Below are 59726 nucleotides of genomic sequence, written 5' to 3' on the forward strand. Positions count from 1 at the left end.
ACGTGCATGCACACGTATATGTACACAGTATAACCGTTTGTTTTAAGTTTTAATGTCACGTGCACAAGTACAGTGAAACGCCTTTCGTGCAAGCTCTAAATCCAACAATGCAGTAATCAATAACAATGTAATACTAAAAATAACAAGGTAGAACAAAAACTAGGAGAACACGAGAAAGTAAGTAAGCATATACAGGGTCAGTGCCAGTACCATATTAACAATGTGCAGGGATACTGGAGTGATGGAGGTAGATACTGAATAGGGGTAAGGTGACTATATACAGGGTCAGTGCCAGTACCATATTAACAATGTGCACGGATACTGGAGTGATGGAGGTAGAGATGCATAGGGGTAAGGTGACTAGGCATCAGGATATAACATAAACAGGGTAGCAGCAGTGTATATGATGATTGTATGTGAGTGGGTGTGTGTAGAGTCAGTATAAATGTCTGTGCATATTATGTGTGTGTGAGAAAATGATGGAGTGAGTGTTTAAGGCCCTGTGAGTGGACCCTGTGAGTGGACCCTGTGAGTGGACCCTGTGAGTGTGCATAGAGACAGTGCTAAAATAAAATAAAATATGAGGGTCAACTCAGATAGTCCGTGTAGCCATTTTGTAGAAGGTGAGTCAACACACCTTCTGAAATGGTCACATCAGCACTTTTCCACAGACTTCAAATGTTTCACCCTAAAGAAAAACCACTGTAAGTTATCCATGTTGATCCCATAGAAACTGCAATCACCAGCAATTCCCAACGTGTTTCCTGCTATCAGTGTATATATGGCCCTATTCTGATATTTTGAGTCGTGGTAAAGAGAGAGAGAAAACTCACAGACCTGTGTTTACACCTCAGAGGCAGAAACATCTCTCTCACAGAGAGAAGGTATGTAATACTTGCAGAGGCTGCTCAGAATCAGAGCTTTATTCATTGGTACTCATGAGAGGGGACATGATGCTGATCTCTCTCTCTCCATAGTAAGCTGAGAGGGGACATGATGCTGGTCTCTCTCTCTCCATAGTAAGCTGAGAGGGGACATGATGCTGGTCTCTCTCTCTCCATAGTAAGCTGAGAGGGGACATGATGCTGGTCTCTCTCCATAGTAAGCTGAGAGGGGACATGATGCTGGTCTCTCTCTCTCCATAGTAAGCTGAGAGGGGACATGATGCTGGTCTCTCTCCATAGTAAGCTGAGAGGGGACATGATGCTGGTCTCTCTCCATAGTAAACTGAGAGGGGACATGATGCTGGTCTCTCTCCATAGTAAACTGAGAGGGGACATGATGCTGGTCTCTCTCCATAGTAAACTGAGAGGGGACATGATGCTGGTCTCTCTCCATAGTAAACTGAGAGGGGACATGATGCTGGTCTCTCTCCATAGTAAACTGAGAGGGGACATGATGCTGGTCTCTCTCCATAGTAAGCTGAGAGGGGACATGATGCTGGTCTCTCTCCATAGTAAGCTGAGAGGGGGCATGATGCTGGTCTCTCTCCATAGTAAGCTGAGTGGGGACATGATGCTGGTCTCTCTCTCTCTCCATAGTAAGCTGAGAGGGGACATGATGCTGGTCTCTCTCTCTCTCCATAGTAAGCTGAGAGGGGACATGATGCTGGTCTCTCTCTCCATAGTAATCTGAGAGGGGACATGATGCTGGTCTCTCTCCATAGTAAGCTGAGTGGGGACATGATGCTGGTCTCTCTCTCTCTCCATAGTAAGCTGAGAGGGGACATGATGCTGGTCTCTCTCTCTCTCCATAGTAAGCTGAGAGGGGACATGATGCTGGTCTCTCTCTCCATAGTAATCTGAGAGGGGACATGATGCTGGTCTCTCTCCATAGTAAACTGAGAGGGGACATGATGCTGGTCTCTCTCTCCATAGTAAGCTGAGAGGGGACATGATGCTGGTCTCTCTCTCCATAGTAAGCTGAGAGGGGACATGATGCTGGTCTCTCTCCATAGTAAGCTGAGAGGGGACATGATGCTGGTCTCTCTCCATAGTAAGCTGAGAGGGGACATGATGCTGGTCTCTCTCTCCATAGTAAGCTGAGAGGGGACATGATGCTGGTCTCTCTCCATAGTAAGCTGAGAGGGGACATGATGCTGGTCTCTCTCTCCATAGTAAGCTGAGAGGGGACATGATGCTGGTCTCTCTCCATAGTAAGCTGAGAGGGGACATGATGCTGGTCTCTCTCTCTCTCCATAGTAAGCTGAGAGGGGACATGATGCTGGTCTCTCTCCATAGTAAGCTGAGAGGGGACATGATGCTGGTCTCTCTCTCCATAGTAAGCTGAGAGGGGGCGTGATGCTGGTCTCTCTCTCCATAGTAAGCTGAGAGGGGACATGATGCTGGTCTCTCTCTCCATAGTAAGCTTCAACAAATTGAGCTGTACCGTATATTCTGCCATGGGAAACAGCAGACTGAGAAAAACACGTCGCTAGCAAAAGGGGAGTAATTTATCAATTTATAGTTGGTTTTGTCAGTCATTACTTCAGTGTCCTCATCCATTCACGGCCCTTCCATAAAAACACTACTAAACACCATGTCTGGTTCTGAACACTCCCTCCCTAAATGAAGTGACCCAGTACAACTCTATGCCACCGCACTATATTATTGGCATCAGCCTTTTTGCCCCAGACAAGAATACAGTGGGGGAAAAAAGTATTTAGTCAGCCACCAATTGTGCAAGTTCTTCCACCTAAAAAGATGAGAGAGGCCTGTAATTTTCATCATAGGTACACGTCAACTATGACAGACAAAATGAGAAAAAAAAATCCAGAAAATCACATTGTAGGATTTTTTATGAATTTATTTGCAAATTATGGTGGAAAATAAGTATTTGGTCAATAACAAAAGTTTCTCAATACTTTGTTATATACCCTTTGTTGGCAATGACACAGGTCAAACGTTTTCTGTAAGTCTTCACAAGGTTTTCACACACTGTTGCTGGTATTTTGGCCCATTCCTCCATGCAGATCTCCTCTAGAGCAGTGATGTTTTGGGGCTGTCGCTGGGCAACACGGACTTTCAACTCCCTCCAAAGATTTTCTATGGGGTTGAGATCTGGTGACTGGCTAGGCCACTCCAGGACCTTGAAATGCTTCTTACGAAGCCACTCCTTCGTTGCCCGGGCGGTGTGTTTGGGATCATTGTCATACTGAAAGACCCAGCCACGTTTCATCTTCAATGCCCTTGCTGATGGAAGGAGGTTTTCACTCAAAATCTCACGATACATGGCCCCATTCATTATTTCCTTTACACGGATCAGTCGTCCTGGTCCCTTTGCAGAAAAACAGCCCCAAAGCATGATGTTTCCACCCCCATGCTTCACAGTAGGTATGGTGTTCTTTGGATGCAACTCAGCATTCTTTGTCCTCCAAACACGACGAGTTGAGTTTTTACCAAAAAGTTATATTTTGGTTTCATCTGACCATATGACATTCTCCCAATCCTCTTCTGGATCATCCAAATGCACTCTAGCAAACTTCAGACGGGCCTGGACATGTACTGGTTTAAGCAGGTGGACACGTCTGGCACTGCAGGATTTGAGTCCCTGGCGGCGTAGTGTGTTACTGATGGTAGGCTTTGTTACTTTGGTCCCAGCTCTCTGCAGGTCATTCACTAGGTCCCCCCGTGTGGTTCTGGGATTTTTGCTCACCGTTCTTGTGATCATTTTGACCCCACGGGGTGAGATCTTGCGTGGAGCCCCAGATCGAGGGAGATTATCAGTGGTCTTGTATGTCTTCCATTTCCTAATAATTGCTCCCACAGTTGATTTCTTCAAACCAAGCTGCTTACCTATTGCAGATTCAGTCTTCCCAGCCTGGTGCAGGTCTACAATTTTGTTTCTGGTGTCCTTTGACGGCTCTTTGGTCTTGACCATAGTGGAGTTTGGAGTGTGACTGTTTGAGGTTGAGGACAGGTGTCTTTTATACTGATAACAAGTTCAAACAGGTGCCATTAATACAGGTAACGAGTGGAGGACAGAGGAGCCTCTTAAAGAAGAAGTTACAGGTCTGTGAGAGCCAGAAATCTTGCTTGTTTGTAGGTGACCAAATACTTATTTTCCACCATAATTTGCAAATAAATTCATTAAAAATCCTACAATGTGAGTTTCTGGATTTTTTTTCTCTCAATTTGTCTGTCATAGTTGATGTGTACCTATGATGAAAATTACAGGCCTCTCTCATCTTTTTAAGTGGGAGAACTTGCACAATTGGTGGCTGACTAAATACTTTTTTCCCCCACTGTACTTCATTGTCCAGGGAGTGCGTGTTTCAGTTTTCTTACTCCATAAAACATAGTCACTCGTTAGGTCTGACATGATTGTGTGTGTAATAATATTAGCAGAGCTCAACATGTCAACGGTTGTCATGGTATTAATGATTATTAATGGAGAGAACAAAATGGAGGAGGGGGGAGGGGGGTGAAAATAAGGAGAAAATGAAAATTAGAACATTTTTCTTTGGTTAAGTTTTTATAGTATTTAAAAGGCTACTGTGCAGTACATCAGAGGTAAGAACACAATCAGTAGTGCCACCTCTGTACAAACCATACAGGCAGAGTAACGATTCGGGTTTGAATCCAACTAAGACACCTTTCCCTAATCTCTAACCAAAGTTAGATTTCCTTTTTTCTATTTTCCCAAACACGCCCTTTTACACACACACACACACACACACACACACACACACACACACACACACACACCTTTCCTCTATCCTATTCTTTAATTATTTTACTGGAAACATGGATTCAGTATGCCCAAAGTTGGGTATTTAATGAGTAATTCATTAAGCAATAAGGCCCGAGGAGGTGTGGTATATGGCCAATATACCACGGCTAAGGGCTGTTCTTACACACAACGCAGAGTGCCTGGACACAGCCCTTAGTCGTGGTATATTGGCAAAATACCACAAACCCCCGAGGTGCCTTATTGCTATTATAAACTGGTTACCAATGTAATTAGAGCAGTAAAAATAAATGTTTTGTCATACAGCCCTTCAGCCAATCAGCATTCAGAGCTCGAACTACCCAGTTAATCATTTAGAATAATATTGTGCCACATTATTTATCTTGTCCTATACGGTTAGAGTGTTTTCCACTGAGATGGGAAGGAGCCTGGGTTCTGTCTAACTGCAGATGGATTGGGAACTGTACTGTTTTGATATACCATAAACAAAAAGCAAACTGTAGCGTGACCTACATGACCCAGACACAAAAACAACTAGTTTCCTGTTCTTGACAATGAAGCACAGTTCAGTAAGTTGTCACTTTGCACATACTCAGCAGTCTGAACGCAGTGTGGGGACTGACGGCCATAACTCACTCACTTTAATACTGGAAAGAAACCAACCTACGTTGGCCTGTCAAATGGCTGAGGGCAAAAGGTGGAAAATTCCATCCTCCAATGGCAGTAGACCATGCTGATACAGAGATGACATCATCCAATGTTTGTTTAAAAAGGGCTGACCATCCATCCAGTGTTGGTTTGGAAAGGGATGACATCATCCAGTGTTTGTTTAGAAAGGGGTGACATCATCCAGTGTTGCTTTGGAAAGGGATGACATCATCCAGTGTTGCTTTGGAAAGGGATGACATCATCCAGTGTTTGTTTAGAAAGGGGTGACATCATCCAGTGTTGCTTTGGAAAGGGATGACATCATCCAGTGTTTGTTTAGAAAGGGGTGACATCATCCAGTGTTGCTTTGGAAAGGGATGACATCATCCAGTGTTTGTTTGGAAAGGGATGACATCAGTGTTGGTTTGGAAAGGGATGACATCATCCAGTGTTGGTTTGGAAAGGGATGACATCATCCAGTGTTGGTTTGGAAAGGGATGACATCATCCAGTGTTGGTTTGGAAAGGGATGACATCATCCAGTGTTGGTTTGGAAAGGGATGACATCATCCAGTGTTGGTTTGGAAAGGGATGACATCATCCAGTGTTGGTTTGGAAAGGGGTGACATCATCCAGTGTTGCTTTGGAAAGGGATGACATCATCCAGTGTTTGTTTAGAAAGGGATGACATCATCCAGTGTTTGTTTGGAAAGGGATGACATCATCCAAAACCTGTTGGTTTTTGTATTTACTATATCAGCTTGTTTTCAGTGGCTTTGTATGATCAAATCAAATCAAATGTTATTCTTCACCTGCTTCGTAAACAACAGGTGCAGACTAACAGTGAAATGCTTACTTACGGGCCCTTCCCAACAATGCAGAGAGAAAGAAAATAGAGAAATAATAAAAGTAATAATAAATACACAATGAGTAGTGTATGAGTAGATGGGATCTCTACAATGTGTACTCCTCCTTGACTCTTCTATTTTCTCTCACAGTGAGTAATCAATCTGTCTTACAGTATATACACATATACATATATATATACACATACATATATATATACATACATATATACATATATATACATATACATTACATTCACAGTACCATAAGTACCAAACACTTTTTTGCAGTTCAATAAAGCAATGATATAGCCTACTGTAGCTGACTATTGGATGAGTGCTGGATGCCATGGCCCCATTCAACATGTAAGGCATATTTCTGTTAATAGGACAGAGGAAAGGTGAATGTGTGTGTGTGTGTCTGTGTGTGTGCGTGCGTGTTTCAGAACGAGTAGACAGTGTTGAGAAGACGTCTCACCCGCACCCCAAACACATCTAATATGTTGCGTCAAAACAAGCTGATGTACAGTACCATGCCGTACAAACAGTCAGCTCCTATTATGCAATATCTACTTATCGGTCCGTTCAGTCCCCTTTGACTTTCCTCACATATAGTCAAGTCCACAAACCTGAATATGAATGTTCACACTCTCCAAAGGGATACACTCTTATTGTAGAGGTAACTGGAAATGTGTCCCAAGTGTACTGGTATTGTATTAGTATATAATAATTTCGTATTATTGTAATGTTATAAAAAGCACAGCTCAACACACCAAGACAATACATCAATGTTCATTCTGAGCCCCTCTCTCTCTCTCTCTCTCTCTCTCTCTCTCTCTCTCTCTCTCTCTCTCTCTCTCTCTCTCTCTCTCTCTCTCTCTCTCCCACCTCTCTCTCTCTCTCTCTCTCTCTCTCTCTCTCTCTCTCTCTCTCTCTCTCTCTCTCTCTCTCTCTCTCTCTCTCTCTCTCTCTCTCTCTCTCTCTCTCTCTCTCTCTCTCTCTCTCTCTCTCTCTCTCTCTCTCTCTCTCTGCTACTCTGTTTGAATAAAGCTTCTTTCTACTGCCAACACATCTGGGAGCAGCACAGAGACGGAACACATAAGGATTTGGCTGACAGGTTGGAGTCACGACGGTGCGTTACTACTTACTACAGGAGTGAATATACAGTATCAATCCAACAAGGGACAAGAATACTACTACAATTTGGTTCCTTGATAACTTGAAGTTTATCCTTGGCTTGGAGGAGAGTGGCAAGGTAAAGTCTAGTTTTCAGTAGCATCGGTACTGGGCAGCTTCCTAAGTACAGTACTGCTCTAAGTACTGCTCTAAATACTGCTCTAAGTACTGCTCTAAATACTGCTCTAAGTACTGCTCTAAGTACTGCTCTAAGTACTGCTCTAAGCACAGCTCTAAGTACTGCTCTAAGTACTGCTCTAAGTACAGCTCTAAGTACTGCTCTAAGTACAGCTCTAAGTACTGCTCTAAGCACAGCTCTAAATACTGCTCTAAGTACTGCTCTAAGTACAGCTCTAAGTACTGCTCTAAGCACAGCTCTAAGTACTGCTCTAAGTACTGCTCTAAGTACAGCTCTAAGTACTGCTCTAAATACAGCTCTAAGTACTGCTCTAAGTACTGCTCTAAATACTGCTCTAAGTACTGCTCTAAATACTGCTCTAAGTACTGCTCTAAGTACAGCTCTAAGTACAGCTCTAAATACTGCTCTAAGTACTGCTCTAAGTACTGCTCTAAATACTGCTCTAAGTACAGCTCTAAATACTGCTCTAAGTACTGCTCTAAGCACAGTTCTAAGTACTACTCTAAGTACTGCTCCAAGTACTGCTCTGAGTACTGCTCTAAGTACTGCTCTAAGTACTGCTCTAAGTACTGCTCTAACTCTAAGTAAAATAAATATAATAAATAATATTATAAATATTAATTATAATTAACAAAATAATAAAATAAGAACATAGAGAGGAATGAGACAGAACTGGTCCTCAGTAACACCTATAAAATAAGAACATACAGGCATTTTGAAAGGTTTATCCTGAGCACTTTGGAAAACATTTGTATTCCTATTGTTACTATTTTCTTAAAATCTTTAAAATCTTTTAGACAGTAAAAAAATGCAAATAGTTGTTTTTAACTAATGTTAAAAAATAATGTGTACATAGCTTTTCAGAATCCAAAGGTTCAAACTATTTTCTGGATGATACGGCACATGGCGAGGTTTTACACCTGACTTGATTGACCCTGCTGTCACTCACATAGTCAGTGTCAGAGCCACTGGCGAAATACAATATAGTCTGTATTTTCAGTGTGTAAATGGATAAAACTGAGGGGGCACATGTCATGTGGACACATGCATGACTATGGGCATAATGCCACTGGTTAGTGTGTTCTCTGGTCAGTATATCAGCTGGAGTTAGAGGACATGGTACTGTATGGATAACTGTTCTCTGGTCAGTTAATCAGCTGCAGTTAGAGGACATGGTACTGTATGGATAACTGTTCTCTGGTCAGTTAATCAGCTGCAGTTAGAGGACATGGTACTGTATGGATAACTGTTCTCTGGTCAGTATATCAGCTGCAGTTAGAGGACATGGTACTGTATGGATAACTGTTCTCTGGTCAGTATATCAGCTGCAGTTAGAGGACATGGTACTGTATGGATAACTGTTCTCTGGTCAGTATATCAGCTGGAGTTAGAGGACATGGTACTGTATGGATAACTGTTCTCTGGTCAGTATATCAGCTGCAGTTAGAGGACATGGTACTGTATGGATAACTGTTCTCTGGTCAGTATATCAGCTGCAGTTAGATGACATGGTACTGTATGGATAACTGTTCTCTGGTCAGTATATCAGCTGCAGTTAGATGACATGGTACTGTATGGATAACTGTTCTCTGGTCAGTATATCAGCTGCAGTTAAATGACATGGTACTGTACACTTGTAGTCCCTTTGCTATCCAACACAGTCCTATGTCATTTCTGACAGAGGCAGAAGGCAGCCAAATTGAAATTAGACATAGTAATACGATAAATACAATGAAGGATTTGGATCTTACTTTGAGAGGATGTGTCACAAAGTTTTCTGTCTGATTGAATATTTTCTGCTTTGATTGAACATTGATTGGTTGAATAGAATTGTTAGCTGCAGTTTTCAGCATGTATCTGCTGTGGCCTTTGAACAGTTCTAGAATGCACGGTGTCATAGTTTGAACAGTTTTAGAATGCACTGTGTCATAGTTTGAACCGTTTTAGAATGCACTGTGTCATAGTTTGAACAGTTTTAGAATGCACTGTGTCATAGTTTGAACAGTTCTAGAATGCACGGTGTCATAGTTTGAACAGTTTTAGAATGCACTGTGTCATAGTTTGAACAGTTTTAGAATGCACTGTGTCATAGTTTGAACAGTTTTAGAATGCACTGTGTCATAGTTTGAACAGTTTTAGAATGCACTGTGTCATAGTTTGAACAGTTCTAGAATGCACTGTGCCATAGTTTGAACAGTTCTAGAATGCACGGTGGTCAGGACTATGGACAGCGTCTTCATCCCTACCATAAGAACAGAGACACATTCCTGAAAGTGATGCTTTGTTAAGACACAGCGTGAATGATCTATTGTTCCTCACCATGAAGTCAGAAAATGTAGATGCTACGGTATACTGTAAACTGAACGTGTGTGTGTGTGCCTCCCGTGTACGTGTGTGTGTGCCATGCATGTATACATCTATGTACAAGTGTCCATCTGTGTGTACGTACACACCCACATACTGTGCGCATCCACTTACATACCTGAATTGGGTGTGTGTTCACCCCGGCATGTGTGATTGGGCAGTGGGCATGTGCTGGCTCCCATGTTCACCAGCCCCGTGCTTGCTTACCCCTCTGAGGGGGCTCTCTTGTCAATGTCCACTCTGTTCTGAAGCCTGGGGTCTTTTGAGACCCAGGCGGGTGTAGGGGCCTCCTCAGGAATACAGCCCCCACGGCCCAGTGTTTACCTTGGCTTCCAGCACACTCCCAGGGCCCTGCATTCATCCAGACTCCCAGGACCCTGCATTCATCCAGACTCCCAGGGCCCTGCATTCATCCAGACTCCCGGGACCCTGCATTCATCCACACCCCCAGGCCCCTGCATTCATTCACACTCACAGCACAGCAGGAACAGACTAGGGCCCGGTTTCCCAAAAGCATCTTAAGGCTAAGTTCATCTTAGAACCATAGGATCCTCCATCTCAACAGGGAACTCACAGGGCTCCACCACAGCAGGAACAGTCCTGGACCTTATTGGCCTCCACTTCAATGGGGAACGGAACATACCACACTAGCTGAATGGCGATACTGTAGAAGGTTTAGAATGCCTATACGGCCACCACTCCAGGCCTGGCTCTCACAGTGGGAGCTTAAATCAGGAAGGTTGGAGGATGGCCTTAAAGGCATATGGATTCATTGGTAGGCTACTCTGTAGAGAGATATAGTAGAGTTAAGTAAATCCAGGGATACGGTTTTGGTTGGCCATTCTGAGTGGTGAGGTTTTGGCTTGAAACAGCATGTGGATTAATTGGTGCACTGTAGAGAGATATAGTAGTTGGCTACAGTGAACCCAGGGATAAGGTTTTGGTTGGCGAAGGTTGAGTGTCTGTGTAAGGCAACTGTGTTAGGGAGCAGCTAGTTCTCTTCAGGGAGGGATTTTCATCACATTCTGGAAAGGCCTCCCTTTTGTGAATTTAGCATTAGGCAGTGGTAGAAAACGTACTCAATTTTCATACTTGAGTAAAAGTAAAGATACCTTAGTAGAAAATGACTCAAGTAAAAGTGAAAGTCACCCAGTAAAATACTACTTGAGTAAAAGTCTAAAAGTATTTAGTTTTAAATATACTTAAGTATCAAAAGTAAATGTAATCGCAAAAATATACTTAAGTATAAATCATTTAAAATTCCTTATATTAAGCAAACCAGACGGCACCATTTTCATGTTTATTTATTTATAGAAAGCCAGGGGCACGCTCCAACACTCAGACATAATTTACAAACTAATCGTGTGTGTTTCGTGAGTCCGCCAGATCAGAGGCAGTAGGGATGACCAGGGATGTTCTCTTGATAAGTGTGTGAATTGGACCATCTTCCTGTCCTGCTAAGCATTCAAAATATAACGAGTACTTTTGGGTGTCAGGGCAAATGTATGGAGTAAAAAGTACATACTTTTCTTTAGGAATGTAGTGAAGAAAAAGTAAAAGTTGTCAAAAATATAAATAGTAAAGTAAAGTACAGATACCCAAGAAAAACTACTTAAGTAGTACTTTAAAGTATTTTTACTTAAGTACTTTACACCACTGGCGTTAGGGTTTAAGTTTCCTTGGCTTGTAGTTGTGCGGTACTTGCATTCAAATCAACAACAAAAAAATCTACTCAGACGTTCAGAGCTACATCTAGATCAGTTGGAATGCTGGGATCAAATCATTGGAGGGTTGGATCCACCAATCATCATTTCAGACATCAAAACACAATAGGGCTATTATGACCTAAGCATACACTTGTGGATGTTGAATCTAAATGTGTTCCTCTATATCAGGCAAACAAAGCCCCTCTCCTTCTAGGTTCTAGAGAGATAGATTTTCTCTGAGTTCCTGAGAAAGTAGCTGTCCTAAAAAAAAAGTACAGTTATAAAGAATATAGCTCATTTTAGGATTCAGCTGGAGGTTTATCTCTGACCTGCGGTTCTGGTGATATGCCATGTCATGTGCCATTTAGTGTTTCCTCTCTAATAAAACCCAGTCAGATCACGAGTAAAACTTTGCGTGAGTGTGTGTGCGAGCTTGTCTAGGAGTGCGACTCAGTGTGGATTTATATTTGTGTGTGTGTTAACATTGTTTGCTGTTATGTCTACAGAGTCACTCCTATGTGTCATACATTTGGGTGGAATGACCTTTGAACTTGGGAGACTAACTTTACTGGGCTCTGAATTTCTCTGAACTCCCTGTAGACTTTAATTTACGTCAGGGTGGTGGTCATTACTTATATTAGTATTTATTGTGGATCTGCCAAGGCAGCAGCTACTCTTCCTGGGGTCCAGCAAAATTAAGGCAGTTATACATTTAAAAAAACATTACAATACATTCACAACAGATTTGACAACATATTAAGTGTGTGCCCTCAGGCCCCATATCTATAACACAAAATCCATGTGTACATGTGTGTATAGTGCGTATGTTATCGTGTGTTTGTATGCATGTGTCTATGTTTGTGTTGCTTCACAGTCCCCGCTGTTCCATAAGGTGTATTTTTATATCAGGGTCGTGAGCATTATCCCCAGGGTCGTGGTCATTATCCCCAGGGTCGTGAGCATTATCCTCAGGGTCGTGATCATTAGGGCAGTAACGGAAAATAATAAAAAAATGAGTGTTTCTTTAAACATTTAAATGAGTGTTTCTTGTTGGACAGGTCCCTGTAGTCCCTCCATATGTCAGTCTATTTCATTTGGTACTTAACGAAGGACTGAGATGAAGGAGGACGTCATGGCAGTAAGGATACTGGACGTAACAGCAGTAAGGATACTGGACGTCACGGTAGTGGAAACCAGAGAGGAAATCAACCTGGGTTACAGTGGCTCACTCTCTCAAAGAGTTACGCAAGAGATATATGGTGTCCAATGGTAGCACTTTAGACTTGCAACCATACTCTAATGTCGATATGGATCTGAGAGTTTGGCTGTTGATCTCTGCCTACTGTGGGTTATAACACAATGTCATTCCATAACCCCTAATATCTACAACCTTTGATTAGACATTTCTGTCTCACCGATGAATCTAGTGCTGAATAATGTGTTGGTGATGAGGAAAAGTATGGGTACAATTAAATGGCAGAAAAGATTCATCCCAGCCCATGTGGAATACCCATGTAACCACAGCGCTTTTATCCACTATCAAAGCAGTCAGTCAGTCACTCTCTCTCTCTCTCAGAGACTACTGTACCCAGTATCTGAGAACCGCTGGAAAACTGCCCTGACTAATTATTAAAAAAATGTGCTGTTAAAAAACACAAATGGGATGCATTGGGTTGACTGGATCAAGCTTTTCCCTCTTCTTCTATCAAGAATTCCTATGACGTATAAATTCAGCAAAAATATATAATTTTTGCACTGAGAACATTTCCTATGCCAGGAACAGAGGGGTTTTATTCATTGATGAACATGTGTGTGGTATTTGAGAATGGCAGAGTGACTTATGGCAGAGTGACTTATGGCAGAGTGACTTTTGACATCATGTTTCCACTTTGCCCAAGGGGCTGGCGTAGCACAGTACAACCAGCCTATACTGTTATACAGTAGACGTTTGCCTGAATAGGATGGGTTTAAAGGAGCTGTGGGAGAATTAAAACCTTTCCCACCAGACCTGTTGGAATCATTCAAACACAGAACAGCAAACGTTTGTTGTCTATAGTCGGATGAACACTCCAAACAGCCTACCCGACCGCTCAGAGGCTTCCGCATGGTCCTAAAGCACACCGTTGCCGTTTTTGTATCACATTCCATTGATAAAACTGGGGGGGGAGGGGGTGACAAATATGCAATTTCAGAATGGGGGGGGGCGACAAATATGCAATTTCAGAATGGGGGGGGGGCATGTCCCCCTCGTCCCCAGTGAAAGTTGCGCCCCTGACTTCACTGACAGTTCTTTCTTCCACAACAGGTCAACCATGATCGCCTTGCTCCTCCTGTGTGTGTCTCTTCCCTTCACCACCTCAACTATATCCTTTGAAGACTCCGGCGGTATGTCTTACATTGCTATTGTTCACTGGCCCTATTAAAATACGATAGAAAATTAGTAATTCCTTCCGCCTTTCCTTGAAATAATCACTGACATAACACAGATAGATAGGTGTAAGAAAAACTTTCCACTCCGCTGCTTTCATCCAATCAGATCCAATCAACATCGAGGAAGGACCAAGGGAAGGATGCTTTGCATTCAAATAGGGAAGGTTACAGTTCTAGCTATTCAGACAGAGCTCCTGTTATATACTGTTCTGTTATATAGTGTACTGTTATATAGTGTACTGTTATATAGTGTACTGTTATATACTGTACTGTTATATAGTGTACGTGTAGCCCACGGGCTACCGCTGACAGCAAATGTAAAAGTAGAAAGGTTTCTAGTCTCTCCAGGTAGGGTTTGGAATAATGCAGGCAGATGACATGAGTTTACTCCACTTTACTGAAAAGAAGCAGGCAGTACGTCCATCATGTTACTTCACTTAGGCAACATCTTCCTGCGTTTGCTACTCATGAGCAGTATAACAGTATAAAGTATCTTCCATCCAAATAGATGCAAACATATTGTAAAAAAACTGAATCTCATACTATCCTCCCCAGATCTCGACAGTACACTGAGTGTCAGTATTCCCGTGGAGGTGCCGCTGCGCCCTCTGATGGGCGCCAAGGTGGTGGTGCCCTGCTACTTCCAGGACAACACGGTCAACGACCCCGGTGCGCCCACTGTCACCCCCCTGTCCCACCGCATCAAGTGGACCTACGTGACCAAGGGCAAGGCCACCCAAATACTGCTGGCGTCAGAGGGCAAAGTTCACGTGGAGACGGAATACCTAGACCGGGTCACCATGGTCAACTACCCGCTGGTGCCCACCGACATCACCATGGAGATCACAGAACTGCGCACCAAGGACTCTGGCACCTATCGCTGTGAGGTCATGCATGGCATCGGGGATAACTACGACTCGGTGGACATCCAGGTTCAAGGTATGCACCTAAACCAAATATCAGGGTTATTGGTGTCAATTCCGTTTCGATTCAGTCAATTCTGGAAGTAAACTGAAATTCAAAATCCAATATTTGTCAATGCTTTGCTTAATTATTATTATTTTTTGTATTATATTATATTATATTATATGGGGAAGAGTATTGTATAATTAAGCAATAATGCATGAGGAGGTGTGGTATATGGCCAATATACCACGGCTAAGGGCTGTTCCACGGCTGTCAGTCAATCAGCATTCAGGGCTCGAACCACCCAGTTTATAATGTGCTATAAAGGTGTGTGAAACTCCTACACAGTAAGAACATATCTTATGTAAATCAGTAGAAAAGGATGAGGATGAATTCCAATTCCAATTGCAAAGCATTGAGAAAAATGTGAATTTGAATTTCAGTTTACTTCCAGAATTGATTGAATCAAAATGGAATTGACCCCAACCGTGTCAAGAATCCTCATACTCATTCTATTATGCACAAGCCAACCCTCTGAAATGGAACAATACTCAATATAATATGACGGTGAGGGTGATGTGTTCTCTCCTCTCCAGGTATTGTGTTCCACTACCGAGCCATCTCGACTCGCTACACTCTGAACTTTGAAAGGGCCAAGGCTGCCTGTATCCAGAACAGCGCCACCATCGCCACCCCAGCCCAGCTACAGGCTGCCTTTGACGATGGCTTCCACCAATGTGACGCCGGGTGGCTCTCTGACCAAACAGTCAGGTAATTGTGGTATACTAAACCGTGCACCGTCATCGCTCGTGACTGTTTTAGGGAAACGATGTTTGATGTGTTGGCACCCAGTGTGGATGTAGAGTACAGTAAAAAGTATGAAATTAGTACAGCCCTGAAGGATTTAGTAGGGATGTGAAATGTTGTTCTAGAGCATGGGTTGGCATTATGCAAAGACATGTTATAACCATTTGAGATTTAAAAAAAAAAAATACTAATTGACGGCATCTTTTTTTCTTTGCCATCTGACGTGATCTACTCAAGGTATCCCATCCATGAGCCTCGTGAGGGTTGCTTTGGAGACAAGGACGAGTTCCCGGGAGTGCGAACCTACGGCGTGAGAGAGGTCAACGAGACCTATGACGTGTACTGCTTTGCACAGAAGATGTCAGGTATGCCACACTGCAGCTGGTCATTATACAAGCTGTTTTGTGGTTCACATAGATAAGCATCACCGTTAAAGTGGGACTGACAGCATTTCAGCAACATTAAATCTTATTAAAATCTGTTCATATACACCCCCCAGGAAGAATATGACACATAAAAAAATAAATAAAAAAAATTCTAACAAGCAAGCACTTAGATAGTCATTTTCATGTTTTCATACTTTCATAGAATGTTTGGCAATGACAGAGTAAGGCATTTGTGAAAATTCTATAGCAATATAGAGTGGGAAAGCGGCTGTGCATTTGGACAATTAATAGACACTGCAGGAAATAAAACCTAATAAAAACATCTGCCTCGTCCAGGACCGGAGTCTACGCAGACTGGTGTGCCATAGCCAATCAGAGATAGTAGGCCTATATGCAAATTATTGATTTATTTAACCGTTATTTAACCAGGAAAAGCCCATTGAGACCAAGAGTCTCTTTTTCAAGGGAGACCTGGCCAAGAAGGCATCAACAATCAATACATTACAGAATTAAAACATACAACAACACAATTCAACAACATGATCCAGCCTAAAAAATGCATTTACACTCCTCTGTAACAGTCTCCCATCAACATTTTTAAATTCATTCAGTGGCACTAACATATCTAACATACCATTATTAAAGGCCTACTACTAGATGTTTCTCTGTTGCAGTTATTTTATTTATTTATTAATTATTAATTAATTGTCAAGCTTTAAAAACCGAGGCCAGACTGCAACATGTTAGTAGCCTAGCTAGGACTGTGGCATGTCTGTACACTTTCCCTCCGCTGCGTAAACGCGACACACAAAAGCAACGCAATTGACGTTGAATTCACAGATGCAAGCGTGTCAGGCTGCAATTTCATAAAGTGGATGACTCAACTGTTGACTCATTTATACTCCCTTGAGTGTCCTTGTTTGACACGCTAGCCTATTAGCCACATTATGACTGACTAGTGATCGTTGCTATTTCGATTGTATTGACATTCCCAGCCTTAGTTAAACAGTTTTCCGTTTTATTTTTTCTCCAAAAAATTGAGTCGTTGAAACTGAAACGGTGCATCCCGAATGGGTTGTGGCAGCAAACGATGTACTAGGCCAGCTGTGACTTACAACCTGATCACAATATTTTTTGGACTACGAAGAAATGTATTGGTGAATTACAGTTGAAGTCGGAAGTTATCACAATTCCAGTGGGTCAGAATTTTACGTACACTAAATTGACTGTGCCTTTAAACAGCTTGGAAAATTCCAGAAAATGATGTCATGGCTTTAGAAGCTTCTGATAGGCTAATTGACATCATTTGAGTCAATTGGAGGTGTACCTGTGGATGTATTTCAAGGCCTACCTTCAAACTCAGTGCCTCTTTGCTTGACATCATGGGAAAATCAAAAGAAATCAGCCAAGACCTCAGAAAATAATTTGTAGACCTCCACAAGTCTGGTTCATCCTTGGGAGCAATCTCCAAACACCTGAAGGTACCACGTTCATCTGTACAAACAATAGTACGCAAGTATAAACACCATGGGACCACGCAGCCATCAAACCGCTCAGGAAGGTGATGCGTTCTGTCCCCTAGAGATACTTTGGTGCGAAAAGTGCAAATCAATCCCAGAACAACAGCAAAGGACCTTGTGAAGGTGCTGGAGGAAACATGTACAAAAGTATCTATATCCACAGTAAAATGAGTCCTATATCGACATAACCTGAAAGGCCGCTCAGCAAGGAAGAAGCCACTGCTCCAAAACCGCCATAAAAAAGTCAGACTACGGTTTGCAACTGCACATGGGGACAAAGATCGTACGTTTGGCCATAATGACCATTGTTATGTTTGGAGGAAAAAGGGGGTCGCTTGCAAGCCGAGGAACACCATCCCAACCGTGAAGCACGGGGGTGGCAGCATCATGCTGTGGGGGTGCTTTGCTGCAGGAGGGACTGGTGCACTTCACAAAATAGATGGCATCATGAGGAAGGAAAATTATGTGGATATATTGAAGCAACATCTCAAGACATCAGTCAGGAAGTTAAAGCTTGGTCGCAAATAGGCCTTCCAAATGGACAATGACCCCAAGCATACTTCCAAAGTTGTGGCAAAATGGCTTAAGGACAACAAAGTCAAGCTATTGGAGTGGCCATCACAAAGCCTATAGAACATTTGTGTGCAGAACTGAAATAGCGTGTGCGAGCAAGGAGGCCTGCAAACCTGACTCAGTTACACCAGCTCTGTCAGGAGGAATGGGCCAAAATTCACCCAACTTATTGTCGGAAGCTTGTGGAAGGCTACCCGAAACGTTTGACCCAAGTTAAACAATTTAAAGGCAACGCTACCAAATACTAATTGAGTGTATGTAAACTTCTGACCCACTGGGAATGTGATGAAAGAAATAAAAGCTGAAATCAATAATTCTCTCTACTATTATTCTGACATTTCACATTCTTAAATAAAGTGGTGATCCTAACTGACCTAAGACAGGGAATTTGTACTAGGATTAAATGTCAGGAATTGTTTAAAACTGAGTTTAAATGTATTTGGCTAAGATGTAAACTTCCGACTTCAACTGTATATTAATCATGCATTGAACTGCCTCAATCGATTCTACCAACAATGCCTTACTGTATGTCATGGCATTTTGAGTCAAATATAACCTATTTTTAAAACCTCTTAAAAGTTGGTTTTGAAGCATAAAATGGGAATTTGATATTTTTGACTGATATTATGATTGTCTGATTGTTTCATATGTGCAAAGTAGTTAAAACTCTAGTTCAACCTCTTTAAGTGATTTACAGCAACCACATTCAATAGGTGGACCGAAGTCCAGCTCCATTCCCACAACGGGGTCAATACGAGAACAAAAAAACCCCAAAAAAACAATAGGACTGTTTCTATACTGAACAACAATATAAACACAACATGTAAAGTGTTGGTCCCATGTTTCATGAGCTGAAATAAAAGATCCCAGACATTTTCCATACGCACAAAAAGCGTATTTCTCACAAATTTGTTTACATCCCTGTTAGTGAGCATTTCTCCTTTGCCAAGATAATCCATCCACCTGACAGGTGTGTCACAGATGTCTCAAGTTTGGAGGGAGCGTGCAATTCGCATGCGGACTGCAGGAATGTCCACCAGAGGTCTTGCCAGATAATGTAATGTTAATTTCTCTACCATAAGCCGCATCCAAAGTTATTTTTTGAGAATTTGACAGTACGTCCAACCGGCCTCACAACCATGCCAGCCCAGGACCTCCATATCCGGCTCCTTCACCTGTGGGATCGTCTGAGACCAGCCACCCAGACAGCTGATGAAACTGAGGAGTATTTCTATCTGTAATAAAGCCCTTTTGTGGGGAAAAACTCATTCTACACCCTCCCATGGCTGCGCCCCTGCCCAGTCATGTGAAATCCATAGAGTATGGCCTAATTTATTTATTTCAATTGACTGAATTCCTTATATGAACAACTCAGTAAAATCGTTGAAATGTTGCGTTTATATTTTTGTTCAGTATAGTTGCTGTGTGTGCTGTGGATTACTCAAATCAAATCAAATCAAATTTTATTGGTCACATGCGCCGAATACAACAGGTGCAGACATTACAGTGAAATGCTTACTTACAGCCCTCAACCAACAGTGCATTTATTTTAAACAAAAAAAGTAAGAATAAAACAACAACAAAAAAGTGTTGAGAAAAAAAGAGCAGAAGTAAAATAAAGTGACAGTAGGGAGGCTATATATACAGTAAAATAAAGTGACAGTAGGGAGGCTATATATACAGGGGGGTACCGTTGCATAGTCAATGTGCGGGGGCACCGGCTAGTTGAGGTAGTTGAGGTAATATGTACATGTGGGTAGAGTTAAAGTGACTATGCATAAATACTTAACAGAGTAGCAGCAGCGTAAAAAGGATGGGGTGGGGGGGGCAGTGCAAATATTCCGGGTAGCCATGATTAGCTGTTCAGGAGTCTTATGGCTTGGGGGTAGAAGCTGTTGAGAAGTCTTTTGGACCTAGACTTGGCACTCCGGTACCGCTTGCCGTGCGGTAGCAGAGAGAACAGTCTATGACTAGGGTGGCTGGAGTCTTTGACAATTTTGAGGGCCTTCCTCTGACACCGCCTGGTATAGAGGTCCTGGATGGCAGGGAGCTTTGCCCCAGTGATGTACTGGGCCGTACGCACTACCCTCTGTAGTGCCTTGCGGTCAGAGGCCAAGCAGTTGCCATACCAGGCGGTGATGCAACCAGTCAGGATGCTCTCGATGGTGCAGCTGTAGAATTTTTTGAGGATCTGAGGACCCATGCCAAATCTTTTTAGTCTCCTGAGGGGGAATAGGCTTTGTCGTGCCCTCTTCACGACTGTCTTGGTGTGTTTGGACCATGATAGTTCGTTGGTGATGTGGACACCAAGGAACTTGAAGCTCTCAACCTGTTCCACTACAGCCCCGTCGATGAGAATGGGGGCGTGCTCAGTCCTCTTTTTTTTCCTGTAGTCCACAATCATCTCCTTTGTCTTGGTCACGTTGAGGGAGAGGTTGTTGTCCTGGCACCACACGGCCAGATCTCTGACCTCCTCCCTATAGGCTGTCTCATCGTTGTCGGTGATCAGGCCTACCACTGTTGTGTCGTCGGCAAACTTAATGATGGTGTTGGAGTCGTGCCTGGCCATGCAGTCATGGGTGAACAGAGAGTACAGGAGGGGACTGAGCACGCACCCCTGAGGGGCCCCCGTGTTGAGGATCAGTGTGGCAGATGTGTTGTTACCTACCCTTACCACCTGGGGGCGGCCCGTCAGGAAGTCCAGGATCCAGTTGCAGAGGGAGGTGTTTAGTCCCAGGATCCTTAGCTTAGTGATGAGCTTAGAGGGCACTATGGTGTTGAATGCTGAGCTGTAGTCAATGAATAGCATTCTCACGTAGGTGTTCCTCTTGTCCAGGTGGGAAAGGGCAGTGTGGAGTGCGATAGAGATTGCATCATCTGTGGATCTGTTGGGGCGGTATGCAAATTGGAGTGGGTCTAGGGTTTCTGGGATTATGCTGTTGATGTGAGCCATGACCAGTCTTTCAAAGCACTTCATGGCTACAGACGTCAGTGCTACGGGTCGGTAGTCATTTAGGCAGGTTATCTTAGAGTTCTTGGGCACGGGGACTATGGTGGTCTGCTTGAAACATGTTGGTATTACAGACTCAGTCAGGGACATGTTGAAAATGTCAGTGAAGACACTTGCCAGTTGGTCAGCACATGCTCGGAGTACACGTCCTGGTAATCCGTCTGGCCCTGCGGCCTTGTGAATGTTGACCTGCTTAAAAGTCTTACTCACATCGGCTACGGAGAGCGTGATCACATAGTCGTCCGGAGCAGCTGGTGCTCTCATGCATGCTTCAGTGTTGCTTGCCTCGAAGCGAGCATAGAAGTGGTTTAGCTCGTCTGGTAGGCTTGTGTCACTGGGCAGCTCGCGGCTGTGCTTCCCTTTGTAGTCTGTAATAGTTTTCAAGCCCTGCCACATCCGACGAGCGTCAGAGCCAGTGTAGTATGATTCAATCTTAGACCTGTATTGACTCTTTGCCTGTTTGATGGTTCGTCGGAGGTCATAGCGGGATTTCTTATAAGCGTCCGGGTTAGAGTCCCGTTCCTTGAAAGCGGCAGCTCTACCCTTTAGCTCAGTGCGGATGTTTCCTGTAATCCATGGCTTCTGGTTGGGGTATGTACGTACGGTCACTGTGGGGACGACATCATCGATGCACTTATTGATGAAGCCAGTGACTGATGTGGTGTACTCCTCAATGCTGTCTGAAGAATCCCGGAACATGTTCCAGTCTGTGCTAGCAAAACAGTCCTGTAGCTTAGCATCTGCGTCATCTGACCACTTTTTTATTAACCGAATCACTGGTGCTTCCTGCTTCAGTTTTTGCTTATAAGCAGGAATCAGGAGGATAGAGTTATGGTCAGATTTGCCAAATGGAGGGCGAGGGAGAGCTTTGTATGCGTCTCTGTGTGTGGAGTAAAGGTGGTCTAGAGTTTTTTCCCCTCTGGTTGCACATTTAACATGCTGGTAGAAATTAGGTAGAACGGATTTAAGTTTCCCTGCATTAAAGTCCCCGGCTACTAGGAGCGCTGCATCTGGATGAGCGTTTTCCTGTTGATTAATGGCCTTGTACAACTCATTCAGTGCAATCTTAATGCCAGCATTGGTTTGTGGTGGTAAATAGACAGCTATGAAAAATATAGATGAAAACTCTCTTGGTAAATAGTGTGGTCTACAGCTTATCATAAGATACTCTACCTCAGGCGAGCAAAACCTCGAGACTTACTTAGTATTTGATTTTGTGCACCAGCTGTTGTTTACAAATATACACAGACCGCCGCCCCTTGTCTTACCAGAGTCAGACGTTCTGTCCTGCCGATGTAGCGTATAGCCTGCTAGCTGAATGTTGTCATTGTTGTCGTTCAGCCACGACTCCGTGAAACATAAGATATTACAGTTTTTAATGTCCCGTTGGTAGGATAACCGTAATCTTAAATCGTCAATTTTATTCTCAAAAGATTGAACGTTGGCTAATAGGATTGATGGGAGAGGCAGTTTACTCGCACGCCGTCGGATCCTTACAAGGCACCCGGATCTGCGTCCACGATATCTCCGTCTCTTCCTCACGCGAATGACGGGGATCTGGGCCTTGTTGGGTGTCTGTAGAATATCCTTCGCGAACGCCTCGTTGAAGAAAAAGTCTTCGTCCAATGCGAGGTGAGTAATCGCTGTCCTGATATCCAGAAGCTCTCTTTGGTTATAAGAGACGATGGCAGAAACATTATGTACAAAATAAATTACAAATAACGCGGAAAAACACACATAATAGTACAATTGGTTAGAGGGCTGTAAAACGGCAGCCATCTTCTTCCGGCGCTGTTGTTGAATAGTGCTGACCATGGCGTATCTATCTGTTCGTCTGTCCATCTGTCTGTCTGTTTGTGGTTGTGTATTTGTGTCTGCTCAGTGTCAAGACAGCTCCCTCAGCTCTGAAGAACAGAGTACATAGTCTACACTCCTCAATTAGTTGTCTGTTTCTGAAATTATCTTACATTTACATTTGATTCATGTAGCAGATGCTCTCATCCAGAGCGATTTACAGGAGCAATTAGGGTTAAGTGCTTTCCTCAAGGGTATATTGACTGATTTTAACCTCTTCCCCTAAAACAAGTATTTTTACTGGCATTAATTACTGCAAGGACATTTGCTGCACTTTCATGTCTGTCTGTTTGACTGCCTGCGTCTGTGTTTCTCTGCCTTCCCCCTCCATCATCCCAGGCAGAGTGTTCTACTCCGTGTCCGTGGAGAAGTTCACCTTCTACCAGGCAATGGACCAGTGTGCCAAACTAGGGGCCAAACTGGCCACCACAGGGCAGCTATATCTGGCCTGGAAGTCTGGCATGGACGTGTGTAATGCGGGCTGGCTGGCAGACAGAAGCGTCCGCTACCCCATCAACATCGCGAGGCCCCAGTGCGGTGGAGGATTACTGGGAGTGAGGACCGTGTATCTGTTCCCTAACCAGACAGGCTACCCCTACCCAGACTCCCACTATGACGCTATCTGCTACCAAGGTAACCCAGCCACCAGATTATATCTGAGGACTGCATATACCATAATGCACCACTGTTGCTATCAATCTCTTCAAGCTTGAACTACTGTTTTTGGTCAAGGCACCAAAAAGAGGTCGAAAAGAGGTCACAAGTAAATTGTTATAGTGTTAAAAAAGGAATCACTTCATTTTACAACAAAAAGGCACTGTGGATTACATGTGGTGTGTTAAAACCAGAATGATTTTCAGTAAGACAGAGTGTGGCTTTCACTTCACCTGCTGCCAATGATCTAATTCATAGAGGACAACGGTGCAGTCAAGACCACCCCGTTCCCAGAGGTGGCCACCATCACAGCCAGCCCCATGGTCTATCCAGGGCGTACCACCACCCCTGGAACTGAGGCACGGGGGGAGGTGCTGACCCAAGCCCCCCTGGACACCACCACCATGGCACTGACCTTACCCATCCCACCCAGTGTGACTGACACCTATGCCAAGGTTACCCCGGTCGTGGGGGAAGAGATCATTAGCAGGGTGACAGCTAAACCTGATGTGGGCTTCGAGTTCCCTCATGACAATGACACTGCCATGGCTCCTACAGGTTAGTGGTCTGTGCTGATCAGCAAAATTGTTTCTTACATTTTAGTAAACTTGGTCCTGGGGCCCCGCGCCCCCGGGTGCATGTTTTGGCTTTTGCCCTAGCACTACACAGCTGATTCAAATAACCAACTCATCATCAAGCTTTCATTATTTGAATCAGCTGTGTAGTGCTAGGACAAAAAACAAAACTGGCCCCACGACCGAGTTCGGGAATCCCTGATTCAGCAGACACTCTTATCCAGAGCAATTTATAAGCACAATTAGGATTAAGTATCTTTCTCAAGGGCACATTGACAGACTTTTTCCCTAGTCAGCTCAGGGATTCAAACCAGCAACCTTTCGGTTACTGGCCCAACTCTCTTAACCACTAGGCTACCTGCCAGCAGTAGTTGCTATTTTCAGTTTCAAGTGTAATAACTTAATTTCTATCTTTGGTTCTGTCTGTCTCTTCCCTGCCTTATCTTTCCGCTCTCCCCCTCCCTCTCTCCGTCCCTCTCTATAGGTGTGGTGTTCCACTACCGTGCTGGATTCAGTCGCTATGCCATGTCCTTCGTGGAGGCCCAGATGGCCTGTCAGAGTGTGGGCGCGGTCATCGCCAGCTCCCAGCAGCTACAGGCAGCCTACGAGGCAGGGCTCCACCACTGTGATGCAGGCTGGCTCAGGGACCAGACCGTCAGGTGAGATGGATAGGGTACATCTCAGTAGTCAAAAGGTGGCCACTCAGTAGGGTTGCAAAATTCTGGAAACTTTATTAATGATCCTGGGTTTTCCCAGAAATCCCTGTTGGAGGATTCCTGCATATTCCCTTTTGATTCCAGAAATCCTCTGACTGGGATATCTGAGAAATGTGGAAACATTTCTGTATTTTTTTTTCTTTTTCTTCCTAAAGAGGACAGAAGTATGACTGCTTTCTAACCACACGTTTACCATCAACCCTGACCTTGCTCTCTCCTGTGGTCAGGTACCCCATCCTGTCTCCCAGAGATAAGTGTTCAGGCAACCTGGAGCATGTCCCAGGGGTGAGATCCTACGGCCTGAGACCTGCTACTGAGCAATACGACGTCTACTGCTATATGGACCGCCTCAAGGGTGAGAGACACGGACCCTATTCGTCTTCTGCTGCTTCTTCTTCTTCTACAGACCTTAGTTTCAGATGTTAAGTGATTTCTTCTTCTTCTTCTTCTTCTTCTTCTTCTACAGACCTTAGCTTCAGATGTTAAGTGAGTTCTTATTCTTCTTCTACAGGCCTTACTTCAGATGTTAAGTGATTTCTTCTTCTTCTACAGACCTTAGCTTCAGATGTTAAGTGATTTCATCTTCTTCTTCTACAGGCCTTAGCTGCAGATGTAAAGTGAACCATCACTCCTGAGTAAAACCTCCTGCCCTCTCTTCTCCCTCACTTCCCAGGGGAGCTGTTCTACACCAGTGACTATGACAGCTTCTCCTACGAGGAGGCCGTGGCCCACTGCCAGAAGCTCAACACTACGCTAGCCACCACAGGGCAGCTCTATGCCGCCTGGAGACAGGGCTTCGACAAGTGCCGTCCAGGCTGGCTGCAGGACCGCAGCGTCCGCTACCCCATCCGCATCCCCAGGCCCCACTGTGGAGGTGGCAAGGCCGGGGTACACACCATCTACGCCTTCCCCAACCAGACAGGAGACCCCGACCAGCACTCCAGATACGATGCATACTGCTTCAGAGGTATGCGTTTGGATCTGTTCAGGGTCATGGATAGAGTTACAAAACCCACAGAAGGTTGTGAGAATTACAATCTGTGACAATTAGAGGAATTCTTACCAGATTGTGTAATTTACTTGGAACTCTTGTTACTAAAATGGTCCCTGTTAAATCTCAACTGATTAAGCATACATTTATATAAGGCTCTGTGTCAATCCATTAAGAAATAATGGAGACATCCATTGAGCCATAAGCTTTAATAATGACAAATACAGCCACTGTTAAAAGTGTAACAATTATATTGTGTTGGTTTTCTTTGTTTTGTAGCTGAACGTGTGATTATTCACACTGAAACCAGACTCAACGTTACTGTAGTTGTCGAAGAGGAAATTATCAACATGACAACCAGAACAGATCAATTGACGCCTGGTAATATATCTCTATATTAAGTGTTCTACAGTATTTCTATATCCCAGCTAGTATTTCCTGTACATTTATCCTGCCGACTACGCCAAAAGTAACAGTTTTGCCTCTGTTTCAATCAAAATGCACAAGCTGTATTCTAGTCAATGTGTTAACATTAGATGTTCTTCTTCCTCTGTTCTCTCCATCTGTGGTTTCTCAGTGAGCCCCATCAAGCCACCTGCCTCTGTGGATGTGTCTGGTTCAGCCTCAGCTGATCATTCTGCCAGTGGTAGTGGCAGTGGAACTCCTGGCCAAAGTGGAGACACATCTGGTGGGGCAAGCGGTGAGGGCTCCGGGTCTGGCTTCCAAGTCACCTTCGAGGGCAGTGGACACGTCTTGTCCAGAGAGGGCTCTGGAGATCCTCAGGAGGCGGGAGAGGGGAGCACCACTGTCACCTACCCCCCGAGAGCTGGGTCTGGGGATAGTGGATCCGGGGTGGGGGTGGGAGATTTCAGCGGGTCTGGGGATAGTGGGTCTGGGGTGGGAGAGTTCAGTGGGTCTGGGGATAGTGGGTCCAGGGTGGGAGAGTTCAGTGGGTCTGGGGATAGTGGGTCCGGGGATAGTGGGTCCGGGTTGGAAGTGTTCAGTGGGTCCGGGGTGGGGGTGGGAGAGTTCAGCGTGTCTGGGGATAGTGGGTCTGGGGTGGGGGTGGGAGAGTTCAGTGGTGGGCTACCGTCCGGTGTCCTTCCTCACTCGGGTAGTGGCAGCGGGGTATCTGGGGACCTGAGCGGTAGCGGGGACTCTGTCATCATCATGGTGGATGGAGAGATGGTGGACATCGCCAAACGGCAGCCCACCGGACAGGAGTTTGGACAAGGAGGTGTGGACATCAGTGGCTCCGGAGGAATGTCTGGATCAGGTGGCTTCTTCAGCGGGGATGTGACCAGCACTTCTGGCTCCGGAAGTCCTGACATATCTTTCACACATTCAGGTCTCATTGACCTGACCGATCAGCCCTCGGGAGAACAGGAAGTTTCCGGCTACCAGACTTTCCCCTCTGGTTTTCCAAGCGGTTTCCCCTCTGGTTATCCGTCTGGTTTTCACAGCGGCTCTGGATTCCCATCTAGTGCGGACAGATCCCACTCAGGCTACGAGGTCATCTTCCTGACAGAAGACGGGATGATGGATGTGACGGCACGTCCAGGGGAGCAGCGTCTGGAGCAGGGCCGGGGTTACGTAGAGGTCAGTGGAGACGGCAGTAGCCACCATGAAGGGAGCACCTCGGCCATTGGGCTCTCCCTGGGGGGGTCACCATTTGCAGAGGGCCTGTCTGTGGTGCTGCCGCCTGGTTCTACCATGACTTACCCAGAGTACATCGCCAGTCTTGGCAACACAGGCAATGACCTGGATCTGATGGATAAAGTCCAGGAGCAGGAAGGGCTGGGAGGGTCCACAGAGACGATCTATGTCACTGCACCATCGGCAGTCTTCTCTAGCCCGACGACAGCACCCGCCGTCTCGATGGTGACCCCTGCTGTGGTGGAGGAGCCTGCTTTAGTTTACGGTATGTTGCTTAAAGGGATAGTACCGCAATATTTGATCAATTGGTCATATCTTACCTTAGAAGTGTTCTATAGGGTCAGTAGTTACAGCATCTATACTGAACAAAAATAAAATAAACGTAACATGCGACAATTTCAAAGTTTTTACTGAGTTACAGTTCATATAAGGAAATAAGTCAATTGAAATAAATTCATTAGGCCCTAATCTATGGATTTCACATGACTGGGCAGGGGTGCAGCCATGGGTGGGCCTTGGAGGGCATAGGCCCACCCACTGGGCAGCCAGGCCCAGCCAATCAGAACGATTTTTTTCCCCACAAGACAGCTTTATTACAGACAGAAATACTCCTCAGCACCCCCCACACCCCCCTTCAGATGATCCCACAGTTGAAGAAGCCGGATGTGGAGGTCCTGGGCTGGTGTGTCTATACGTGGTCTGCTGTTGTGAGGCCGGTTGCACGTACTGCCAAATTCTCTAAAACAATGTTGGAGGTATTAAATTATCTGACAACAGCTCTGGTGGACATTCCTGCAGTGAGCATGCCAATTTCCCGCTCCCCCCTCAAAACTTGAGACATCTGTGGCATTGTGTTGTGTGAGAACATTTTAAAGTGGCTTTTATTGTCCCCAGCACAAGGTGCACCTGTGTAATGACCATGCTATTTAATCAGCTTCTTGATATGCCACACCTGTCAGGTGGATGGATTATCTTGGAAAATGAGAAATACTCACTAACAGTGATGTAAACAAATTTGTGCACAGAATTTGAGAGAAATAAGCTTTTTGTACGTATGGAACATTTCTGGGATGTTTTTATTTCAGCTCATGAAACATAGCCCCAACACTTTACATGTTGCCTTTATATTTTTGTTCAGTGTACTATAAGACATTGTTTACTTGTCTTTATCCACCTCATGCTATCAGCTAGTGAACAACTTTCCCTGGTTAGCACATTGTCTAAATCAACCAATTCTTTGTTTGACCCTGCCTCTTTCTAGCTGCTCCTGAACCTTGTGAGCCTAACCCGTGTGGAGCAGGCACCTGCTCTGTGCAGGATGGCATCGCTTTGTGCCAATGCCCAAATGGATTCACTGGAGAGGACTGCAGCAGACGTGAGTCTCAGTGCCACCGCCATATGTTACGAGATGTATTGACATTGTCCACATATCTATTAAAGATATTTCACTCAACATTCTCGTATCTCAGTGATCTATCTGTTGTTATTTTCGTGTTTACATGCAAATTAAAGTTGCCATGTCCCACAACGTATTCTGTTAGAGAGGAGGGGGGAGTTGTATCAATAAATCAATAAATATCCAACATTCTACAGTAAATGTGTTCATGTGTCGATCTATCTATCTGTCTGTGTGTGCAGCGGTGCAGGGCTGTGTCGAGGGCTGGGTGGAATTCATGGGGAGCTGCTACCTGCACTTTGCTGAGAGAGACACCTGGCCTGACGCTGAGCAGCGCTGCCAAGAGCTCAACTCCCACCTGGTCAGCATCACCTCCCAACAGGAGCAGGAATTTGTCAACTGTGAGCAAAGAGATAGGATGTGTGCGGCGGTGGTTGTGGTGGTGGTGGGGGGGGGGGGGGGGGGGGGCACAGCTTACTGTTGTAGTAGAATACACAAGGTGCAATTTCGAAATGTGTTTGTGCATCAGCAGTTTGCCTCTTATGTCAGTCAGTGGCTGTCACTCAATCAGCCCATGTCAGCTAACAATTATTTTACATTTGGTGAGTTAGTCTAGTAAATCTACCGACCGGGCAGGCAGGGCATGTGCCCAGGGGGCCCACATTGATTTTGTTAGTCACTCTCACTCAGATATCATATTAAACATGGTCATGGCAAATGTGTAGATTTGCTTGAAGTTAGTTATACAACTGAAAAATGTTCTCTCCACACCCTTGGCAAAATGTGTAGAATTGCAGAAAATGTGCTTCAAAACTGCAACATTTTCTCTCCACCCATGCATGGCAAAATGTGTATAATTGCAGGAAATTAATGTCAAAACGTAAAAACTATTCGCCGTCAAGAGCCACTAAAATGTTTTGCCTGCAAATCTCACTTAGGGTCCCAAAAAAGCCTAGGGTGGGCCCTGTATTTGCATTTGTATTTATTATGACATTAGCAAGGCAGCAGCTACTCTTCCTGGGGTCCAGCAAAATTAAGGCAGTTATAATTATTTTTTTAAACATTACAATACATTCACAACAGATTTGCCCTCAGGCCCCTACTCTACTACCACATATCCACAACACAAAATCCATGTGTACATGTGTGTATAGTGCGTGTTATCGTGTGTTTTTATGCATATGTCTATGCCTATGTTTGTGTTGCTTCACAGTTCCATAAGGTGTATTTATATCTGTTTTTTACATCTAATTTTACTGCTTGCATGAGTTACATGATGTGGAATAGAGTTCCATGTAGTCATGGCTCTGTGTAGTATTGTGCACCTCCCATAGTCTGTTCTGGATTTGGGGACTGTGAAGAGACCTCTGGTGGCATGTCTTGTGGGGTATGCATGGGTGTCCAAGCTGTGTGCCAGTAGTTCAAACAGACAGCTCGGTGCATTCAACATGTCAATACCTCTCACAAATACAAGTAGTGATGAAGTCAATCTCTCCTCCACTTTGAGCCAGGAGAGATTGATATGCATATTATTCATGTTAGCTCTCTGTGTACATCCAAGGGCCAGCTGCACTGCCCTGTTCTGAGCCAATTGCAATTTTCAGAGGTCCCTCTTTGTGGCACCTGACCACACGACTGAACAGTAGTCCAGGTGCGACAAAACTAGTGCCTGTAGGACCTGCTTGTTGATAGTGTTGTTAAAAAGGCAGAGAAGCACTTTATTATGGACAGACTTCTCCCCATCCTAGCTACTGTTGTATCAATATGTTTTGACCATGACAGTCAGTACTCCAAGCAGTTTAGTCTCCTCAACTTGCTCAATTACCACATTATTCATTACAAGATTTAGTTGAGGTTTAGGGTTTAGTGAATGATTTGTCCCAAATTACAATGCTTTTAGTTTTTGAAATATTTAGGTCTAACTTATTCCTTGCCACCCATTCTGAAACTAACTGCAGCTCTTTGTTAAGTGTTGCAGTCTTTTCAGTCACAGTGGTAGCTGACGTGTATAGTGTTGAGTCGTCCGCATACATAGACACACTGGCTTTACTCAAAGCCAGTGGCATGTCGTTAGTAAATATAGAAAAATGTAAGGGGCCTAGACAGCTGCCCTGGGGAATTCCTGATTCTACCTGGATTTTGTTGGAGAGGCTTCCATTAAAGAACACCCTCTGTGTTCTGTTAGACAGGTAACCCTTTATCCACAATAGAGCAGGGGGTGTAAAGCCATAACACATACGTTTTTCCAGCAACAGACTACGATGGATAATGTCAAAAGCCGCACTGAGGTCTAACAAAACAGCCCCCACAATCTTTTTATCATACATTTCTCTCAGCCAATCATCAGTCATTTGTGTAAGTTCTGTGCTTGTTGAATGTCCTTCCCTATAAGCATGCTGAAAGTCTGTTGTCAATTTGTTTACTGTAAAATAGCATTGTATCTGGTCAAACACCATTTTCCCCAAAAGTTTACTAAGGGTTGGTAACAGGCTGATTGGTCGGCTATTTGAGCCAGTAAAGGGAGCTTTACTATCCTTAGGTAGGGGAACTTTTGCTTCCCTCCAGGCCTGAGGGCACACACTTTCTAGTAGGCTTAAATTGAAGATTTAAGAAGATATGGCAAATAGGAGTGGCAATATCATCCGCTGTTATCCTCAGTAATTTTCCATCCAAGTTGTCAGACCCCGGTGGCTTGTCATTGTTGATAGACAACAATACTTTCTTCACCTCTTCCACACTTACTTTATGGAATTCAAAATTACAATGCTTGTCTTTCATAATTTGGTCAGATATACTTGGATGTGTAGCGTTTGTTGCTGGCATGTCATACCTAAATTTGCTAATCTTGCCAATGAAAAAATCATTAAAGTAGTTGGCAATATCAGTGGGTTTTGTTATGAATGAGCCATCTGATTCAATGAATGATGGAGCGGAGTTTGCCTTTTTGCCCAAAATGTCATTTAAGGTGCTCCAAAGCTTTTTACTATCATTCTTTATGTAATTTATCTTTGTTTCATAGTGTAGTTTCTTCTTCTTTTTATTCAGTTTAGTCACATGATTTTTTGCAGTACGTTTTTCAATTCTTCATCAATCTACGGGGATTTAACAATTTTTACAGCAATTTTCTTAATGGGGGCATGCTTATTAGTAACTGGGATAAGCAATTTCATAAATGTTTTAAGTGCAGCGTCTGGTTGCTCCTCATTACACACCACGGACCAACAAATATTTTGTACATCAACAACATAGGAATCACTACAAAACTTATTGTATGACCTCATACACTATATTAGGCCCAGCCTTTGGAACTTTGGTTTTCCTAGATATGGCTACTATATTGTGATCACTACATCCGATGGATTTGGATACTGCTTTCGAACAAAATTCTGCAGCATTAGTAAAGATGTGATCAATACATGTTGATGATTCCATTCCTGTGCTGTGTGTGTGTACGTAATAATTTTTTTGTCTCAGTTGTGAAATGTGTGTTTCTGAAGTGTGTGTGTGACGTGTGTGTGTGTGTGTGTGTGTGTGTGACATGCGCGTATGTGTCATTTATTTTAAGCACAGACATTAAACATATCTGATACATACATGACAGTTCACTGCTCTCTTCTCCATCTAGCTAATGCTCAGGACTATCAGTGGATTGGACTCAATGACAAGGTCGTGCAGAATGAGTTCCGCTGGACAGATGGCAGTCCATTGGTGAGTTTTTCTTTAGTCCAGTTCAGGTATCCCCTCTTATCGCCTCTCCTCTTATCACCTACTTTACTTTGATTTTATGTGCTTTGAAATGGGAAATGCTCTCTACAAATGAAATATAACAATAACAAGAAGAAGAAGACAAAGAAGCAGAAGAAGAATTTAAAATGAGCATTTGACTTGTTAATTCCATTTGGTCCACTTTTCTAATCTAACAGTTCTATTTTGATGTGTTCGCATGCAGGAATTTGAGAACTGGAGGCCCAACCAGCCGGATAACTACTTTAACTCTGGAGAGGACTGTGTGGTGATGATCTGGCACGAGAACGGCCAGTGGAACGACGTGCCCTGCAACTACCACCTGCCCTTCACCTGCAAGAGTGGACCTGGTAGGAGAAGGGTTTAGGGGTTGAGGTTCAGAGGGCACAGCACATTCATTGGGTCAGCTGTCAGTCACTGAGCCAACAGGACAGAGAAATATCGCTAGCCTTGCTTTTTTAAATATAGGGATGTCCGGAGGTGCTAGTCATGACTATGCACCAATCAGGGTTAATCAAGTGTTAAATCAAGTGTTATAGCTGCAATATGTAACTTTTTGGGCGACACTGACCAAAATCCCATAGAAATGTGAGTTATAGATCTGTCATTCTCATTAAAAGCAAGTCTAAGAAGCGGTAGATCTGTTCTATGTGCTCTATTTCTATGTTTCCTATTCTTAAGTTTCGTTTTTGCGTCTTTTACTTTTGGTTTTGTACACCAGCTTCAAACAGTTGAAAATACAATATTTTGGGTTAATTGAAAATATATTTTACAGTGGTTTGGATGGTACAATGGTTATCTACACTATACATTGCTTGTTTTGTCATATAAACTGAATTTAGGAGAACTGTGTTTTAAACCTAATTGTTACCCACAAAAACCTTATTGTTGGCCCTCTCACTTTTTGTAGGAAACACATGGGCAGAAGGAGATCTTGGCTAATTCTTCTGGTTTCCCCTTTCTTCCCAGTCATGTGCCACTCGCCCCCAGAGGTGGACAACGCCAGACCGATGGGCAGCAGAAGAGACCGTTACCCCGTCAACTCTATAGTCCGCTACCAGTGTGACGCAGGCTTCACACAGCGCCACCCACCTGTTGTACGCTGCCTTCCCGACGGGCGGTGGGAGGAGCCTCAAGCGGAGTGCATAGAACGTGAGTCTGACCTGCTCCTTGTTAAGTCACTGGTGTCTCGTCCACTTCCATCCGAGATCAGCGTCTAATAACCTTGCAAATAACATCACACATACTGACAGAGTAACAACACAGGAGATATAGACATCATGAGAAATAACAGGACATCTCTAGGGAAACAAACCAATAACATTACAGTAAAGTACGCGAGATACGAGACACTATGGCAGGCAAACTCAAATCTCAACTTCGAAGCCAGTTCCATTGCTGATGTTCATTCTTCCCCTGTAATCAGGGACTGATTTAGACCTGGGACACCAGGTGGGTGCAATTCGTTATCAGGTGGGCCAGAAAATCGGCAGCCTGACTCCCGAGTGGCGCAGTGGTCTAAGGCACTGCATCGCAGTGCTAGCTGTGCCACTAGAGATCCTGGTTCGAGTCCAGGCTCTGTTGCAGCCGGCTGCGACCGGGAGACCCATGGGCGGCGCACAATTGGTCCAGCGTCGTCCAAGGTAGGGGAGGGTTTGGCCGGCAGGGATGTGGGTTCGTTTCCCACGGGGGGCCAGTATAAATGAGAACTTGTTCTCAACTGGCTTACCTGGTTAAATAAAGGTAAAAAAAAAAAAATTAAATAAAAAAAAAAAAACATGTACGCATTCACTAACTGTAAGTCGCTCTGGATGAGAGCGTCTGCTAAATGACTAAAATGTAAATGTAAATGTACTCCGAGTCCGAACCTCCAGGCTCAGATTTGACCCAATGGAATTTCCTTATTATTTTCCTTTGACGGTTATTCAGCAATATTTTGATGATGTCATCTCTCCCTCAGCCGGCGCCACCCCCAGCAACAGACTACGCAAGACGGCCACCAGGAGACGGTCTAAAACAGCCGACAGTCGGTCACGGAGGAAGCTCCTCTAAGCAGGACTGAAGGGACACACTAAAAGAGAACCAAATGGAGCGCTCATTGATACTCAACGCCATTTTGCCTGACCAAAAAACATAACGTTCCCATCAGGGGTGGAAATGGAAAAAAGTAACTTTGGGAACCCACCAATGTAAAATCCTTGAAATCACTTAAAGCTAATTTTTTACAAAATGATTTAATTCCCCCATTTCCACCCCTGATTCCCACCATGTGTATATATGTGTATATATATATATATATATATATATATATATATATATATATATATATATATATATATATACACACACAGTGAGGGAAAAAAGTATTTGATCCCCTGCTGATTTTGTACGTATGCCCACTGACAAAGAAATGATCAGTCTATAATTTTAATGGTAGGTTTATTTGAACAGTGAGAGACAGAATAACAACAAAAAAATCCAGAAAAATGCATGTCAAAAATGTTATTAATTTATTTGCATTTTAATGAGGGAAATAAGTATTTGACCCCTCTGCAAAACATGACTTAGTACTTGATGGCAAAACCCTTGTTGGCAATCACAGAGGTCAGACGTTTCTTGTAGTTAGCCACCAGGTTTGCACACATCTCAGGAGGGATTTTGTCCCACTCCTCTTTGCAGATCTTCTCCAAGTCATTAAGGTTTCGAGGCTGACGTTTGGCAACTCGAACCTTCAGCTCCCTCCACAGATTTTCTATGGGATTAAGGTCTGGAGACTGGCTAGGCCACTCCAGGACCTTAATGTGCTTCTTCTTGAGCCACTCCTTTGTTGCCTTGGCCGTTTGTTTTGGGTCATTGTCATGCTGGAATACCCATCCACGACCCATTTTCAATGCCCTGGCTGAGGGAAGGAGGTTCTCACCCAATATTTGACGGTACATGGCCCCATTCATCGTCCCTTTGATGCGGTGAAATTGTCCTGTCCCCTTAGCAGAAAAACACCCCCAAAGCATAATGTTTCCACCTCCATGTTTGACTGTGGGGATGGTGTTCTTAGGGTCATAGGCAGCATTCCTCCTCCTCCAAACACGGCGAGTTGAGTTGATGCCAAAGAGCTCAATTTTGGTCTCATCTGACCACAACACTTTCACCCAGTTCTCCTCTGAATCATTCAGATGTTCATTGGCAAACTTCAGACGGGCATGTATATGTGCTTTCTTGAGCAGGGGGACCTTGCGGGCGCTGTAGGATTTCAGTCCTTCACGGTGTAGTGTGTTACCAATTGTTTTCTTGGTGACTATGGTCCCAGCTGCCTTGAGATCATTGACAAGATCCTCCTGTGTAGTTCTGGGCTGATTCCTCACCTTTCTCATGATCATTGCAACTCCACAAGGTGAGATCTTGCATGGAGCCCCAGGCCGAAGGAGATTGACAGTTATTTTGTGTTTCTTCCATTTGCGAATAATCGCACCAACTGTTGTCACCTTCTCACCAAGCTGCTTGCCGATGGTCTTGTAGCCCATTCTAGCCTTGTGTAGGTCTACAATCTTGTCCCTGACATCATTGGAGAGCTCTTTGGTCTTGGCCATGGTGGAGAGTTTGGAATCGGATTGATTGATTGCTTCTGTGGACAGGTGTCTTTTATACAGGTAACAAACTGAGATTAGGAGCACTCCCTTTAAGAGTGTGCTCCTAATCTCAGCTCATTACCTGTATAAAAGACACCTGGGAGCAAGAAATCTTTCTGATTGAGAGGGGGTTAAATACTTATTTCCCTCATTAAAATGCAAATCAATTTATAGCATTTTTTACATGCGTTTTTCTGGATTTTTTTGTTGTTATTCTGTCTCTCACTGTTCAAATAAACCTACCATTAAAATTATAGACTGATCATTTCTTTGTCAGTGGGCAAACGTACAAAATCAGCAGGGGATCAAATATTTTTTTCCCTCACTATATATATATATATATATATATATATATATATATATATATATATATATATATATATATAAAAACACCAAAGCGCATTAGACATGATTTTGTAGTCCGACTGACAATCTCTGAGTGTCACTCTGTGCCTTTGCGAGGGATATAGGGCAGGGGTTCTCAACCTGGTGTACTGGTAATCCTTGGGGTACATGGCCTATCCACAGAGTATTTGGGAAGACTCATGTAAGTCTAATTGAGGGGATACTTTGGGCAGAGCATTATGTGATTTGGGGGTACAGTCATGAAAAAAGGTTGAGAACCACTGATACAGGGGGATATAGGGACGTTCATCTTGTGTCAGCATCATTTAGAAGGTTCATTGGTTTATGGCTGTGTTCAGCCATTGGAGTCTGTTTATGGCTGTGTTCAGCCATTGGAGTCTGTTTATGGCTGTGTTCAGCCATTGGAGTCTGTTTATGGCTGTGTTCAGCCATTGGAGTCTGTTTATGCCTGTGTTCAGCCATAGGAGTCGATGTATGGCTGTGTTCAGCCATAGGAGTCGATGTATGGCTGTGTTCAGCCATTGGAGTCGATGTATGGCTGTGTTCAGCCATTGGAGTCAATGTATGGCTGTGTTCAGCCATTGGAGTCAATGTATGGCTGTGTTCAGCCATTGGAGTCTGTTTATGCCTGTGTTCAGCCATAGGAGTCGATGTATGGCTGTGTTCAGCCATTGGAGTCGATGTATGGCTGTGTTCAGCCATTGGAGTCGATGTATGGCTGTGTTCAGCCATTGGAGTCGATGTATGGCTGTGTTCAGCCATTGGAGTCTGTTTATGCCTGTGTTCAGCCATAGGAGTCGATGTATGGCTGTGTTCAGCCATTGGAGTCAATGTATGGCTGTGTTCAGCCATTGGAGTCAATGTATGGCTGTGTTCAGCCATTGGAGTCTGTTTATGCCTGTGTTCAGCCATAGGAGTCGATGTATGGCTGTGTTCAGACATTGGAGTCGATCTATGGCTGTGTTCGGGCCATTGGAGTCTGTTGATTGGGTGGTAGATCGTTTTGGTCCCTTATGTAATACTCTGACCAGGGTGGAAACGATGACTCTCAAAGAGACGCTGGCCAGGTAATAAAAAGGAATGGATAGTATTATTTATTTGGGAGTCCCAACTGAATGGAGTGGGAAAGAAACATCCCTCCCCAAGACACTAGGGTGACACTGACGGGCAAGAACAGAGCAAAAAAGTGTTTGAGATTGCAGCTGGATACTCTGAAGTCAAGCACATTGTTAAATTTTTATGACAATTAGGATATCTTTTTTTTATTTTCTGTTGTTGTTAGTTTATGTTTGTTAATTAGCTTTTTGTCCTAGTGTTGGACCCTTGGACCAAATAGGAAACAACTCCTGTATGTAAAGAAGAGCCACGTTTGTCTGTTTCTGAATGTCCAACAGTTCCTCCAACTCTGTATGACAATGGTACAGTATTGTGCTGTCATCATGGATCTTTTCCCCCAAATAATTCAGAACATAGAGATGGCTAGAGGGCTCACTAAGCCCAATGGTGGAAAAAGTACACAATTGTCATACTTGAGTAAAAGTAAAGATACCTTCATAGAAAATGACTCGAGTAAAATTGAAAGTCACCCAGTAAAATAATACTTGAGTAAAAGTCTAAAATTATTTGGTTTTAAATATACTTAAGTATCAAAAGTAAATGCAATTGCTAAAATATACTTATTATTATTATTATTAATATGCCATTTAGCAGACGCTTTTATCCAAAGCGACTTACAGTCATGCGTGCATACATTTTTGTGTATGGGTGGTCCCGGGGATCGAACCCACTACCTTGGCGTTACAAGCGCCGTGCTCTACCAGCTGAGCTACAGAGGACCACAAGTATCAGTATACTTAAGTATCAAAAGTAAAGATCATTTCAAATTCCTTATATTAAGCCATTTAAAAAAAAAATACGGATAGCCAGGGGCATGCTCCAACACTCAGACATAATTTACAAACGAAGCAGGGATGTTCTCTTGATTAGTGCATGAATTGGAGCATTTTCCTGTCCTGCTAAGCATAAAAAAATGTAAGGAGTACTTGTGGGTGTCAGGGAAAATGTATGGCGTAAAAAGTACATCATTTTCTTTAGGAATGTAGTGAAGTAAAATGAAAGTTGTCAAAAATATAAATAGTAAAGTAAAGTACAGCTACCCAAAAAAACTACTTAAGTAGTACTTTCAATTATTTTTACTTAAACACTTTACACCACTGACTATGCCTCCTTTTGGCATTAAGAAATTGAAATATTTCTCAACGTCGATTCCAAAGCTGTCACAGAAGCGATCAGTGGCAAAGACAGGAGGTGTGCTCTCTTTCCATCTCTATGCTTCAGAACAATCTAGAGGTGAGAACGCCATGGATACAACTGTAGCTGCATTGCCTTAAGACAGGTGGCGCCATTCCTATACAAAACTGCATTATTTGGCGTAAGACTATAGCTGAGGATTTATGTACGGCATGACAGCGATAGAAGATTTGACTACAGCACATGCAGTGTGGGAACAGGCTAACATCTTACAATCCATGTGACCTTACAATCCATGTGACCTTACAATCCATGTGACCTTACAATCCATGTGACCTTACAATCCATCCGCTAATACACAGACGACCAGACACCTTGTATGGGGCCAATCCTTGAGTGCTACTCTTAGAGAATTAATCAGACGATAGATTCTGTGTTTGTGTTTGTCTGTCTATTTCTCACTGTGAACTCTTTCAAACTACGCTTTCGATATCACATATCAAGCATTCTGATTCATGAGTCCTATCAGATGAAAAATAAACATCTGTTGACCTTATTCACAACCCCAAGTCCCTTTGTGTGCAGGAAGGGAATTATGAAGGGGTTGAATTGGTACTGGAGCACTTGAAAATGAATTGACACCAGTAGCATGACAAGCTGTGAAGGCAAAAAGAAAGTTAGAGAAGGAGGAGTAAGAGGATGTGTTAAGTTGACGAGGATCCTTTTGGGCCGAGACATGTTTAATGTTTGGGGAGCAGGGTCTATACTCAAGCTCCCCACCCACCCGACTCACGCACATTCAACAAACACACTCACAGGACAACACAATGCTCTCACGTTCCAACGTGATGTCAACGTTTGGTGAATGGTTGACTGGTTTATGGGTGTCTTAGTGTAGAGGGAAGTCGCACACGTGCACACACACACACACACACAATAATTGTGTGTGTGAATGTGTATGAGACATAATGTATGGTGTGTGTGTGTGTGTGTGTTTAATAAGTGTTTGAGCACAAACAACATAGCTACTGCACATGTGATAATGTTCATGCAGTGTGTGACAACGTTCTGATGAGGGATTCTGATGTCAACAAATATAAAATAAAATCTGAAATCCTCTTTGTCTGTTCAGTAACTATATTAGACATTAAGAAAGTATGTGTGCTGCAATTGTGATTGAATGTATCCAAGCTATCTTTGATTTAGGTATTGCATTTATATTTATTGCATTTTACATAGTATTATACTGGGTATATCAGTAATCCAACACCTAGCAACATTGACAAGGGGTTCAGATATTTTGGCATAACGACTAAGGTATTGGGTTGGTGGAGCCAGTAACTGTGTGTGTTGTGTTGTGTGTGTTGTGTTGTGTGTGTGCGTGTGGTGTGTGTGCGTGTGTGTGGTGCGTGCGTGTGTGTGTGGTGCGTGTGGTGCGTGTGTGTGTGTGCGTGTGTGGTGTGTGACCCAGCTCCCAGTCCAGTTCAGAGCTACCCTCCCAACATGCAGCTACAGTATTAAGACATTATAAAAAGTGAGGTCTTACAAGAGAGGTACTGTGCATGCAGTGTATTAGTACATTAAGAGGGTCTATCAAAGAGATCAAAAAGCTTATTTTGCTAGCCTCGCCAAGTATCTAACAAGACATTCTCTGATTAAGAATGAGTGCCATTCAAATCAATCCACACCCATATATAAACCAGCGACACATCCCTGACCGTAGCTGTGTGCATAAACTCACTATTTAGAATATCCGTACCCCCTCAAAGTGAACAAACAAGCAAGTCAATATCTCTCTTAGGTCTGTCTCTACAGAGCATACCTTCATCGCCTGCAGGCTCCCCAAACAAGCCTGCCCTATGTGGGCGCATGCATGTGTATGTGTTTGTTTGTGTTCGTTAGTGTGTGTGTGTGTGTGTGTGTGTGTGTGTGTGTGTGTGTACAGTATGTGTGTGTGTGTGGTGTGTGTGTACAGTATGTGTGTGTGTGGTGTGTGTGTGTACAGTATGTGTGTGTGTGGTGTGTGTTCCGCCCGTTTTTTCAAAGCAGGTGTAAATAAAACGTGCATTTTTTGAGGCCTCAGGAATCATACAATTACAGGGACCTCTGTTTGCTCCTTAAGAGATGGAAGGAGAGTACTGGTTTAGTACTGCCTACTGCCTTTCACTCTGTTCAACTCTCTCCCCCTTCATTCAAAGTGCTATGGTTCAACTCTCTCCCCCTTCATTCAAAGTGCTATGGCTCAACTCTCTCCCCCTCCATTCAAAGTGCTATGGTTCAACCCTCTCCCCCTTCATTCAAAGTGCTATGGTTCAACTCTCTCCCCTTCATTCAAAGTGCTATGGTTCAACTCTCTCCACCTCCATTCAAAGTGCTACGGTTCAACTCCCTCCCCTTCATTCAAAGTGCTATGGTTCAACTCTCTCCCCCTTCATTCAAAGTGCTATGGCTCAACTCTCTCCCCCTCCATTCAAAGTGCTATGGTTCAACTCTCTCCCCCTTCATTCAAAGTGCTATGGCTCAACTCTCTCCCCCTCCATTCAAAGTGCTATGGTTAAACTCTCTCCCCCTCCATTCAAAGTGCTATGGTTCAACTCTCTCCCCCTTCATTCAAAGTGCTATGGCTCAACTCTCTCCCCCTTCATTCAAAGTGCTGTGGCTCAACTCTCTCCCCTCCATTCAAAGTGCTATGGTTCAACTCTCTCCCCCTCCATTCAAAGTGCTATGGTTCAACTCTCTCCCCCTTCATTCAAAGTGCTATGGCTCAACTCTCTCCCCCTCCATTCAAAGTGCTATGGTTAAACTCTCTCCCCCTCCATTCAAAGTGCTATGGTTCAACTCTCTCCCCCTTCGTTCAAAGTGCTATGGCTCAACTCTCTCCCCCTCCATTCACAGTGCTATGGTTAAACTCTCTCCCCCTCCATTCAAAGTGCTATGGTTCAACTCTCTCCCCCTCCATTCAAAGTGCTATGGTTCAACTCTCTCCCCCTCCATTCAAAGTGCTATGGCTCACCTCTCTCCCCCTTCATTCAAAGTGCTATGGCTCAACTCTCTCCCCCTTCATTCAAAGTGCTGTGGCTCAACTCTCTCCCCTCCATTCAAAGTGCTATGGTTCAACTCTCTCCCCCTCCATTCAAAGTACTATGGTTCAACTCTCTCCCCCTTCATTCAAAGTGCTATGGCTCAACTCTCTCCCCCTCCATTCAAAGTGCTATGGTTAAACTCTCTCCCCCTCCATTCAAAGTGCTATGGCTCAACTCTCTCCCCCTCCATTCAAAGTGCTATGGTTAAACTCTCTCCCCCTTCATTCAAAGTGCTATGGCTCAACTCTCTCCCCCTCCATTCAAAGTGCTATGGTTAAACTCTCTCCCCCTCCATTCAAAGTGCTATGGTTCAACTCTCTCCCCCTTCATTCAAAGTGCTGTGGCTCAACTCTCTCCCCCTCCATTCAAAGTGCTATGGTTCAACTCTCTCCCCTTCATTCAAAGTGCTATGGTTCAACTCTCTCCCCCTTCATTCAAAGTGCTATGGTTCAACTCTCTCCCCTTCATTCAAAGTGCTATGGCTCAACTCTCTCCCCCTCCATTCAAAGTGCTATGGTTAAACTCTCTCCCCCTCCATTCAAAGTGCTATGGTTCAACTCTCTCCCCTTCATTCAAAGTGCTATGGTTAAACTCTCTCCCCCTCCATTCAAAGTGCTATGGTTCAACTCTCTCCCCCTTCATTCAAAGTGCTGTGGCTCAACTCTCTCCCCCTCCATTCAAAGTGCTATGGTTCAACTCTCTCCCCTTCATTCAAAGTGCTATGGTTCAACTCGCTCCCCCTTCATTCAAAGTGCTATGGTTCAACTCTCTCCCCCTTCATTCAAAGTGCTATGGCTCAACTCTCTCCCCCTCCATTCAAAGTGCTATGGTTAAACTCTCTCCCCCTCCATTCAAAGTGCTATGGTTCAACTCTCTCCCCCTCCATTCAAAGTACTATGCCCAGACTGAGTGGCGCATGCTGTGCGCACACACACACACACAGTGCCCTGCTTGTATGGGTCAGCGTGGCCCCTTTCACCTCTCTTTCCCAGGATCCCTCTGCTGTCAGGTAGTACCCCCACTGTGACACCAGCGCCTTCTAGTGGTGATTATATGAATCAGCAAGAGGATTTATTTAACAAGCAGCAGGGTTGTGTTCATGAGGCACAAAACGGAAGAGAATCAACTCAAAACGAGGAGAGACTACCTGGACAATAAACACACAGTTTTATTTTATGTTGCAAAGTGTTTTTTTTAAAGTTTTTAGTGTGGCCTAATGAACAGGACCTAGCCAGCATTGGCAGGCACACATAAGTGTTAGTATATTTCTATATATGGTGTCCGGGTCAACTCCAGCAAATAGTTACATCATCTATTCAAATGTAAGGTATTGAAAGCAGTTTTGTGTCAGTAATGGACGATTCAGATTTTTTTGGGGGGGTAAAGACTTGAGCATTTCCAATCTCTTGGCATGATTTTATTCATTTGGTAGAACATTTAATTAAACTCATACAACCTGATTAAAAGTAGCATGCTATAGATGGAAGCCTTTAAAACTGAACTCTCTACAAGGTCATTAAAATACTGTCAAATCCCCTTTCCAACATGACACAGTTTATATACCACCACCCATCGTCATCAAGTTCATCACTCAATTTCAAGCCTTATAAAAACCAGACATGAAAAGACATTCTACCACAATGAGGATAATCCAGAAATGTGCCTAAGACTATGAACAGACTGAAATTACTGCAGGAACAGTGAGAGAGCAACACACAGTTCAACAAAACACCAAGGGAAAGAGCTTGGCAAAGCATCATGAGGGGCATTGCCGTGGTTGAACACCTTCCCTGAGTTTAAAATGGAACGACCCTTTACTGTGAGCCAAACCTGGCAACACAACCCTAAATAGCCATTCATTATGCAGTAGTTGTATCAGTGCTGGTTGGAGTCTCAGTGTGACTGATAGTATGTTCAGTATGAGGAGATGAAGACAGTGCAGTAGGGGACAGTTCACTAGAACTATACAGTGGACACTGTGAGAACAGAACTAGCTAATGCTAAGTAGCATGCAGGCTAGGGTTGTGTGACCGTGCACTGTCTGTGGCGAATGGAGAAGTTGACTAGTATAGGCTATCTGTCGTACTGATTTATACTGCTATACTGTGGTTTTCGTTGAGTGGAAGTTGAGGGGGGTTTACCGATTGCAGTAGACACTGTATTTCTGCTGCTGAGGGGGGAAGCCGAAATGACGCACCCCTGGTTCTGAGGGGCCGCAGTTAGGGCGGGCCTTGGCGATGGGGTAACGGACGCTCCCATCGGCCAACCAGCCCGCGTCGCAGAGGTCCAATCCCATGAACCTCCAGGCGGCGTAGAGTTGGCCCACCTTGGCGATGTGACCTCCGTCATCAACGCACGCCGCCACCGCCTCGGTGAAGTTGAACTTCTGGGGTCGTTTCAGGAAGTAGACTGTACCTGTGACAGAAGAGACAGAACAGGAGATAGTAGTACTAAGCATGTGTAAGGAGGGGACCGCTTAAAAGATGTGGAAGGAGGGGACCGCTTAAAAGATGTGGAAGGAGGGGACCGCTTAAAAGATGTGGAAGGAGGGGACCGCTTAAAATATGTGGAAGGAGGGGACCGCTTAAAAGATGTGTAAGGAGGGGACCGCTTAAAACATGTGTAAGGAGGGGACCGCTTAAAAGATGTGGAAGGAGGGGACCACTTAAAATATGTGTACGGAGGGGACCGCTTAAAACATGTGTAAGGAGGGGACCGCTTAAAACATGTGTAAGGAGGTGACCGTTTAAAACACGTGTAAGGAGGGCCCAGCTTAAAACAAGTTTGTCAACTGCATTCATGTCCATTCTTTCACATTTCTCAATTGTCTTGAAACACTTTGATTTTGCTGAAGTGTTTTGTATGTGTTTTTGGAGACCAATATTGACATACACACACACACGCACACACACACACACACACACACACACACACACTGACCCTTGGGGGCGGCTGAGAAACAGAAGGCGTCAAAGCGGTGGAGGTGGCGGTGGTGTTGTCCGGAACTACGGAGACCAGGGGCTAAGTCCACGCCCCCACAGGCCTCCCGTGGTGTGGTGATTGGATACTGAGCCGTCCCGTCAGCCAACCAGCCGGCGTTGCACCAGTCTAGCCCCTCCTCCCAGGCGGCAAAGAGCTGGTCGAAGGTGGCCAGGGTCGAATCCTGCTCCTCACACGCACGCTGGGCCCCCAGGAAGCTGAAATGGTAGCGGCCCTTCTGGGAGTTGTAGGGAAATACCACTCCTATAATGAGGAAAAAGTTAGACATGTTCTATAGGGGTTAAAGTGCTAAAGGATCCAGCAACTGTCCTTGCAGTGACTAATGCCAGTAAAGACACTTGTAAGGACAATATGTTAAAGGTAATTTCAAAAACAGATTGAACGGAGTAGACTGTGTTCTGTTCAGAGCTGAGGGAGCTGTCTCGACACATACACACACAAACACACACAGACCTCGCAGCTCCAGCTCCACCGTCACGCTCTCGTCCTCCAGCCCGTCGATGACCTCACAGCGGTAGCGGCCTGTGTCGTTCATGTGCAGCTCCTTGATCACTAGCGACATGTCCCCTGGCGCAGCCCGACGCAGGCGCACCCTCCCCTGGAAGCTGCCGTAGCTACGGTGACGGTTGCCCATGGCGACCATCACGTCGGTCTCGCGGGTGGTCTTGCTGGCGCCGTTGGTGGGCAGCCAAGACCATTTGACCCGGGTCCGACGGGGTCCGTTGATCTCGGGTTCGTAGCGGTAGTGACAGGGCAGGGTGACATCACTACCCCTGGCCGCCGACACTGAGGGCTGAGAGGACTCCACATGGAGACGGACCCCGTTAAAGTAGACTGGAGAAGACACAGTAGTGACAAGGACACAGGATAGATAAGAGTCATACAGTAGAAACAGGATTGATAAGTCATACAGTAGAAACAGGATTGATAAGTCATACAGTGGAAACAGGATAGATAAGAGTTTTACAGTAGATACAGGATCGATAAGAGTTATATCATACAGTAGATACTGTATAGGGAACAGGTATTTTTCCTGACCATGTGATTAGACCAGAGACCCAAATACACCTGGGTCTGCCTCCAGTGTATTTGGGTCTTCCCAGGTTACCAGACCCTATTTGGAACCCTTGTGAATGTTGTGCCTATGATATCTAACCTGCTCTCAGGTCGTGCAGGTTTATTTACATACAGTGCCTTCACAAAGTATTCATACCTCTTGACTTATTCCACATTTTGTTGCGTTACAGCCTGAATTCAAAATTGATTAAATTGTTGTTGTTTTTTCTCACCCATCTAAACACAAAATCCTCCATAATGACAAAGTGAAAACATGTTTTTAGAAATGTTTGCTAATTTATTGAAAATGAAATACATAAATATCTAATTTACATACAGTTGAAGTCGGAAGTTTACATACACTTAGGTTGGAGTCATTAAAACTTGTTTTTCAACCACTCCACAAATGTCTTGTTAACAAACTATAGTTTTGGCAAGTTGGTTAGGATATCTACTTTGTGCATGACACATAATTTTTCCAACAATTGTTTACAGGCAGATTATTTCACTTATAATTCACTGTATCACAATTCCAGTGGGTCAGAAGTTTACATACACTAAGTTGACTGTGCCTTTAAACAGCTTGGAAAATTCCAGAAAATGATGTCATGGCTTTAGAAGCTTCTGATAGGCTAATTGACATCATTTGAGTCAATTGGAGGTGTACCTGTGGATGTATTTCTTGGCCTACCTTCAAACTCAGTGCCTCATTGCTTGACATCATGGGAAAATCAAAATAAATCAGCCAAGACCTCAGAATTTTTTTTTTTAGACCTCCACAAGTCTGATTCATCCTTGGGAGCAATTTCCAAACGACTGAAGGTACCACGTTCATCTGTACAATTAATAGTAAGCAAGTATAAACACCATGGGACCACACAGCCGTCATACCGCTCAGGAAGGAGACGCGTTCTGTCTCCTAGAGATGAACGTACTTTGGTGCGAAAAGTGCAAACCAATCCCAGAACAACAGCAAAGGAAGTTAAAGCTTGGTCGCAAATGGGTCTTCCAAATGGACAATGACCCCAAGCATACTTCCAAAGTTGTGGCAAAATGGCTTAAGGACAACAAAGTCAAGGTATTGGAGTGGCCATCACAAAGCCCTGACCTCAATCCTATAGAAAATGTGTGGGCAGAACTGAAAAAGTGTGTGCGAGCAAGGAGGCCTGCAAACCTGACTCAGTTACACCAGCTCTGTCAGGAGGAATGGGCCAAAATTCACCCAACTTATTGTGGGAAGCTTGTGGAAGGCTATCCGAAATGTTTGACCCAAGTTAAACAATTTAAAGGCAACGCAGAGTGAGTCCATGCAACTTACAGTGGGGAAAAAAAGTATTTAGTCAGCCACCAATTGTGCAAGTTCTCCCACTTAAAAAGATGAGAGAGGCCTGTAATTTTCATCATAGGTACAAGTCAACTAGGACAGACAAAATTAGAAAAAAAAATCCAGAAAATCACATTGTAGGATTTTTTATGAATTTATTTGCAAATTATGGTGGAAAATAAGTATTTGGTCAATAACAAAAGTTTCTCAATACTTTGTTATATAGCCTTTGTTGGCAATGACACAGGTCAAACGTTTTCTGTAAGTCTTCACAAGGTTGTCACACACTGTTGCTGGTATTTTGGCCCATTCCTCCATGCATATCTCCTCTAGAGCAGTGATGTTTTGGGGCTGTCGCTGGGCAACACAGACTTTCAACTCCCTCCAAATATTTTCTATGGGGTTGAGATCTGGAGACTGGCTAGGCCACTCCAGGACCTTGAAATGCTTCGTACGAAGCCACTCCTTCGTTGCCCGGGCGGTGTGTTTGGGATCATTGTCATGCTGAAAGACCCAGCCACGTTTCATCTTCAATGCCCTTGCTGACGGAAGGAGGTTTTCACTCAAAATCTCACGATACATGGCCCCATTAATTCTTTCCTTTACACGGATCAGTCGTCCTGGTCCCTTTGCAGAAAAACAGCCCCAAAGCATGATGTTTCCACCCCCATGCTTCACAGTAGGTATGGTGTTCTTTGGATGCAACTCAGCATTCTTTGTCCTCCAAACACGACGAGTTGAGTTTTTACCAAAAAGTTCTATTTTGGTTTCATATGACATTCTCCCAATCCTCTTCTGGATCATCCAACTGCACTCTAGCAAACTTCAGACGGGCCTGGACATGTACTGGCTTAAGCAGGGGGACACGTCTTGCACTGCAGGATTTGAGTCCCTGGCGGCGTAGTGTGTTACTGATGGTAGGCTTTGTTACTTTGGTCTCAGCTCTCTGCAGGTCATTCACTAGGTCCCCCCGTGTGGTTCTGGGATTTTTTGCTCACCGTTCTTGTGATCATTTTGACCCCACGGGGTGAGATCTTGCGTGGAGCCCTAGATCGAGGGAGATTATCAGTGGTCTTGTATGTCTTCCATTTCCTAATAATTGCTCCCACAGTTGATTTCTTCAAACCAAGCTGCTTACCTATTGCAGATTCAGTCTTCCCAGCCTGGTGCAGGTCTACAATTTTGTTTCTGGTGTCCTTTGACAGCTCTTTGGTCTTCGCCATAGTGGAGTTTGGAGTGTGACTGTTTGAGGTTGTGAACAGGTGTCTTTTATACTGATAACAAGTTCAAACAGGTGCCATTAATACAGGTAACAAGTGGAGGACAGAGGAGCCTCTTAAAGAAGAAGTTACAGGTCTGTGAGAGCCAGAAATCTTGCTTGTTTGTAGGTGACCAAATACTTATTTTCCACCATAATTTGCAAATAATTTCATTAAAAATCCTACAATGTGATTTTCTGGATTTTTTTTTCTCAATTTGTCTGTCATAGTTGACGTGTACCTATGATGAAAATTACAGGCCTCTCTCATCTTTTTAAGTGGGAGAACTTGCACAATTGGTGGCTGACTAAATACTTTTTTTCCCCACTGTATGTGACTTGTTAAGCAAATGTTTACTCCTGAACTTATTTAGGCTTGCCATAACAAAGGGGTTGAATAATTATTGACTCAAGACATATCAGCTTTTCATTCTTAATTAATTTGTAAAAATGTTTTAAAACATAATTCAACTTTGACATTATGGGGTATTGTGTGTAGGCCAGTGGAACAAAACCTCAATTTAATCAATTTTAATTTCAGGCTGTAACACAACAAAATGTGGAAAAAGTAAAGGGGTGTGAATTATTTCTGAAGGCACTGCGACAAACTGTCTAAGTTAATACCACCCCACCTTAGGCACGGTCAGACTGACCACATTCTGACATAAACAATGGAATGGTCTTGGATCCGACATGTGGATGGGCCCCCCTCAAGAACATTATATCCTTTTCACACTACAGTGCCAATCCAAACCATACTGTGCTGGCGCTAATATTTTCTTTTCACATTCTCTGTTCGGTTTGGGCAACTTTGGTGGATGCGGAATCAGGCCAGCCCAGTACACCGCTGCACGGCTTGGCTCAGTAGTGTGAAAAGGGTATAACAGTGTTCTCTCTGTGTTTGTGGCTTGTATGACCTACTCTCTCCGTTGCCATCGCCGTTCATGATGTCGTGGTAGAAAAAGCCATTGTTGTATCTGGTGGCGGCGTGGCTGGAGACGAGGAGGTACATCCAGACGACCAGTAGGGGGCGTAGTGAGCTCAACATCCTCAGAGTGGAACACTGGATCAACAGGGGATTCATGTCATACAGCCTTCAAAAACACAATTTACGATTGGTTAAATTAATAGACTGGTTCATTCCACTCAATTGTTCCCTATCAAATCACCTTTGTACATTTGTAAAAGTTTGTATATATTTCCTTAATTCATAGGGATTTGGCAGATTTGATTATATTCCAGACAGTTATATGCTGTTGTAAATTAATCTAAAATTCAATCAATTAAATTATTTAATTTGATTAAACTAGATTTTACCTGTTATTAGTTTAACAACTGTGGTCAAATAATGTATTTAATCACCAGTAGAGATCGCTGAAACCTTATTATATTATAAATTAATTATGTCTCTTGGGCAAAGATACTTTCATCTGTGCTTGGAGGTTTACATTTATGACATTCATACCTCCTAGAACAACATAATAAAGTATAATATTTACAAAAGAAAATGTATAAGGAAAAACGATTTACTATTAAAAAGTGTAATATACTTCCCGTATCACCCACAAATCATGATTCATTTGCAAATAAATGTGTCAAATAAATGTCAAAACAATGAGTTGGTGCGGTAAAACAGAATAAGTACAGCACAAAGTCACGAAATCACATATTGTACTTTCATCTTGAAGTATTTGAGAGAGAGAAATCGGAACATTTCTTTTGCACAGTTTAATCAAAGACAAATCAAGTGCAATGATTTAAAAACGGTCTTATAATTAAAAGAACCCGAAATACAGGCTATTGTTCAGTCAGAATATACTTTTTGTCACAACTATGTTTTTAAAATATATATATTAAACTAGACCGTGCAGTAGCCTATGGTTTTCTAATTCTCTCTAACAAGTCTTTCTTCTCTAATCGTCCATCTACTTTGATTGTTTAATCACTTTCAAGTTGTCGGTGGCAAGGTAATTTTTATTCAATTATTTATTTGGCATCACTCAAAACAGTTTAGTTTAACTCGAACCATTCACAGGCCACATTCCAATATCCCAAAGTCATAAAAATAAGACTACTTACAGATTTAACGTCGTGTCAGTTCATGTTCCCCCTGACGTTCCTTTGTGAGATAGCTACACGTCTGGTCCCAATTCTTCCCATTGACATTTTCATGGAGAATAAGAGAGGCGACGTCATCCAGAGGGATCCTCTTGAAATGAACGAAAGTGACCTCATCGTTCGCCCAAAAATCTAATTTAAAAAAATAAGCGGCCATAAGACCATCAAAGCTGCAAGACGTTCAGCCTACTATTGAGTTTTCAGTCATATGGATGCAAACCGACAACAATTAATGTACTTATTGATCTTTATATTATTCCCTTTACTAGCTTACATTGCAGCTGCATTTAAAACGGCATTTTCATGCAATTTTGCTTCTTGCTTTCATTTCCCATATTTATTTTAAACATCAGAGCAACATCAATGAGGATATGTTTCTGGTGACTGAGCATGTACATGAATAGACATTAAATATTTTATCTCTTGAAATGAACCAACTTTGTTTCATTACTTTGAAACATTATATGCCACAAAATAATTTCCTAAATGAATTAACTCCATTTCCAGATTAGAGTAAATATTAGGCCTACGCAAATCCTGACAAATATGAATGCGCTACAGTATCTGTATTCACATGTTCTCTCAATGAGGCTTTGGTTCACGGGTATTCTCCGAAGTTGAAGTGATTTGCGCGATACTGTATTTTGGGTATGGTAAGGCTGATGAAGCATATTCCTTGATTCACGTTTTGCCTCGACCTTGAATAACACTGACAATATTGTCATGTGGACTCATATTTCAGCGGACGGCTGAAATAACAGCAGCAGACGTGGAAAACAAACATAATTCCAGTTCTCCTCAGAGACCTCTGGAACTTGTTGATTCTGTAAATAGTTGAGTGAAGTACAGTGCTATGAAAAAGTATTTGCCCCCTTTCTAATTTTCTCTACTTTTGCATATTTGTGATACTGAATGTTATCAGATCTTCAACCAAAACCTAATATTAGATAAAGGGAACATAAGTGGACAAATAACACAATTACATGTTTATTTCATAAACAAAGCTATGCAATACCCAATTCCCCTGTGTGAAAAAGTAATTGCCCCCTTACACTCAATAACTGGTTGTGCCACCTTTAGCTGCAATGACTCCAACCAAATGCTTCCTGTAGTTGTTGATCAGTCTCATGTCACTGTGGAGGAATTTTGGCCCACTCTTCCATGCAGAACTGCTTTAACTCAGTGACGCGTGGGTTTTCAAGCATGAACTGCTCGTTTCAAGTCCTGCCACAACATCTCAATTGGGATTAGTTCTGGACTTTGACTAGGCCATTCCAAAACTTCAAATTTGTTGCTTTTTAGCAATTTTCATGTAGACTTGATTGTGTGTTTTGGATCATTGTCTTGCTGCATGACCCAGCTGCGCTTCAGCTTCAGCTCACAGACGGATGGTCTGACATTATCCTGTAGAATTCTCTGATACAGAGCAGAATTAATGGTTCCTTCTATTAAGGCAAGTCTTCCAGGTCCTGAGGCAGCAAAGCATCCCCAAACCATCACACCACCACCACCATGCTTGACCTTTGGTATGATGTTCTTACTGTGGAATGCAGAGTTTGGTTTTCGCCAGGCATTACTGGAACCATGTCGTCCAAAAAGTTATTCTGTTGAATCATCTGTCCATAGAACGTTCCTCCAAGAGTCTTGATGCTTTTTTGCAAACTTGAGTCAACTTTTTGGACGAGATGGCATGGCGAATTCTACAGGAGAATGTCAGACCATCCGTCTGTGAGCTGAAGCTGAAGCGCAGCTGGGTCATGCAGCAAGACAATGATCCAAAATACACAATCAAGTCTACGTGAAAATTGCTAAAAAGCAACACATTTGAAGTTCTGGAATGGCCTAGTCAAAGTCCAGACCTAATCCCAATTGAGATGTTGTGGCAGGACTTGAAACGAGCAGTTCATGCTTGAAAACCCACACGCAGTTCTGCATGGAAGAGTGGGCCAAAATTCCTCCACAGCGACGTGAGAGACTGATCAACAACTACAGGAAGCATTTGGTTGGAGTCATTGCAGCTAAAGGTGGCACAACCAGTTATTGAGTGTAAGGGGGATATTACTTTTTCACACAGGGGAATTGGGTGTTGCATAACTTTGTTTATGAAATAAATGAAATAAATATGTAATTGTTGTGTTATTTGTTCACACAGTGGGGAGAACAAGTATTTGATACACTGCCGATTTTGCAGGTTTTCCTACTTACAAAGCATGTAGAGGTCTGTAATTTTTATCATAGGTACACTTCAACTGTGAGAGACGGAATCTAAAACAAAAATCCAGAAAATCACATTGTATGATTTTTAAGTAATTAATTTGCATTTTATTGCATGACATAAGTATTTGATAAATCAGAAAAGCAGAACTTAATATTTGGTACAGAAACCTTTGTTTGCAATTACAGAGGTCATACGTTTCCTGTAGGTCTTGACCAGGTTTGCACACACTGCACTGTTCCCTTTATCTAATATTAGGTTTTGGTTGAAGACCTGATAACATTCAGTATCACAAATATGCAAAAGTAGAGAAAATTATAAAGGGGGGCAAATTCTTTTTCATAGCACTGTCCATGTATCACCGTGAAAATGTGGGATGTTTTCCTCCTTGATTCACATGCTAAGCCCCATAGGGAATTAGAGGGTATGCACTCAAACCATCCTCAACATACAGTGTGGGAAAAAAGTATTTGATCCCCTGCTGATTTTGTACGTTTGCCCACTGACAAAGAAATTATCAGTCTATAATTTTAATGGTAGGTTTATTTGAACAGTGAGAGACAGAATAACAACAACAAAAATCCAGAAAAACGCATGTCAAAAATGTTATTAATTTATTTGCATTTTAAATGAGGGAAATAAGTATTTGACCCCCTCTCAATCAGAAAGATTTCTGGCTCCCAGGTTTCTTTTATACAGGTAACGAGCTGAGATTAGGAGCACACTCTTAAAGGGAGTGCTCCTAATCTCAGTTTGTTACCTGTATAAAAGACACCTGTCCACAGAAGCAATCAATCAATCAGATTCCAAACTCTCCACCATGGCCAAGACCAAAGAGCTCCCCAAGGATGTCAGGGACAAGATTGTAGACCTACACAAGGCTGGAATGGGCTACAAGACCATCGCCAAGCAGCTTGGTGAGAAGGTGACAACAGTTGGTGTGATTATTCGCAAATGAAAGAAACACAAAATAACTGTCAATCTCCCTCGGCCTGGGGCTCCATGCAAGATCTCACCTCGTGGAGTTGCAATGATCATGAGAACGGTGAGGAATCAGCCCAGAACTACACTGGAGGATCTTGTCAATGATCAAGGCAGCTGGGACCAGTCACCAAGAAAACAATTGGTAACACACTACGCCGTGAAGGACTGAAATCCTGCAGCACCCGCAAGGTCCCCCTGCTCAAGAAAGCACATATACAGGCCCGTCTGAAGTTTGCCAATGAACATCTGAATGATTCAGAGGAGAACTGGGTGAAAGTGTTGTGGTCAGATGAGACCAAAATTGAGCTCTTTGGCACTAACTCAACTCGCCGTGTTTGGAGGAGGAGGAATGCTGCCTATGACCCCAAGAACACCATCCCCACCGTCAAACATGGAGATGGAAACGTTATGCTTTGGGGGTGTTTTTCTGCTAAGGGGACAGGACAACTTCACCGCATCAAAGGGACGATGGACGGGGCCATATACCGTCAAATCTTGGGTAAGAACCTCCTTCCTTCAGCCAGGGCATTGAAAATGGGTCATGGATGGGTATTCCAGCATGACAATGACCCAAAACACATGGCCAAGGCAACAAAGGAGTGGCTCAAGAAGAAGCACATTAAGGTCCTGGAGTGGCCTAGCCAGTCTCCAGACCTTAATCCCATAGAAAATCTGTGGAGGGAGCTGAAGGTTCGAGTTGCCAAACGTCAGCCTCGAAACCTTAATGACTTGGAGAAGATCTGCAAAGAGGAGTGGGACAAAATCCCTCCTGAGATGTGTGCAAACCTGGTGGCCAACTACAAGAAACTTCTGACCTCTGTGATTGCCAACAAGGGTTTTTCCACCAAGTACTAAGTCATGTTTTGCAGAGGGGTCAAATACTTATTTCCCTCATTAAAATGCAAATCAATTTATAACATTTTTGGCATGCGTTTTTCTGGATTTTGTTGTTATTCTGTCTCTCACTGTTCAAATAAACCTAACATTAAAATTATAGACTGATCATGTCTTTGTCAGTGGGCAAACGTACAAAACCAGCAGGGGATCAAATACTTAATTCCCTCACTGTATAAAACACATAGAAATGCACGCACGCAGGCATGTACACACACACACACACACACCTCTCTTTGCCACCCCACCTTAAAGTCAAGAGCGAGACCCCTACACACGCTACCCTCTGGGGAGAGCCCTGTCTACATCCAGCTGTTATTTTAGTATTCCTGGTGTCTGTTCTTCTAACACCTCAGTAGACATAACAGAAACACTATACACAGCTACTGAGGGAAGGAGGAAAAAGCTGCTGTGAGCCCTTTGAAACCAACAGGATGTCAGACTACAAGCAACTCCCCCCCCCCCCTCCTCTCCCCCATCCCTATAGACAAACCCCTGACCATCTCGCTCCTAGACCCTCACCACACACATGCACACACACACACACACACACACACGAGAGAGAGAGAGACATGCAAGCACAAACACAACCCATCCTTGACCCTCACACCTCTGCTTATTACCCACAGCAGTCTCCCACTGTGCTGGCCTGGAAGACAACCATTTACCTTCCACCATCTCACTGACACAGCCATTACTGCTGCGTTTGAAGAGCCCCAGTCGCTGCTCTTCCCAAAGCCCAGATGAAAGCCTCTGCCTGGGGCTCTGAATACCAGGTCTCTGTGAACTGCAGGGGTGACTGGATCCAGGGGTATAATCTATACCGTCAACAGCGAAGCCAGTTTGTGTTGGATGAGACGACACATACACAGGCAGTCACAAAGATGTGCGCGCACACACACACACACACACACGTGCGCACAGAGCCCAAATGTGTGATTTGACTGAATGACATACGTAGCTCTGCTGTCACATTTGTTGGAACTAAGAGGAGACACTCAGACGTCGGGGGGGGGGGGGGGGGGGGGGGGTCACAAAGGATGTGTCGAGTCAGAGGGTCGAGTTTAGAGGGTCGAGTTTAGAGGGTTGAGTTTTGAGTGCTTTTTTTAAACCTCTACTGGGAAAAAATGAATGTATACAATAACTGACAAAAATGACTCAAGGATCATTCTTTGAGAGACACAAAAATATGTGCTTTGGTGGCAGAACTGGTCAGAAATAGCTGTTTTTCCAGGAGAGATTCCTTCCTGCCATTCTTTGGCCCTGCATTCCTCGCTCTCTCTGGGTTACCAGGTAGTACAGTAAAACCTATTGGTGTAGAGCTGGGTTACCAGGTAGTACAGTAAAACCTATTGGTGTAGGGCTGGGTTACCAGGTAGTACAGTAAAACCTATTGGTGTAGGGCTGGGTTACCAGGTAGTACAGTAAAACCTATTGGTGTAGAGCTGCATTTACCAAACAAGGACCTGGCAACCTACTGGGGCCAGGGGGTAAGAACCTCTCGAACAAGGGGTGTTTGATGCGACACATTCTGAATGTTGCAGATAGAAACAGAATAGATAGAGCTGACACGATTTCCCTCATCTTTCTGACAGACATTCAGATCTGTTCTACACAATAGATTTCTATCTGAATATTCTGTAATAGGGCTCTGTCATAATCGTTTTAACATCCGTCCTCTCCTTCCCTTTGACAGGTGAAAACCATACGGTGGAAGCTTATCATTACGCTGGCTCTCACCCGGTCAGTTCAGAGCAGCTGAGGCGAGGGTGTAAGGAGAGGATGGATTTTTAAGGGCGATGGAGACTGAGCCTATGAGTACAACGACACCAACCTGACAACCTTTACCCCAAATAGTGCGGGCAATGTTGACTAGCGCACTTTTAGACAAGATCAAAAACACCACACCCACATTCTTCCTGTATCTGGTGGCTCCATCCATGTGATACCACTTTGTAGTTGGCCAGTAAACAAAGAGATAGCCATAGGGACAATTAAGGCGAGGGAGATGTGGAATCAGAAGTTTAGAAAAGGTGTGGTGGAGGGCTGGAGGCCAAGAGATCGGTCATTAAACCTTCTCTCAACACAGCTGAAACTGACTGTGTGTTATTTACCTGGTATTTACTCACAAGTTAGTTGGGTAAATGGTAATTACATGTTAATTACCTAATAATTACTCATTTCTTTGGGGTTCATTTAAACAAGCGCCATGATATACTATTTGGTACCATGTAGTTACCAATTGTGTTGAATTCTTTAAAACAAGCAACGAAATATTCCTTATAACCACTTATTTATTTTAAATACAAGTTTAAACAGGATAATACATGCTACAATATGAGCATATTGGAATAAGAGATGTTTATGGAATTACTGCTGTGATTTTGCCAGGAAACCATCCTGATGGGGATAGCTGTGTGAATCTCACTGTATTATAGTCAATGTGTGTCCATCCAGACAAAAGGATTCTACAGAGGACGACATCGGAGGGTTTTCTGAAAGGTGCTGCGGGTAATGATTTAGATAACGCCATCATATAGGAGGGAGAGATTAGCCTTCGGGGCGTAAAAAATGCTAAACAGGCAGATTTACCCAAAGATTTCTGCCCCATTTAATCCTCTCCTTTTGAAATGAAAATGTCTGAAATGGATTCTGGTCTAATGGATTCACGTTACCGTAGGGTTAAAGCTACAATATGGGATTTGTGTTTCTGCCCATATGAATGACCAAAAATGGCAGCAAATATCCCAGATTGCACCTTTAACCCAATACAGGTGAAATTGAGATTTTTAAAAACCAGTTTAGTTACTGTACAATATACAAGCTGTCTGTGTTTAAATCCTTTATTATTTCTGTCTTGAGAGTTACAAAGGCCAAACATAAGGGAATTCTCTTAACACATACACTACCGTTCAAAAGTTTGGGGTCATTTAGAAATGTCCTTGTTTTCGAAAGAAAATCAATTTTTTTGTACATTAAAATAACATCAAATTGATCAGATATACAGTGTAGACATTGTTAATGTTGTAAATGGCTATTGTAGCTGGAAACGGCTGATTTTTTATGGAATATCTACATTAGGCGTACAGAGGCCCATTATCAGCAACCATCATTCCTGTGTTCCAATGGCACGTTGTGTTTGCTAATCCAAGTTTATCATTTTAAAAGGCTAATTGATCATTAGAAAACCCTTTTGTAATTATGTTAGCACAGCTGAAAACTGTTGTGCTGATTAAAGAAGCAATAAAACTGGCCTTCTTGAGACTAGTTGAGTATCTGGAGCATCAGCAATTGTGGGTTTGATTACAGGATCAAAATGGCAGAAACAAATAACTTTCTTCTGAAACTCGTCAGTCTATTCTTGTTTTGAGAAATGAAGGCTATTCCATGCGAGAAATTGCCAAGAAACTGAAGATCTCGTACAACGCTGTGTACTACTCCCTTCACAAAACAGCGCAAACTGGCTCTAACCAGAATAGAAAGAGGAGTGGGAGGCCCCAGTGCACAACTGAGCAAGAAGACAACTACATTAGTGTCTAGCTTGAGAAACAGGCGCCTCACAGGTCCTCAACTGGCAGCTTCATTAAATAGTACCCGCAAAACAACAAAGTGACCCCAAACTTTTGAACAGTAGTGTACATTAACAAAATGAATCAAATCCAGTCAAAATACTGTAAGATGTAAAGTACACTACCGGTCAAAAGTTTGGACACACCTACTCATTCAAGGGTTTTTCTTTATTTTTACTATTTTCTACATTGTAGAATAATAGTGAAGACATCAAAACTATGAAATAACACATATGGAATCATGTAGTAACCAAAAAAAGTGTTAAACAAATCTAAATATATATTTTATATTTGCAATTCTTCAAATAGCCACCCTTTGCCTTGATGACAGCTTTGCACACTCTTGGCGTTCTCTCAACAAGCTTCATGAGGAAGTCACCTGGAATGCATTTCAATTAACAGGTGTGCCTTCTTAAAAGTTAATTTGAGGAATGTATTTCCTTCTTAATGCGTTTGAGCCAAATCAGTTGTGTTGTGACAAGGTAGATAGGCCTATTTGGTAAAATACCAATTCCATATGGCAAGAACAGCTCAAATGAGCAAAGAGAAACGACAATCCATCATTACTTTAAGACATAAAGGTCAGTCAATAGGGAAAATGTCAAGAACTTTGAAAGTTTCTTCAAGTGCAGTCGCAAAAGCCATCAAGCGCTATGATGAAACTGTCTCATGAGGACCGCCACAGGAATGGAAGACCCAGAGTTACCTCTGCTGCAGAGGTCTGGAGTCCAAATTTGAGATTTTTGGTTCCAACCACCGTGTCTTTATGAGACGCGGTGTGGGTGAACGTATGATCTCCGCATGCATGTTTCCCACCGTGAAGCATGGAGGAGGTGGTGTGATGGTGCTTTGCTGGTGACACTGTCAGTGATTTATTTAGAATTCAAGGCACTCTTTAACAGCATGGCTACCACAGCATTCTGCAGCGATACGCCATCCCATCTGGTTTGCGCTTAGTGAGACTATCATTTGTTTTTCAACAGGACAATGACCCAACACACCTCCAGGCTGTGTAAGGGCTATTTGACCAAGAAGGAGAGTAATGGAGTGCTGCATCAGATGACCTGGCCTCCACAATCCCCCGACCTTAACCAAATTGAGATGGTTTGGGATGAGTCGGACGACAGAGTGAAGGAAAAGCAGCATGTGGGAACTCCTTCAAGACTGTTGGAAAAGCATTCCAGGTGAAGCTGGTTGAG

General features: G+C 43.5%; 2 protein-coding genes across 2 annotated transcripts; one reads left to right on the plus strand and one right to left on the minus strand.

Moving 5' to 3' along the window:
- Nucleotides 1-13878: 13878 nt before the first annotated feature.
- Nucleotides 13879-34836, plus strand: LOC311148731 (aggrecan core protein-like; the record flags this gene model as incomplete). Its single annotated transcript, XM_084185705.1, has 16 exons — nt 13879-13951; nt 14552-14935; nt 15499-15673; nt 15947-16074; nt 23392-23685; nt 23965-24264; nt 24766-24940; nt 25225-25352; nt 25671-25964; nt 26566-27909; nt 28906-29019; nt 29283-29441; nt 32666-32748; nt 32990-33134; nt 33754-33936; nt 34745-34836. 16 exons carry the CDS (start codon nt 13879-13881, stop codon nt 34834-34836), a joined length of 4071 nt encoding a protein of 1356 aa, XP_084041831.1.
- Nucleotides 34837-43484: 8648 nt separating this feature from the next.
- LOC311148863 (hyaluronan and proteoglycan link protein 3-like) lies at nt 43485-49835 on the minus strand. The gene is made up of 4 exons (XM_084185857.1): nt 49669-49835; nt 45563-45943; nt 45050-45352; nt 43485-44524 (listed from the first exon to the last, which is right to left on the minus strand). Exons 1-4 carry the CDS (start codon nt 49829-49831, stop codon nt 44247-44249), a joined length of 1125 nt encoding a protein of 374 aa, XP_084041983.1. The 5' UTR covers nt 49832-49835; the 3' UTR covers nt 43485-44246.
- Nucleotides 49836-59726: the final 9891 nt, after the last annotated feature.

This window comes from Coregonus lavaretus (assembly GCF_964263955.1).
Source record: "Coregonus lavaretus genome assembly, chromosome: 21".
In the NCBI taxonomy this organism is placed as follows: Eukaryota; Metazoa; Chordata; class Actinopteri; order Salmoniformes; family Salmonidae; genus Coregonus; species Coregonus lavaretus.

Coding starts and splice junctions, on each gene's coding strand:
- LOC311148863 (XM_084185857.1), bottom strand. CDS start 49,831: ATGAATCCCCTGTTGATCCAGTGTTCCACTCTGAGGATGTTGAGCTCA. Junction 45,944..49,668: donor CGGCGATGGCAACGGAGAGA/GTAGGTCATACA, acceptor TGTCTTCTCCAG/TCTACTTTAACGGGGTCCGT. Junction 44,525..45,049: donor TTTCTCAGCCGCCCCCAAGG/GTCAGTGTGTGT, acceptor CTTCTGTCACAG/GTACAGTCTACTTCCTGAAA.